General features: G+C 39.6%; 1 protein-coding gene across 3 annotated transcripts; it reads right to left on the bottom strand.

Annotated features, from left to right (window-relative positions):
* Positions 1–13,778: 13,778 nt before the first annotated feature.
* On the bottom strand, positions 13,779–27,420 carry LOC131225206 (homoserine kinase-like). Of its 3 annotated transcripts, XR_009161247.1 has the most exons (4): positions 27,264–27,420; positions 25,943–27,106; positions 18,614–18,689; positions 13,779–14,168 (listed from the first exon to the last, which is right to left on the bottom strand). XR_009161247.1 is itself a non-coding variant. In XM_058220689.1 (3 exons), exon 2 carries the CDS (start codon positions 27,070–27,072, stop codon positions 25,954–25,956), a length of 1,119 nt encoding a protein of 372 aa, XP_058076672.1. In that variant the 5' UTR covers positions 27,073–27,106; positions 27,264–27,420; the 3' UTR covers positions 13,779–14,168; positions 25,943–25,953. The 3 variants fall into 3 exon arrangements, 2 of the variants coding, with proteins under 2 accessions (XP_058076672.1, XP_058076673.1); XM_058220689.1 differs by lacking the exon at positions 18,614–18,689; XM_058220690.1 differs by lacking the exons at positions 13,779–14,168; positions 18,614–18,689 and adding an exon at positions 20,594–20,616.
* Positions 27,421–60,948: the final 33,528 nt, after the last annotated feature.

Here is a 60,948-nt window from a genome sequence, read left to right as displayed (position 1 = left end):
GGGAAATTCAATTTATAGAAGTTATGAAAGTGAATTGAAAACGTTTTTAGTTGTGTATTAATTTTGAAAACTGATCACCTACGGCTACAAGCAAGACACCACAGCTTGTGACCCTGTAACGTTTTCCTCTCCAACATGCCACATCTATAGAACATCAGTACCGTAAAAATGGTAGGTTGCATCATAAAGATCACCTAGCGCAAAAATCAGGCTTGTTTGATCATTAGGTGGGCCATGATGCTGGAATCAATGGACAATGGATGGTATGGCTCCGGAGATAGGTGTGGTCCACCTAGTGAGTAGATTAACCTGATTTTTGAAATGAATGATCTTCATGGCAAAGGAAATTCTTTTCATGGTATTGATTTACTAAACAAGTATCATATTAGTGGGAAAGATGGTATGGCACCAATAGCCGTGACACCATTGCCTGCATGTCATTAGTTCTTATTAATTTTTACAGCTTTTACTATATTTACTTGTTCAAATGTTACCGTTAGTAAAAATACAGTACGTCGATGGAGCATGCCTTAAGGGAATATGACAGCAGAGTCATTCATGTAGCTGTGGTATGGGTAGCCAATGAGGAGCGTACACATGGTGAGTTATACCCATATTTAAAAGATTTACGTGAAAAAAAAATCCTACTATCACCCTCCCATATTTTCTGCGGCTGAATATCAATCGCTAATCACTGTTTAGTACCGTTCATTTGAAGGCCACTACATGGATGTTTAGGATCATCCAGTCTATGTTAACTTCAAATTAAAGTCTATCTATGATAAGGTGCACTAAATAAACGGTCCCGATTCACTATTTTCAGTACCATATGTGATATATGATGTGGGTGTGTTGTATCGTACTATGATAGAGCCAGTTTGTATTCATGTATTGTAATATTTGCAACGTTTTAACTTTGTAGTAACTAATACTCATCAGGTGAGACAGGTGTGGTCCACCTAGTGAATGCTTCAACTTGATTTTTTAAATGGATGATTATCATGTCCGAGGGAATTCTTTTCATGGTACTGATTTACTAAACAAGTAACATATTAGTGAGAAAGATGGTGTCGCACCACTAGCTGGGGTACCATTACCTGCATGTGATTGGTTCTCATTAATTTTACAGCTTTTACTATGTTTATTTATTCAAATGTTACCGTTATTAAAATTATAGTACACTTAAGATGTGGATGGAGCATGCTTTACTAGGATATGAGAGCAAAGTCCTTCATTTAATGCGTGGTAGGTACAGTCATCGAGGAGCATACACGTAGTGGGTTATATCATGGATAACACATGTTTAAAAATCAACACGGATCGAAAATCGTCATTGTTTGTTAATCATGATAAGATGCACTAAATAAATGGTCCTGATTTACTATCTTCAGTACCATATATGATATGTGCTATAGGTGTGTTGTATCATATTATGATATAGAACCAGTTTGTATATCCATGTATTATAATATTTTTGACGTTTTAACCATGTAGTAATTAATGAGTCTCGCTTTAATAATGTTGTTGCTAAGAAATGAAGGGATGTACATGCATTGTGTGGTGAGTTTTAATAATTTTGCTTGGTTTGTTTTACAATATGTGGATAATTCAATAAGCCAATGGTATTTAATTCCATTGCGTATGAATTTTATGACAGGACTTTCAAGATAGACGACTTGGATCCTTTACTCATGTAACGTTGCAAGCTCCCTTAGCAAGTGCATGATTTTCCTCGTATACTTATGCGTATTAAGGCGGCAACTTAGTTGGGTTGGTCGTGTTTGGGCTTAACCTAAACATAACCGGTTAGATCTTGTTTGTGGAATTGCCGGATGGGCCCATAATAAAGGCCCACTAGAATTGAGCCATGGGTTTCAACTCTAGACTCTTTTGATCAATGGGTTGGGCTTTTTGTTTATGGATTGTGGGTTGGGCTTGGCTTTGAAGTCTTTGACCAACGTACTAGACACTTATTGTCAATGAGTTGGGCCTAGATTTTCAAAGAAAGTACCTTCTTAAGCTTCATCTCCAACTATCCAAGCTCTTTCTTGTGAGTTGGGCCAAGCATGGATATCTTATCCTGGCCCATTTATATACCTGATCCAACTGCGTGTAGGTCTATCTAGACCAGAGTCTTGGGCCTTGAAGCAGAGTTCTGCCTAGCCTAGGGGCTACTGGGCATAGTTCAAAAAACTCGAAGACTCGACTAGATGTCTAATATGGTTGGGTCAACTTAAAGACTCGACCGAGTCGAAATCATGTTGAGATGAGTTGACTCGGTTGAATTCTGAGTTGAGTCAGCAAATTTAAGAATCATGGATGGAACCATGAAGTATAATTTTGAAATATTTCAGAAATATTTTAGTTAAAAGTTTTTTAAAAAAACTTAATGCACCAACACTTTCAGCATTTAGCCTTCCACATTAAGTGGAGAGCCAACCATGTGGGCAGGACCTTGAGCATAGGGCCCACCTCGATGTATGCATTGTATATCCACGCTGTTCATCTGTCTTGCAATCTTATTTTAGGGCATAGTCCCAAAAATGAAGCAGATTAAAATTTCAGGTGGACCGCAACACAGGAAATATTAGTTGTGGACCATTAAAAACATTTGTAGGCCACAACTTTTGGATTGAGCTCATATTTATTTTTTTCCTTTCATCATCTCGGTGTGACCTTATCAACAGGTTGGATGTTCAATAAAAAGTATGGTGGATCCCAGGAGGTTTTTAATGGTAGGCATTCAATGACCACTGTTCCACCCGAAATTTGTATCTGCTTCATTTTTGGAACCTATGTCCTAAAATAATCTGGAAAAACAGATGGACAGCATGGATATACAATGGATTCATAAAGGTGGGCCCTATGGCCAGGGACCCACCCACATAGCTGCTTCTGGGATTGCAGCCAGGTCTCGCTGGAATTTGAGCCACTCACTATGTTATAGCTTTTAACCATCCATTTGATAGCTATTAATTGAATGGTTAGGGTTTCTTGATTAGTGCCATTATCACCATCATTTCTAAAATGGTGTGATACTAAAATAGGAGAAATGCTCTTATCTCACTTTGTTTCCCAAATGCTGCTCTTGTAGAAAAATCTTAATCTAAAGGGTTTGCCCACAATGAAAGTTGGACACTCCAAAAATCATGTTGATTGAACCATCATGAATTTGGAGATTTTTTTTTGGGTGGTTGTCAGTTGTTTCCTATGATGTGGCCCACTTAATGATTGGATGGGGCTAATTTTGGAGCATCCCGACATCATGTTGAGGCACACTTAACGCATGGGTTGGATGGGATACACACAACGCCATGGGCCTATGTGCATGTTTGCACAATGTACACAGGTTCTATAAATATTGAAACATGGATTCTGAGTTCAGTGATCCACATCATTGTTGTGTTTATGTCCCACCACAGACAGACTTATGACTTGAAATTACGGTTGACAGGACAATCTTATCTTATGATAAGTGGCTTACATGTAGACAATTAAGAAGAGCAATATGGCAATGACCCACATTCAATTTCAAAAGATCTTTATATTGGTTTTTGTCATCTATGAGTATTGCAAATGTTCTTGTTCCATGGATGGTATGGAAGGTGTGAATCAACAGGCCAATGGTTCATATTAGCGAACCTCTTGTCTGAAATATCAAGATTTGAAAACCATGTATAATGCACAAATACACCAGACCATGTGTAAATATTATTTCGCGGTTGGTTGGATGCACAAGCAACAACTCACTTAAGAAATTTGGTCGCATTGACAGGGTTCTCTACAGATGTTCCTGTTTTGCATTTGTAGCAATTATGTTGAAGAGGTGAGTTGTAGCACATGTGGGCAGTTCCAAACCTAGTTAGTGGGTTCTAAAATGTGAAATAAGCTCTCTTCAAATCTTGTAGTTTTGGGTTACATATGGCAGGGTATGGTATCCGATTTTTTGGACAACCTTGTCCAAGCAAGCATGTCTTAAGTGAATGCTGCATCCAGGTGTATTTCAGACTTTATAAACAATAATAATATTCTCATCCTAATGAGATGTTCTTGCATTTCAGACTCTATAGACAATGATAATTTGCTTGCGCTAATGAGTGAGGTTTGTGATGATTTTGAAATCTTTTGTACTAGGTAATCTATTACCCTTATGCATGAAGATTATAAATTTGGTTGTTATGGTCGGACTTTATTATAGATTTCTGACCACATTCTCTATAAGGCCCTCTTATGTCTTCCATCTCCAAGCTCGAGTTATAGAAGAATGAACCGAAAAGTAGGTATCAGCAACAACTAGTTTTAGAGTCTGGATCCTCTGCTTGTCACAAGCTGGGATTCCCTGTTTGTTGCAATGTGATTGGGCTACATCATCACATACTACATTTAATGCAGCAGTGCTAACAATGTCAGTAATGACATGGACCAATCACAATGCAGGAAAACAGAGAATTCATGCTTGTGACAAGCAGATGATCTAGATTCCTAGTTTTATTATGAGACAACTCATGATGTTCATAACAATCTATTATGCGCCTCTAAAACTAGGATTTGATAGACTGCATGTGATAACTATCCTAGTTCTGTTGAATCTTTTGTTCCATTTCTTTTGGAACAATCATAAATACTTTTTTTTAATGGATATACTATCAGAAATTCAATGCGTAATCCCAGCATTTAATGTGCATTCTTGAAGAGTTGTCCATGCATCTAAGCAAACCCTAATGAAAAAAACTGAAACTCTAATGATTGACCGACAAGAATGCCCTTTTAAGTTTAAGAATGGTCCCACAACCTTCACAATCTTGCAATAATATCAAGGGGGGTTTAGGTTCAAAGTCATGAATACAAGGGTTCAAGGAAAAAATAAATAAATAACGTCATCTACCCGCTCACTGTGTGTTGTGCCCATATCATCTTTGGTCTTTTATTTATACACATCCTATTAAAAATCTCTCTCATTGCTCTACTATATTTATTATTACTAAATATCAAGTCAAGTTTTATTGTTTTTTAACTAACATTGGGCAATTTAAAAAATCATATGTTGATATATATATATATATATATATATAGAAAGGCTAGGAAGATATCAATGCAACAAGGGTACATGAGTGAGCTGGGTATGTAAGATGTATTCAACAGCTGGAACTCAATGGCATGGGGAAAATTCTCTGTGAGGTTTCCTTCAATAAAGCTGAACAATTTTAGCCTTTGAATCTGGGTAATCCACCAAGGATTCAAACCGCTTATACGTCGAGTCCCACCTTGTATGATGGAAAATCAACCTATAAAAGCTCTCAGTTGGAATTTTTTTTTTTTTTTTTTTTTGAAAGGCAACGAAGACTATATAGATAGGGAAAACAGATTACAAAAGAGGGAGGGAAACAGCCCGCTGAGGAAGCGAGCAAATTACCCACCTAAAAAAGACAAATTACATCCTTTAAAAGAAGCAACATTGGAAATCCATATGACCATGAAATATTTCACCCTATTGACTAGAGAGTCTGCGGAATTAGAGAAGTCCCTGAAACATCTCCCATCTCTTTCTTCCCAAATGGTCCACCAGATAGCGAGGAGAACCATTCTCCAGATCTCCTTTCTGTTATTTCCTGGATTAGCACCTTGCCAAGCTGAGAGAAGACTCTCAGTGGATTCTGGAAAGGACCAATGCATACCAAAAATGGGGAGGATGGCAGCCCATATATGGGTGACGAGAGGGCAGTGAATGAACAAGTGATGAACAGATTCTGCATTGGACAAGCAGCACAGGCAAACATTAGTAAGAACCATGCCCCTTTTCCTCAGGTTATCAACCGTGAGGACCTTCTTCATTGCGACAAGCCACCCGAAGACCACTATCTTTGGCGGAGCTTTGAACTTCCACACTCTCTCGATCAGATTGACGAAAGTGATAGGAGCAGTTCCCATAGAACTGTATAATGATTTAACAGAGAAGTGGCCTGATTTGTCGAAATGCCATAGTAGGGAGTCTTCCTTGAGATGAACCGGATTGCAGCTATTCAGGCGATTAAGGAGGGCCACATAGTCATCCAATTCCCAGTCCTGGAGATCTCTTCTACACACAATACTCCAGATGATTTCTTCCCCTATCACTGAGAAGCAGTCCGCCACGTTGCTGTTCCGATTTGGAGCTAGCCGGAAGATGCTTGGGAATTCTTCTTTAAGGGTAGCGGTTCCCATCCACGCATCTTCCCAAAACCGAATCTTTTTGCCGTTTCCGAGAGCAAAGCCAATGCCCTTGAGGACCCTATCTTTGATGGAGATCACATCTCTCCACAAGGTGGAAGCTCTGTATTGCGTGGAATCCTTAGTCCACCAGCCACCCTCAGAGTGTCCATATTTGCTTTTAATTAAGGAGTTCCATAAGGTCCCATTCTCGGTCCCAAGCCTCCAGATCCATTTACCTAAGAGGGCTCGGTTCATTGTTCTCAGATCCTTTACTTCTGCACCACCTTCTTTTCTCCCCTTGCAAACCTCCTTCCAATCTACCAAATGAAAAAAAATAATTTCTCTTCATGCCCATGCCATAAGAAATCTTGCCTAAGTCTTTCAAGAGTTGAAAGAATTGGAGCCGGGCACTTGAATAGGGACATGAAGTATAATGGAAGATTTGAAAGAGCTTTGATCAGGGTGAGATGCCCTCCCAAAGATAGATATCTACATTTCCATCTTGTAAGATATTTCTCAAACCTATTGATGACCTTGTCCCATAAAGATGGAGGAGGCTTTCCAATACAAAGCGAAAGGCCCACGAACGAGGTAGGGAAGCTACCCGTAGGATAGTCAAAGAGGTTAGCGAACTCCTGTAATTCACTATCCTCCATATTCACTCCAAGCATCTTAGACTTTCCAAGATTCACTTTCAATCTCGACACTACTTCGAAGCATCTGATAGTGGTGCAAAGATTGCTCACTTTCTCCTGATTAGCTTCACAGAATAAAAGGGTATCGTCTGCGAACTGGATGTGAGAGATGGTTGTGTTCATTCCTTTCACTCTAAAGCCACTGATGATGCCCTCGTCCTGACCTTTGCTCAGCATTCTGGATAGGGCCTCTCCAACAATTAGGAAAAGGAAGGGAGATAGCGGATCACCTTGACGAAGGCCCCTAGTGCTTCTGAAGAAGCCTTTGGGGGACCCATTAAGAATAATCGAGAAGCAAAACCTACACATTCCTTCATCCATGCCCCAATCCCCATACGTTGAAGCATATACTGTAAGAAGTCCCAATCGACGTGGTCATACGCCTTCTCAAGGTCTAGTTTGCATATTAGGCCTTTAACACCTGATTTATGACTTGAATCTAAGCATTCAAATGCAATGAGTGCACTATCAATGATTTGCCTTCCCGAAATAAAGGCGCTCTAATTTTCAGATATGATCTTTCCCATCACCCCTTTCAGCCTGGAAGAGAGGACCTTGGCCAAGATCTTGTAAGGCCCCCCAACAAGGCTAATAGGTCTAAAATCTGAAGTAGATTATGCTCCCGTAATTTTAGGGATGAGAGCAATAAAAGAAGCCCCGAGGGATTTAGAGATCCTCCCTCTGTCGTGAAACTCATTCATGAACTCCATAACATCATCCTTGAGAATATTCCAGAAAGATTGGAAGAAGAGAATAGAGAAGCCGTCCGGGCCGGGAGCTTTATCCCCAATCAGCAAGTCCACGGCCCCTTTAACTTCTTCGATCGAAAAACGGGATTCTAAACCTTCACAATCTGCCTCTGAGATACGATCTAACTGAAGAAGATCTAGATTAGGCCTAGGAAAGGTCTCACCCTGGAGAAGACTGTTGAAATATTGGATGAATTCTGCGGCGATTTTGTCCTTGTCTTCTAATCAAGTGCCATTACGCAAAGCAATGCTGTGAAAAAAATTGGTATTTTTATCACCCTCTTTGATCTATTTGCTTTGCGATTTTTGCTTCCAGGAAATCTCCTCTTCAAGCATCCTTGAGGAGTATTGCTGAATCAAATGGATTCTTCTGATCTCATCGGCTGAGGACAAGTGACCAGCTTCAGTCGTCGCATCAACTGCCTGAAACTGGGAGAGAAGATCTTGAGTTTCCAAATCCCTTTTTCGAAGGTCCGTTGTTTTCCATCCCTTTATCTTGTCTTTAAGGAGTTTCAATTTGCAACTGATCCTATACCCAGTGTAGCCCTCGACTTGAAAACCTGTCCACCAATCTTTTATGAGTTGATGGAAGCCTTCAATCGAGAGCCAGGATGAGTCGAATCTAAAAGGCTTTGGGCCCCAGTCCTGATCTTCCACTGAGAGCAGAAGGGAGCAATGATCGGACGTGGGTCTCGAAAGAGCAGTTTGAGACACCATCGGGAATGCTTCTAGCCAATCAGCAGAAAGCAGGAATCTGTCCAATCTGGACATAGTCGGGGACGCACATTGATTGGACCAAGTGAATCTAGCACCAATCAGAGGAAGGTCCAAAAGTTCCTGCTCTTCAATCCAGTGCGAGAAGCGTCGCATAGCCGCGGTGACTCTCCCCTCTTTTGTATTAAAGTCCCCTCCCAAGCACCAGGGGCCATCGAAGAGCCGATAGGTTGTCTTCAACTCTTCCCAGAAGGCACTCCTTTTATCTTCCTGATTAGGACCATAAACAGCAGTTATTAGACATTTAAAATTCGAGCATACCTCTTTTAGGATGGCCGAAACTGCGTATTCTCCTGTCTAGCATTGCTCCATGTCCCAAACTGTCTACTTCCAAGCCAGAAGAATACCTCCCGCATTGCCTTTGGCGTCCACTGAAGCCCATTTCATGTCTCTCTCCTTCTAAAGGGACCCCATAAGTTTGATGTTGAAATTTTGAACTTTAGTTTCCTACATACAGATCACATTTGCCTTGCATCTGCCACAAATATCTTCAAGGAGTCTTCTCTTCTGTTTAGACCCCACCCCTCTGACATTCCAGCATAAAATCTTCATCTAGAAACGGATCTACCCCTTGATGCTTTCCCGCCACCTTCCGTATACGTACCATTGATGTGGTTGGGGCAGGATAGAAGGTTTTGAAGTTCCTTGTTGCTGTTGGATTTGGGTGAGGAATGTTTTGGCGATCTGACTTGAATCAGAGGTCTACCGCGGGATTCTATGTACTGGAATAAAGCAATGTAATCCTCTGGGTGATCGCCAAAAGAGAGACCAATAGATCTTCCAACGTGGCGCATGGCATCCCTGATCCATTTTTTCTTTTGGATGGTATCGACCAAGTTTGTCCGAAGACCTGCCAGCTTCGCCCTTTATCGAATATGGCTTCATCCAGTTTTCCCATCCTAATCTGCCATGGTTCGGCTTCTATGATATCTTCCCTCAACTGGTCTTGAAATAACATGACCAGGGCTTAATCAGACGTTGCGTCTCTGGACACCATGGATCTGGGCGAGAAAGCAAAGCCCGCTTCAACAGAGGATCCAGAACGACAATCGGAGTTGCAGGCGAGGGCAAGATCTCCTTCCGAAGAACGCGGGGAGGATTCTGCTTCTGATTGGATATCCAGAGGTGGTGCTGCAAGAAGGCCGGTTATCTCAGAGTTTAGGTCTAACAACGGAGAATTTAATCTCCACACCTTCTGAGGCAAAGGCGGAGATTTCATGGTTGGATCGACGATTTCAAGACGAGAAAGTAGACGACATTCAGGAAAGGGGATCACTTTGAGAGATAAGTCAAGATTGGGAGAGACCCGGGTCGGCGTATTCGAGGGATCCAACTCAGATCCGAATGAAAGGATCGAGTTAACAATCGGGTCCCCAGCGAAAGTTAAGATATCGCGGTGCATCCCAAGCCCGAGCTCGGGATCCGAATGGGTTGTCGGGTCTCGAGACTCGCTAGAGCCAACACCTGTATAAGGTAGGGTACCATGCGTGCTGATGCACTTGATGGTTTGACTATCATCGCTGGCCGCTTGTATAGCTAGAAGGGTACATGTCGCGATTTCGTCCGTTCGCGATAGAGGATGAGAAGAAGTTGAGCTATTATATGTCAAACGATTGAGGCCGATGGGCGATGGAGGGACACGCGTCAAACGATCCACCGAAGGCCTAACGAAATCAAAGCTTCCTTCAACAGGATCGCTACACGTCTTCCCTGGAAGATCTGGTGCTCTTGAGACGAATGGGAATTGTGCTCCTTCTTCCATCGGAAGTATCATCGCTTCTGTTGTGTCCGGAGCTGCCGAAGATGATCCCTCTTTGAGTCTTCAAATATCGCCCCAGCGTGCGATTGTAGGGTCCTTCGTTTCCATTTGGATCGGAAGGAAGAGGTTTTTGTCAGCTGCATGGATTTGGATGAATGGAGGAACTGCCTTGCCCTTTTTCCTTCTTACCCTGACCCTTATGACCCCCATTTCTTCTCCCAGTTTCGTTTTAGGGTCTAGTTCGATGAATTTACCCTGCTTAGCTGCCACTGCCAGGAAAAATTCTTCGTTCCACAGCTCCAAAGGAACTTACCAGATTAGCATCCATACATCCTCGCTACCAAACGTCAAAAATTCCTCCCAACTGAGGATTCTAGAGACTGGACCATCTTTATCCAGCGCTCCCGCAATGAGTAGGAGGTCCGGATTGGCACCCGGAGATAATCTGATCCATAGCTCATTGATGCCTATGGGTCTGATGTGGTAGGTATGAGGCGGGTAATTGCAGCACTCGTCTAGCCAGCCTCTGACTTGAGAAATCAACGATCCTTCTTTGGTAATCACTACTATGGAGTCCCGGAGGGACTTAATGGATTGATTGATCGTGTCGTGGCTGATGTGGATTGAGGTGTCCTCTCCATCTATCACAGGAACATGTCCCTCTTCCATCGTCTTTCTACTGTTTACAACTACAAGTTGTCGATCATGGTTTGGGCTGGCTCCCCCTATAGCGTTAGTAAGTACATCTTTAAAAGAAGATGAGCCTTGCCAGAATACATGATTATGAAGCGATCTCTTTTGCGTCGTTGATGTTGATTTCTATTTTGATTTTCGATCTCCCGGTTTGTATCTAAGATCAGGTCCGAATCTTGCCTTTTGAACTAGCATTTTTACTCCCCCAAAGCTTTTGCCATGGAGCTCTTGGATAGCCCTAAGGAGTTCATCCTCGGAGCTCATTCTGACCTGGTTGAACATTGAGTCGGGTTGGGTCAAGTCGAGTTTTGGGGGTTTTGAACTGTGCACCTAACATATTTAATTCTAATAAAATCCTACAACTTAAGGCGAGTTACTTGGTTTGAGTCAGGCCGAGTCATGTCGAGTCAACCAATCCCATTCATGGACTTACCATTAGGAGATCGGGTGCAGACTTATTTGAGGATGTTTTGGCCATTGTGTACTGATCCTTCTTCAAATGCTGCAATGTAAGCCTGTCTTAGCAGAATATATTCGTCAGATATGGGTCCGTCCTTCAGCCGGTTCTGGATCATCCCTCTGCTTCCATGGAAGCATTTCTTCTTCCATTTTTAGAGGGATCTTGCTGTTGTTTTTTCTAGCCAAACTTGCATGTGTTGAAGCCTAGTTCTCGTGGACCATGTTTCAGTAGAGCCTTTGAAGACTCTAGTGCAAGCTAGCATTTTCCTAAATATCTCTGGATGAATCTGTGACTTTCTGCACTCTGGGTCGCCTTTCCAAAATTTCATCTTATGAGACTGGCAAATGCTTCTTCAGAGATTGATAGGCCATAAATCCAGATTAAGTAGTGTCTCATCAAGTGCCTTTTCTCATATTCTCAGATAATCTCTGAAGAGCTGAATATTAGATTGTAACATACAGGCTTCTTAGATTAAAGAATAGTTTCTGATCTTGCTGCTATTTAGTAGAATTAAGCTATCGCTCAGGACATTTTGATACTGCTTAGGATTCTCCTCAGCTGCATCTACAAAAAGCTTGGATTAAGTCCCTTGTATGTTGCATATGAGAGCAAGACACCATATCCAAGGCATTCAAGCCCATAACAAAGCAAACAGAAGGCCAAAAGACCAAAACCAGATCCTATCATCTTGTCCATTGAAGCCAGAAAAAAAACTGTGGTCCAAGTACTCTGAAGGGGGGTCCATGCATCCATGGCATCAACCTTGCAAAAGCTTCTGGCAGATCATCCCATTAAAATCAAGTGAAGACAAGCCAGAAAGAATGAAAAGAAGCTACCAAAAAGAGGTAAAGCCCTTGAGAATCATAGCCCATGAGGTAACATCCAATTCTGCCCTTTGAACACCTTACCTGGACACCAATGATGGTTAGCAAAGTATCTCTCATTGTGTTCAGCCCAAATCAACCATAATCCAGCTAGAAGTGATAATTTACTTAGTGCTTTCCCTTCAAGAGCATTACCACCCCACGCCAAGCTACGAACAAATCCCCAATAGAATATGGCACCACCCAACGGCATTGGAACACATATAAAATCAACTCCAAACTGTTCTAGCTAAAATGCAGTGAACAAGCATGTGGTCAACTGACTCCACATCCAGAAGAGATCCAATGCAAACATCAGGAATGATCATTTGTAGTTTCTGCAAGTTGTCCACTGTACACACCCAATTCTTTCCTGCCAACCAAGTAAATGCAGACCCTATGGGGACACTCAAATCATATCCTCCACTTCATCAATAAAATATAAATTAACTTTTCTACCGAAAATTAAAACCACAAATGAATCATGTTTGCTCATCAAAATCCTACCATTGATTGACATTTTCCTAGACAACCAATTTCTAAGGGTCTTCTAATCCATGGATAGGATCGCCTGACCAATGTGATTTTTTTTAGAAAAGCGCCACCCACAGTAGGGCTAAATAGATGAAGAGTCCACATCTCGTAAACGTGTACAACATCTCCAAACATTGAATCATCATCAACTAAGATCCAGACATAAATGAAATAACTGTCAATTTGCTTGATATTTTGTGGGTCACCTGAATAGTACAATTATCTTCTTCTTCTTTTTTCTTTTAGGAGTTCTTTTTATCTCAAATATCATACACATTTATATTTGAATGTATGACCTCATGTGCATGTGTATGGCTTTACATGTATTCGGACTTAGCAAACCTCCCGAAGACGCCTCCCCTCATTCTTCTCTAGGTACACACGGAAACAAGTGAAGAACCGAGGAATTGATTTTAACGCATGAATCAAATTTCGGACTTTGGCTCACTCGATACATGTCTATCAAAGCGGGTAGAATCAGCAAACCTCGTCAAATAAAGGTTGGATTCATAGATCTTTTACTTTTGCAACTCGACTTGCATCTGAAGCTTTAACTACTTTCTGCACCAACCTTGTGACTTGATTCATTAAGGATTTTATTTTAATTTATGACTTCTTCATTAAGATTTTGAGTGTGTCAACTCTCGATGCTTACTATCAACTACTTGCTATGCCGACCCCCCCAAAAAAAAAAACGTTCACAGGTCTTGCAATGTAAATCAAATTTTAATTTATTTATGCATGATATGCTAAAAGAAAGAACATTTCTACATGTCAATATGGGTCTCACTACAAAAAACATTTAATTCATGATTTTGCAAAAAAACAAGTAGAAAAATAAATCGCAAGCTGAAAAGTTCCACAATTAAATCCCACCTTCTCAAAATGTTCCTTCATCTTCTGTGATGTCATGAATTGCATTAAGAAATCTGCAAGCATAAGCTTTGATGAAATGTATTACAAACTAATCAATTTTTGTTCTCATCAAATCACGTATGTTGTGAAACTTTCTTTCAATGTGTTTTATCCTTTGAATTCTTTCCCATGGCAATAGCAGACTCATTGTCAAAATATATTTTAATAGAGCAACTAGGTTTGAAATGGGAAAATCATTCAAAATTATTTCAACCATTCGGCCTCCATGCGTACCAAACAAAAGGCAATATATTTAGATTCGTGGATTGTGATATGCAATCCTCTTCTTGCTTGCCCAAGAAATAACACCACTACCACGTGAATATCTACCCACTAGTCTATTATTTGTCATTTACGTTGTTCGAACAACTACACCACTATACCCTTCTAAGAGTGAAGAATGACCTCTGGAGAACAAACCAATGTCTTTATTCTCTTTAGATATTTCATAATTCTGTTGATTGCACGCCAATTTTCAATACCTCGATGACTTTGTGAGTCCACTCATCACACGAATAGCGTATGTTATATCTGGTCCTGCACATGTTACTACATAGATCAGGATATCAACCACACCAGCAGAAGGCAATTTTTGCATTTTTAAAGATACTTAAGACCAACACCATGTGTAAGACATGTCTTTTGACAATTTTTAAGTAACTTCCATAGAAGTATTAGTTGATTAATAATCCATGATCTTTCAGGATCTTCTCAATATAGTGAAGTTGAAATAAATTAATTGTCTTTCTCTTGCAAGTTCTTAGAATCCTGGTTCCTAAGATACAATGTGCTTCACCCATATCCTTAATATTGAAAGCTGGTTTCAACCAGTTCTTTACATGTACCAAGTATATTATTATTATCAAGCAAGACATCATTGACATAGAGCAATAACAAAAAGATATAACCACCACTAATCTCGAGATATAGCATTGGAAAAACTACCAATAGCAACAAATCCATAAGATAAAAGAGGTAAGTAAACTTCGTATACCACATGCAGGGAGCTTGTTTCGATCCATAAAGAGCTTCACTAGCTGAAAATGCTTTTGTTCTAAACATTGAACAATAAACCTTTCAGGCTAATTCACCAAAATCTCTATTTTCATCAAGATTGTTCTTGACTAACAATCCATTGTTAGGCGTTACACCAGTGTTTTAAATATCGACGATATCGGCCGATATATCCCATGATATTTCTTGTATCCCACTTGTGCGATACGAAACGCACAAGTAGTAGGATATATCCCACATATAAGATCTGGTGAGCATTTTTTTTATTTTCGATCTTCTTTTTTTTTTTTTTTTCTATAAATCATGTTAAGTCAGTGTCGAATTCTTATAAATCCATGTTGTTTCATGTTTTGCATGAAAAATCATGAATTCGGAGCTTCAATTTTGAGATTTGGAGGGGATGGACCAAGTTGCGGAAAATTGAAAAAAATTAAAAAATTTCCAATTTTTCGCAAATTGGTTGCAATCTTTGTGTCCAGACATAAAACCAAACATGTATGTAACCTGATTTAGTGATTCTTCTTTTTGCTTTTGAATGTATTGCTTGTGTTTCCACACATCTTCTTACATTTACAAATTATATGAATAAACTTTGAATATACTTGCATCAATTCAGTTAGACAACGCATAGATTAGGACCCCATACAAAGAAAACTTATTATGTACACTTGATTTTTGTAATGTTTTGATTTGTAAGTGTGTATTGATGTCTTTTTTAACAATCACTGAAATTTCATTGAAAAATTCGACCAATTTTCAATATTTCCTCATGTTTCCAACAACAACGATACAATACGCAATACAACCAATATATCCCATGCAATAACTGATATGTATCCGTATCCCAAGGGTGCGATACGTAACACAATACCGATATTTTGAACATTGCTTGTATCTTTGTGCCATGATGGCATAGGTGGTGGCGTATAGATGGTCTACTGATGCAGGACAATTAACCACTTGTTCTAAAAGCTAGAGTATGGCGAATTAATCCATTTATCTCATTGCCCAGGCCCCACGTCTCATTGATTAGGCCCTCGGTCAAACCTCCCTCGTGGGCCTCAAATCACATGGGTACCGTCTCACACAAGCCACCCGAATCACACGGGTGGGGCCCGCATCTCACGAGCCACCTGCCTCACACAGGCCACCCACCTCAAGTGTGCCCCTGCATCTTACAGGCCACCCCACTCGAGCCTGGTGTGAAAATGCCCCCGCATTAATCACCCCCGGTGAGGAGTCGAACACAAGACCTCCCGCTCTGATACCAATTTGATGCAGGACAATTAACCACTTGCTCTAAAAGCTCGAACTGTTAGAGTATGGCGAATTAATCCTTTTATCTCATTGCTCAGGCCCCACATCTCATGGGTTAGGCCCTCGGTTGAACCCCCCTTGTGGGCTCCAAATCACATGGGTACCGCCTCACACGAGCCACCCGAGTCACACAAGTGGGGCCCGCATCTCACGAGCCACCTGCCTCACACAGGCCGCCCGAGTGTGCCCTTGCATCTCACAAGCCACCCCACTCAAGCTCGGTGTGAAAATGCCCCCGCATTATCTACCTTGTACACGAATGCGGGCTTAGCAAAACTTTCTTTGTACACACTTGATTTTTGGGCTGAGGCATCTTGGCGGTGGGTCCAACTTGATGGATGGTTCAAATATTGTATATGTGATCTGTGTGCAATGATGGCATGTGAGGTGGCATGGAGATGGCTTCCTTGTACACACGTGTAGCCTTGATAATGCTCTCTCTCTCTCTCTCTCTCTCTCTCTCTCTCTCTCTCTGTTTCTCTCTGTGTGTGTGTGTGTGTGTGTGTGTGTGTGTGTCTAGAAAAAGGGCAGATATTGGATAGCCAGGAACTTCTTCACCTTCTTGGTTTACCTGCCAACTCCCAAGTCAAACTCGACTTGGTGACTCTCTCTCTCTCTCTCTCTCTCTTTGTGTGCGTGTGTCCAGAAAAAGGGCAGATATTGGATAGCCAGGAACTTCTTCAGATTTCTGTAGAAATATCATGGTATCAAAACCACGGTGCTCTCTCTGATGTTCGTGTGATTTCCTTTGCGATCAGAGACTTCTCGTCTTTGATTTATAGACTTCCTTGTCTCGTCATTCCCATCAAATTTTTTTATTTCCTACAATACAAGAAAGTTGCAGCATCTTCTCTCAGTTCGTACAGAACGAGTCTGCAATCATCCAAGCAACGTCAGAAATTACTCTAGTTCATGACAGCCTGAATATTCAGAATAGTTAGAAGATTTTTAACATTTTTTGCTCTTCAGAGGTAGGATTTCTGATCACAGTTATGGTTTTCTAGTTTTATGCGTCAGGTTTTATCTAATCCACACAGCATCAAGGTCCTCTTGTTGGTTATTGGATCTGATCCATTGCTTGATCATTTACTGGGACTCCCCTGTGCAGTCGATAGTCGCAGATAGGGCCGATCTGTTTGTTTTCTATACCTCGTTCACAGATATGATTCATTCTTGGCTGTCAATCATAGAAATGGAGAAGTCTGAGATATTTTTTGTTCAATTTACAAGTAAAAATTATACCTATTGGGCTTTCCAATTCCAAGTATACCTTCATGGCAAGGAATTATGGGGGCATATCTCCGGATCTAATCTGCTGCCTACAGAGGATGAGAAAAAGATATCCTCCTGGCATATTCAGGATATGAAAATCAAATCCTGGATCCTTGGATCAATAGATCCTCAATTCATTTTGCATCTCAAACCCTACAAAGCCGCAAAGGACATGTGGGAATTTTTAAGAAAGGTATATCATCAATGAAATTCTGCACATCAATTCCAATTAGAATTTGACATTGCTCAATATCATCAAGGAACTTTGCCTATTCAAGAATATCATCCAGGCTTTTTTACTTTATGGGCTGAATATGATGAGATTAAATATGCTAATGTATCTGACGTCATTCTAGCTGAAATACCAGGACTTCAAGTAACTAGTCACCCGGGACCAATATTATCAAAATCTTACGATGAGCAAAAACATAATAATTTCACGTGAAGTTTGTAGCCTAAAGTCCTTTAACATTGACATAGTAAGAATTCTGCAACAGCAAACTAGCATCTTTTTCATCTTGTTTCTTTTCTATTACAAGATACCTTTATTGGTTCTGTTTTGATAGTTAAGGTACTTTTATTCATATGGTATTTTTCACTTTTATATTGCTTTATGTTTAAATGAATCTGATGAATTGCAAATCTCCATATGTGTTGGTTGATTACATTTTCTTCTCCCCCTTCATTTAGCCGTGGGACTTGCTATAACAGAAATACGAGAAATTGAACTGGTGTCTGTTTTTGTTTTTGGTCTCAGAAACGAAGAATCAGTGGGCACGAGATGATCCTGCCTTTGTTGTAATTTGCAGCCTCCTTCTGGCAGTTGCAACTTCCGCTTATTGTGCAGCGTAAGTTTATAATTTTCTTTATTGTACTATCCATGAGTCAACTTCTGATTTGACATGTGCTGTGATGTGCTATTGCTCCAAGAAATGGTTACCGTTTGTATGAAGTTTTCAGACTATCTCATTTTTCCCCATTTTCCATAAATTTTACAATCTTTCATTGTTCTTTCTGTTGAATTGGATTCTCTCGAAGTTTTGTTTAGGCAGCACGTAGAGAAATTCAAGTCTCAAACCTGAGCACCAGATTTCTTGAGGGTAACTATCAAGGTTTAAAGTATCGTCTGACACCAGTACATATTGCTGGATTTGTACCTATATCGTCCATGAACAATACGGCTGTAGCAGCCCACATCAGCTCAAAAACATCCCGATACAGGGGCGAACGACCCCGTATCAGTGGTGAACGATACGTTACGCCATACAGTGATTTTAAACCTTGGTAATTATCCAGATTTGCCTATATGTTGATGACTGCAACCATAATCAAGAAGGAAAAGAAGAGATGCAACTAAACTAAACTTGATTTTCAGTTACCTGAAGGCATTACCAGAAATCTTGCTACGCTTAAATTGAAGAATTTTGCAAAGTTAAACTAAGGCTTTCCAATAACCTGAAAGCATTACAAGATTTTAAAAAAAATTATTATTAGAAGCATTTTGCTACATTAAATTGATCTTGATTTCCAATGACTTGCAAACAATATAAGAAATCTCCTCTTTAACTACAAAAAGTGTGTTGCAGACTGTAAAAATGATCTAGGGCTGGACTTCTAGGATAAACTCAACTAAACTTGTCTCTATAAAACCTAACCCTACTAGCACACTTCAAATTCAAGATTTTAAGCACATGCAAAGTGGAGAATAAGCATTTGACAAGCTACCACAGCTTTCAACCCTTAGTTGACAAATACAACTCATAATGCATGCAATAATAAATTAGAGAGAGAGAGAGAGACGACCCCAATTAATTGCGATAAGGCTTAGATGATGATGATGAAACCGTCCCAAGAAAAATTCAAAAATTGGAACTCAAGCTTTTTACACTAATGAAAAATCAAAAGTTCATTTTAATTTTGTGAATGTCTAATCTACCTTTTCAATCTCTTCATGTGGAAAATTACCAATCACACTAGAAAGTATAACTACCCAGATGGAAAATGAAAACAAAAATAGAGTAATGATTTGACAACAAGATTGTCAAAACTTCTCTACACCACCAATTCTTAATTGTATTGATTATTTTTTTGTTCTGATCACTTTTGGGTTCTCTCGTTTTTTTTTTTTGTCCTTAGGTATGACGAAAGCCTTGGCCATGCTGTTTTCACAGTTCTTTCGGTGGTGGCTTTTCCTTTTCTAATAATCGGAATAATTTTAGCTACATGTTGTTGGTAAGTCTTCTGGTTTGAGATGCCATGTGCAATTGTATTTAAGTTCAATAGAAAGAGGTAAACACACAGTGCTGATTTTATTTCGTCATAATGTTATGTTGGTTTATTTTCTGACAAAGGCTTGGTAAATTCTGTGTGCATGTCCAATAGTTCTAAAAGGGGAAAAAAGAGATGTGATATCTGATAAAATGTAAACCAGAGAATCTCAACTCAATAGATATGAGGAAGAGAAAAGATCAATCTGATGATATCTACAGTTGGGGAAAGCAGAGAGGAGAAGAAGAGGGTTGGGCAAGGAAAATTAAAAGTTCCTTAACCATCCATGGCATCCAAAATAATTGTGGTGCCCTCAAAATCTCTAATTTGGTTGATTGCATGTATTACTTGTGTGCATAATGTGCAAGAAAACCATAGCGAAATGTCCATAAGGCTATATTTAGAGCTGAAACTTTCACCCCTGATGAAATGGGGACAGCTAAAAGATGCTCAAACCACCTTTTAACTTCATTAAGCACCATTTGCTTCATCTACCCAGGATAACCTTAGCTATCAAAGCTTTGACTTGAACTATCCATTTTCTGGTGAAGTTAATGTGTTAAGTTTCTCTCTATGCCTCCTTCACCCCCCGGCACAGTCAGGTCAATCCAGAATATAATTCAGAATGTCAGATTTTCCACAGTCCTTATGTTTGATTGACACCTTTTATCCGTGGTCAACGCCAAACCAAGTCTCATGTCAAAGTAGAGGGTTGAAGCATCCTGATAACTATTTACAAGAAAAAAGGAGATGCTCAAAGTTGCACCCGCTATCACAGGTTAAAGTTATGGTTGCAGTAAGAAGCACAGCTACCTGAATTACGGCAAATCGAGTTTGAATTCATAGGTCACAGTTCGACACTTATCAAAATTCTTCAGTTCATTGGATAGGCTCATTTAGTTCGTTTTTAGTTCGCTCAATTTGCAGTTCAAGTTCACCTAATCCGGCAGACCAATACCATCTTCTAATTCAACATAGTTTGTTCCAATTCATATAGTATGCAAAACCAATTCATATGAAACATTTTATATCCTAGGTTGCAAAATGCTCGTATAACGCCATAGCTTTGTGGGGCCATTGTGTTGCTTGTGTCCATCTGGAACTCTAAACTCAGCTGGGCCACACAATAAGGAACAATGTTAAATCACCCCTGAAATTTGAAAGTCCACACGGTGTGGCTCGCCTGAGTTTTGGATCAGGCTGACCTTTGGATTGTCCCTTTATCTTGGTTAGTGGCACGTGATAAATGTCTTTCATGGAATATAAATAACGTGGTGTATCCCACACCAGGGGTTGGCACTCCTACCAATTATTCCCTGTAATTTGGCCCACATGTGTCTTGGATGGGGCTGATTTTAGGTCTCAGGGCCTAAATTTGAGGGGGGCACCTGATGTATGGAGAGGATGTTATGCAAACAACATGGTGGGCCCCACAGAGCTCAAGCAATTCTACCTGCCAAACACAATAGGTGTTGTGCAGGATTTTGGAATCCAGTTCCATTCAAACATGTCTCCAAGTACAGAGAGAATTTCATTTCCAAGTTCCTAGGAAATCATCGGATACAACGCAGCTTTTTATTTTTTCCCACCAACATATCCAATGTGTAGAATATTGATATGAAAATCAGGCCAATCTGCTGATCAATCGGAACACGCCATCAAAATCAATGACAGTCATTGTTATGAATCAACATATTGGTGTGGGGCTGGACACTCACTGTGCCCCTCAGCATTAATGCACACCAAGCCAAGATCAGGTAGGCCCACTCAATTGATCAATGAGCCCAGTTTAAATGGAAGGAAATTACTGTGATAAAACTTACAACTAGATCCCCATGTGATGGAGTTTTAAATTGGAATTGAAAAGCATCTTGCAATTGCAATTATTGAAATTGTATGGTGGAATTTTTCTGAGGGTTGCTCTGGTAATCTGATTCACAGGCTCTCTGTTAAATAGCTTTGCAAGTAGGGTACATTATCTGTTTTGGACAAGGTATTCCGTAACGGTAACGGTAGCCATAACGGTCACTACCGTTACCTTTACGATACGGGTCGTAATGGCTGTTATGGCCCCTGTAACGGCTGTTACGGTCTCTTTGTTTATTGAAAGAAAAAAAGGCAAAAAACATGTGTTTGCCCCGTAACATTGAAAAAATATTCGAAAAACCTGTATTTACGTTGTAACAAACCATTACGGGGCTGTTACAGCCTTTACAGGGAGGGTGATAAGCCATTAACGGTGGTTACAGGTCATTTTTTCCATAACGGTTGTTACGACTGTTATAACCCCGTAATGTGTAACGGTTGCCATTGTTACCTTTATATAACGCCCTTTATGATCCCGTAACAGCCCTTACAGCACACTATGGTTTTGGAACTTTCCAAACTCAAAGTAAATTACAGATTTAGTACCCCGTTGTGAAGTTATTAAATCCAAAGCAAATTAAAATTCTTTTGACAAATTTATAGCCAACTTATTTGATACAAATCCTGAAGTCGCACCAATCTGGCCCGATTATGAATCGAACAATGTTGAATTTATTTGTGAACTGTTCCGAATTGGTAATGAATTTCGAATCGATTTGGTACAACTAAAATCGACCAATATTAGTGGATTTTAGTGATTCAAAAGCGAGAATGAGATTGCTCAAATTGATTTGCAGTTTGAGCATAGAAATATTGATTTAGGCAACTATGGTATGAAGCTCTAGGAGGGTGGTGGAACAAAGACTCAAACATGAAACTAGGATCTCCACGTGACTTGATCTTTAGTTTCTTGCCATGGCGATCAATGATTGAAGCTATTTTTCTACTTAGATAATTGATGCCCAAGTCTAGGGAGAAGAGGAAGGATCTCCACATGTTTTTATAGATTTGGAGAAAGTGTATGATAGGGTACTTGGGAATATTATGTGGTGGGTGATGAAGAAATGGGTATCAGGAATATACATCAGCATCATTAAAGATGTGTGAGAGTACTATTATGCAATAAGAATGGCTTTGGGTTAGACCAATGAATTCCAAGTTGCTGTAAGTCTCCATTGAGGGTGGGCACTTCTTATAGATGAAATAACTGCTAGTCTCCAAGATGAGGTTTGCTGGTGTACATTTGGTCGATGGCACGAGAGAGGGAATGCTAATATGGAGGTTCTTTAAAATTATTGGAGTCTAAAGGCTTAAAATTAGTAGAACCAAGAAAAAAAAAATATTTGATTGGAACTTAAGTAGGAAATGTTATAGAAGAAAGGCAGAAGTTAAGATTCCGATGTCCCAGAGATTCCTCAAAGCAATTACTCAAACAGATGGTTGATGAGGATGTTTCCAATAGAAAGTTGGGTACACAAATGGAGATGTGCCTCTTGATTGTTGTGTGATTGTTGTTTACCTAAGAAACTACGGATAATTTTTTATGAGACGGTTATTCGACCAGCTATCTTTACGAGGTAGTGTTGGGTAGTTTAGAAGGTAACATGAGCAAACATTGAGTGTTGTAGAGATTACAATGTTGAGATGGATGTATGTGAAGACAAGGGTAAAATTAAGAATAAGATCATTTGTAGTTGCTTATTAGTTCCAATGAGAGCGAAAATGATTAAGAGTAAATTGATAGATTGGTCATGTGCAATGAAGACTGGAAATCGCTCCATTAAGGAGGGGAATGTTGATTGTGGTTGAAGGGCTTGAAAAGAGTGGATGAGAGGAAGCTCTAAGAGGACTTGGGTTGAGGTAGTGAGAAAGGATGTGAAAGCTTGTCACTCTTTGAGTATGGGGCCTTAGATAGGAAAGATTGTGTGAACACTAAACACTGGGATTGTGGTCACGGGGCCCTTTCTTTTTTCAGACTTTGGCTCATGTGCTTTTGTAGTTTGACTCAGGATATGAAATATTTGACTTGGAGTCGCCACTAGTCAATTAACTCAATTTTCCGTAGTCGGCTAGACCCTACAGAATCTTTATAAACTAGAGAATTCGATGATCCTTTATTTTATAATGAATCCTGATCTACAACTTGGGATTCTAAGGGACCTCGGTGACAAAAAAGGAAGGTGTTAGGCACCTCCTCCGCCTACATGTGAGGGTGGTCTCTACTTCGTGGGATTCACAAATTTCAAGGGATTGATCAGCCTAGCGTTTATGTATGCCTGGTAATGAAATGAATGATGAGTGTCTAACTCAGGATTAGGAGTGAGAGATCGACCGCAGGTGATCTACCAACACTTGTTTACTTGAGAGAGACGAGGAAGAAAAGAAAAATGAATGGATGATTAATGATGCGTGTCCAACTCAGGATTAGGAGTGAGCGATCAAATGGCAAGCGATCTGCCAACACCCGTTCCCGTTTACCTGAGAGAGACGAGGAAGGAAAGAAAAATGAATGGATGATGAATGATACATGTCCAACTCAGAATTGGGAGTGAGATCGAACACAGGCGATCTGCCAACACCCGTTTACTTGAGAGAGACGAGTAATAAAAGAAAATGATCTAACCAATTCGAGTTTTTGGGGTAGTAGGATTTGGGAACATTGGCAAGTCCCAGAGCATATGCTCGAACAGACTAGAGAAGCAGCGCAGTTGGAAGGGATGTGATGATGCAAATGCGGGAATGATGAAGGTAATGAATGCAACTGATCTGTGGCCCAAATTAACTAACAATAGGGTTGTTTGGGGGGTGGGGGTGGTTGATGGCCGGAGTGTCGCAAGGGTTGAGGAGGAAGCTTGATCTACACCAGGTGGTTGGGATCAGTGTTTTAAGTATCGACGATATCGGCCGATATATCCTGCGATATATCTTGTATCCCACCTATGCAATACAAAACACACAAGTAGTGGGATATATCCAACATGTTCGATCCAGTGAGCATTTTCAATTTTCAATCCTTTTTTTTTTTTTTTTCTATAAATCATATGTTAAATCAATGTCGAATTGTTACAAATCTATGATTTTCATGTTTTGCATGAAAAATCATGGATTGGGAGGTTCGAATTCGAGATTTGGAGGAGATGGGCCGAGTTACAGAAAATTGGAAAAAAACTAATAATCAAATTTTCTCAATTTTTCACAAATCAGCTACAATTTTTGTGTCCAAACATAAAATTAAACATGTAACCTAGTCTAGTGATTCTTCTTTTGCTTTCGAATGTATTACTTATGTTTCCACACGTCTTCTTGCATTTATAAATTATATGAATAGACTTTGGATATACTTGCATGAATTCAGTTAAACAGCACATAAATTAAGACCCCATACAAAGAAAACCTATTATGTGCACTTGTTTTTTGTAATGTTTTGATTTATAAGTGTGTATTGATGTCTTTTTAAATAATCACTGAAGTTTCATTGAAAAATTCGACCAATTTCCCCATGTTTCCAACAACAACGATACATTACGCAATACAATCGATATATCCCATGCGATAACCGAGACGTATCCATATCCCAAGGGCGCGATACATAACGTGATACCGATATTTCGAACATTGCGTTACACCACAATGCCGTAAGTGTATGTGTGTGTTCATGTAAAGTGGGGTTGCCCCATGTGTTGTGTCTACTGGTCTTTTGAGGAGCCCACATCTCTATGGTGTCTTTAATGGAACCCACATCCTGTGTGTATCCGTGTTCATGTGTCTATGTACAGTTATGGTAGTTATTTCATCCATTAAATAGGTTATTCTCATATATCATATGTTAAAATTGGAATATACATGTATTTAAGCAAGCGTAGCTTAATTTAGACATGTGAATACATGTTTTAGATGTGCATGCACCTTAATGGTTTCCTTTTTGGTATATGGGCCACCTTGAATACAATGTCAGGATTCAGACATGTTATTATGTATATAGTGTTAAGGTGTGTACTTAACAAATCCTTATTTTCCTTAGTGGAACTTTGGGTTGGCTCTCTCCAACCCTTTTCACATATTTTTCATTGAGGGAGATATGACTAGGTCTAACCTTGAACCATTATATCACAGTGCCAATGTCAAAAAGCTAAGACCTCCTTCACCAACATAATTGCGGTATTATTATATTGTGACATGTCGCATTTGGCTGTACCATAGCCTGAATTATCTCCAAACACCCGACTCAAGAGATAGAATCCATGTTTAGAACAATTTCAAAGACACGAAGCAGATGTATCAATCAATTCACTCCATAGGCCCAACAGACAAGAAGAGTACATTAATATTACTAAGATATGCATGCATCAGCCAAAAAAAATCATAAAATGACTCAACAATCAGGTAAAAATCACGATTAAAGTTTTGATGTCATTGCAAATTGGTAGTAGACATACAATGGTGAAAGTGATTAGAAACGCTTCAACACCTAACGACCGAAAATTCTCAACTACATTTGCATTAGCTAGAGAACTATACATTCAAATGCTTCAATCAATATAGGCAAAAACAGAAAGAAAGAAAGAAGAATTTACCTGCATTGTTCTCAACTTGTGCTGCTGCTGGAAACAACCCTTGCACCGACCCGATCAAGCCTCTGGATCGTCGCCGACGCCTGCAATTTCCCTTCCTCCAAGAAGGCCTTAACCATCCGTGCCCCGATAACTCTCCCCTTCTCCTCATTGTCCGTCACTGCGACTGCAGTGGGCCCTGCCCCACTTATTGTGCATCCGAATGCCCCGGCTTCCAATGCTGCCCTCTTCACAGCTGCCATCCCCGGAATTAATGGAATCCTGCTTGGCTCCACAATCCCATCTGATGAAAGTGCCGAGCCCAATAGCCTCCCATCCCCCTGAAGCACAGCGGCCACCAGTGCAGCAGCCTGGCTGCAATTCGCCACATGCATCTTCATCCCGACCTCCTTCGGCAGCACCGCCCGCATCTTCTTCGTGGGCGCCTCAAATTTTGGGCTGACAAGAACAAAGAACAGCTCCGTGCCAGCCGGGAACTGTAGCGGCATTAAATCGAGTGGCTCGTAACTGCGGACCAACACGAACCCGCCCATGATCGCCGGGGCGATGTTGTCAGCGTGGTGGCCGCTGACCTTTGCCTCCGATTCAAGCCCAGCGAGGATGAGGTCCCTGATGGACAGAGGCCTGCCAAAGATCTCATTCATGGCAACCGCTGCAGCGGCAGCACTGGCAGCACTGGACCCGAGTCCGCTGCCGAGCGGTAAGCCCTTCTCAAGGGTCATGGAGAGGCCCACTGAGCGGATGCCAATCATGCGCATGACAGCCATGCCGGCGATCCCCGCACAATTCCAGCGAGGATCACAGCTGAGCTTCTTCGAGGTGGCAATGTCGGCACTGTGGATGGAGGATATGGAGAGGGAGCCGGGATGGACCATTGGATCGATGCGAAGGGTGACGGTATCGCCAATGCCATCAACAGCGCAACCAAGGAAGTCAAAACCAGGGCCGAGATTAGCGATCGTGGCAGGGGCGAAAGATTTGATTAATGTGGAAACCGGTGAGGGTTCAAATGATAACTGGGATGGAGTGTGGTTGCATCGGACAGTTATGAAGCGAGTGCGGGGAAGGATTGAATGGCTGGGATTGAAGTTTGAAAGAGCCGGGGAGTGGGGTTGCTTGCAGAGGGTGGTCATTTTGGCATCAAACAGAGATGAAAAACCCCGATGCCTGAGAATTGAACAGATAAGTCACTTTCAGGTGGTGTTTGGGGGGGGGGCGCGGTGGGGGGGAGGAGGAGAAATTCACCTTTAGCTGTAAGTCACTTGCAATCCTTACAAGCCAACGTTCTAAATTTTTAAAAAGAAGGAAAAAGGGGGAAACGCACCTTTGTGATCTCTTGAACTGAGGCCGACCGAGGGTTCGGCCCACCAGATTGACGGTCTAGAGAGAGACGTATGTGAATTTGGAGAACGAGAATCCCGCGATTTGAAGGGAAGGAGACGGGTTTCTTGCAGGAAGAAGGTAGGGCTTCTGAGATATGCTCAGGCAACGCACGGTGTTGTCAGGGGCTGTGGGGGCCACCACCATATACGTGTTTTATCCAAGCCGTCCATCGATTTTGAAAGATCATTTTAGGGATGAAAAAAAAGAAAAGAAGAGAAGAGTCGGATCGAAGGTTCGAGTGGATCGTAACACAGGAAGCAGCGGTGAGATTGACACCGTGGTCGAAACCTTCACAGGGCCCACCATCATGTTTATTTGCTGTCTAACCTATCCATAAGGTCAGGTCTTTTACCCAAAACTTAAGTGACCCCAAGAGGCTTTTTGTTGTTGGCATGTAATCCTCACTAATTTTGTAGCGTGGTCCACTTTAGCATTCAATCTATCTCGTCTGTACTCATCCATAGTGAGTAAAATCTTTGAGGTCCACCATGATTTATATACTTTATCCACTCTGTCCATCCATTTTAACAAATAATTTTAGGGCTTGAGCCCAAAAATGAGGCATATCCAATTTTCAAATGGACCACACCACAGGAAAGAGTTGAATTGTACGTCTACTGTTGAAAAATTCTTGAGGGCAACAGAAGTTTTTGATCAAGCTTATATTTTTGTTTTGCCTTCATCATGTCTTTTATAATCTCATGAACAGGTTGGATGACACATCATTGAGGGGCCTAGAAATGTTTCAATGGTAAAAATTAGTATCCTTACTATTTCCAGTGGTATGATCCACTTGATCTTTGTATATGCTTCAATTTTGGGCTCAACCCCTTAAATTAGATGGAAAAATGATGGACGGTTTGGATATGCCACATACATTTAAGGAGGGCTGAACGGAGTTTACTCATGCGATGAGAGCTTACTGAGTTAGGATAAAACGCAAATTAAATCTTGGTGGCCCCAAAAAGCCCCCAGCGGGACCATCCATGTATAGCCAAGTCCCCACCTGTGAAAGAAAGCTAGGTGGGGCCCACTGGGATGTTTATAAGAAATTCACCATGTGTTAACAGGGTGATTCCCACTAAGAGATTCACTCTATTTGACAAGGGCATAAAATGGGGCAAATCTAAAACCCAAGTGGGTTGTATCACTAGAAACAATGATGATTTGACGTCATCGATTAAATAATCTAGAGTTATAGAAATTTGGATCAGGCTAATATTTTAGTTCATCTCAGTAAGAATAGCCTTATGAATGGTATGGATGGCATATAAGCATCACGACATGCTAGGATGTCTCGGTTTAGTCATTTCTTTACTCACTTTTTCCTATCATATGGCTCACTTGAGTTTTGGATCTGCTTCATTTTGGGGCCTATGTCATATCAAACAAAATGGATAGATGAGGCAATGTCTCGCAAACATCAAGGTGACCCCAATAGCTTTTTTATCACATAGATGATAGGATACTTCAACAATGATCAAGTTTTGAGGTCCTACCATTATAAACACTTGCTCCATTCATCTGCTAAGAAATTACTTTCTATGAGTTTTACACAATAATCACGCTGATTGAAAGTTAAGGTGGGCCATGAAATAGTAAATGCTGGGGATGGAAATCCCCACCATATAAACTTTTCTAGGGCCATCGGTCATTTTTATGTACCATCCAACTGGATTCATCATATCATGACCTACAAGATGAACGTAAATCCAAAACGTAACATTAAAAACTTAGTTTGAGTATACTGTTTGAATTTATAGGTTTTAGTCATGATATGACCCATTTAAGTTTTTCATCGTGTTAAGTTTTATTATTTATAGTTAAAATATGATGTTTGGACAAATTGACATATTATCTTTTGGAAAAGCACCATGATCACGCAAAGCTCGAGCATGACTTGCACTTCCAACAACCAACGTTGTAAAGGATAAGGAATCTGGTCCCAACTAGGGTTAGGGTTTGGGTGGAACTATTTAGCTAAGATTATGTGCAAAACATCAAGGCATCCCTCGAGGATTTACCTTGAGGATTTCAAAAGCCTTACCTGCCACTGGAGCAATTTAATTGTTGCCACTACGAGAGAGAGAGAGAGAGAGAGAGAGAGAGAGAGAGAGAGAGAGTTTAACAAGCCGTACCAAGCTTGCGGGCTTTTAAATATCTATATCCAAACCCAACCTAATTTTGTAAGGGGCTTAATTTTTAAGCCTAAGGTGGCCCTCAGGCCTTGTACTCTAGCCCAAGCCAATTGAGACAGGCCAACCAGGCCCACTGACACCCTTATTTGGAAGAATGGGATATTTGATTTTATAGACAGGTATGAACGCTTGATCACAAGGGCCTTTTCAAGTTTTTTACTTGTACGGTTGTATAATTTGACTTTGGATATTAGATATTTGACTTAGACTCACCACTAGCCAGTTAACTCATAATTCTGCAGTCAACTAGATCTTGTAGAATATTTAGAAATCGGAGAATCTGATGATCCTTTGTTTTTATCATGATTCATAATCTACAACCTGAGATTATGAGTAAACGATCACAACGACATAGAATGAAGGTGTTAGGCACATGGTTGAAATGACTCCATAAGATCTAGACTATTGAGATGACTTCTATTAGTTGGATGATGTCTTTGAGTGGATTGGATTAGCTTGGATATGAGATATACTTTGGATGGCCACCTTGGATTGACTATATTAGGTTGGAGGGTTTGGATGGGCTAGGTTGGTTGGGTAAGATGGGTAAGGTTGGTTGGGAATGAGGTACCAGGTTGGATGGGTTTAGTTAGGAAAGATGGCTTGGGTTAAATGGGTTAAATGAGCTAAGCTTAGAAGGGTGACTAGGTTGGATGAGAGTCATCTCCCTCCTCTCCTCTTGGTGTTTTGGTGTGTGTGGAATTATGTGAGGAGAGGAGTATTTGTAGGTGAAATGGATGACATTTAAGAGATTTTGGTGAAGTTGGAGGCCAAAAAATAGATGGGAGGAGTGAGTTGGCTAAGGGAGTGAGAGCGCCAAGTGGCATCCTCTCATTGGCAAAGGTGCTTGATATAGGGTGTAAAAAAGTGAAAGTCCATTGGTAAAATGGTCTTTCAAGCCCTAGTGATAGAAAGTGGAAGTTAGTATCAATTGTTAAAAAAAAAAAAAAAAAAGGTGAAGTGAAAGTTTAGATGATTGTAATGATATTTAAAGTATTTTATTGAAACTGTAAGTCATGTCTTATAATGTAAGATCAGAGTCTGAGTAGCCCATGTTCTGATTTTTTAGGGATGACAGAACCCTTGACCTTCCTCCTTGCCATAATCCAAGAGGTGACCTCTATCTCGTGGAATGAGGGTAATACCGTCGAAGTGATCTATTGAAGGCCCTGCACCACCTCGATCTCGACGTGTTGTCTTTGCAAGAACAGCTCGTAATTATGAGTAAGTACCTTCGCTTTGTTATAACGTAAGTTGTTAAAAATGATATACCCTCCTCAGCAGCAAATTCATGTAATTGGAGAAGGGAAGATCGTTCTTAGCTACTTATAACGTGTCTCCATTGAATTGCTTAATGAGCTCGAGTTGGGCTCATTCCATGACCGATGCAGCTATTTGGGTCTAAAGGTGTACATGAATCGAGCTAGCTCGGTTAGCTCGATTTGACTCGATTTGAAGCTAAGTTTTAGTCGAGTCGAGTTGATTTTTTGAGCTCGAAAATGCGTTCAAGCCGAATTCGAGCTGGCCATACTTTGACTCGACTCAGATTGAACCCAACTTGAATCAAACTCAGATCGAACCAGTTCGGTGACTCGTTTACTTTGATATTGATGTTGCTCACCAAATGTTTGATGAAATGACTCAAAGAAGTGTGGTTGGTGGCAATGACGGTATGTATATGAAACCAACACCCTTTTTTACAAAATTTGATTTTTATGTTGCTTATGTGGGCCCCACGTGATGCGTTTCAAACATCAACACCGTGCGTTTGGTGGGCCATCCTCCTGGCTACGGTCCACCCAAAAATTAGCCGTATATGGAACTCAGGTGGGCCATACCATCTAAAATCATGTGAGGACATGCCTAAACATATAAAATTACTCGGTGGGGCCTACCTGAATTTTGGATGCGACTGAAACTTGGTCTGAATCGTCAGTCCAGTGGGACACACATAAATGGGTGGACTGGATTTGGGGACCACAATGGGTGGACTGGATTTGGGGACCACATTCTAGTGCCCCCCCGCCCAGTCCACGTGACTTTATCAACAGTTGGATGGCAATAAACATTACCGTGGGCCCATGGTCCACGTGACCCATGAACAGTTTGGATGGCAAACAAACATCACAGTGGGCCCTACCCAAGGTCCACGTGACCTTATGAATAGGTTGGATTGCAATAAATATTACAGTGGGCCCTACCCAAGGTCCACGTGGCCTTATGATCAGTTGGGTGGAAAATAAACCTTAGGTTGGGCCCTAGGTTGGGTGGGAAATAAACCTTATGTTGGGCCCTAGGTTGGGTGGAAAATAAACATTATGATAGGCTCCACTCGGGACCCACTTAAGTATATATTGTGATCCACACCCTCCATTAGTGTGGGCCCTATCATGATGCATATGTTTCATCCAACCGTCCAATCATTTTGGAAAATATTTTAAGGCCATGTGATAAGGCCCATCTTGGTGTGTTTTTGGGCCGTCTGTTGAGGCCCACCTTGATGTATTGGTGGTCCTTGTTGATGCCCACTTTGGTTTGTATAGGGCTCATATTATGAGGCCCATCGTGATGTATGCAAGGCCCATGTGACTAGGCCCATGTTGATGCATTTGTGTCCCGTCATTGAGGCCCACCTTGATATGTATATGTGAGACCTATGTATGAGGCCATTTGATGTATTAGAGGCCCATGGGTCGAGGCCCAATAGGACATACATAATGTCCCTTATAGTGTGACTCCACCATAGCATATGTATTGACATCCATAACGGGCCACGCCTTAGGAGCAATGCTGGTTTAACGTCCACATTGAATGGATAATGTTGGTTAAATGTCCGCATTATAACTCTCCCTAAGGCCCACTGATAGGCCTATACTTGTGGTAAGTAGGCCGTCTAGGCCCATCTCCGTTATACACAGAGCCCATCTCTTTATACATGTTTAGTATAGATCCATGATTCATGATCATTCGCATCATATGTATGCCTGATATGAAGAGTGACCGATCATAGCATATGCCTTCGGGCGGACTGTTTATGGGCTCCCTAATAGGTGGAGTTGCCCCATATAAGTGCATTGTACACGCAGGACTGTTGCATGACTGATAGTGTGACTCATGCACTTGCATTTGTGTGATTGTAGTTACTGTATGCCCTACCGACATCAGGGTCATAGCCTCCACAAACACATTGTGGATAGCAGGATTAGATACCGAAAATATTTGGTTTTAGCATACGGGCGCCATAGATGTCCTTAGGTGAAAATTTCTAAACCCGATGGTAGCAGAGGATGACTCCAACGTCGAAACCAAGTGGATACACGAGCGCGCGAGGGCCATATACCAGTAGGCCGCGTCTCTCACTGTGTCGTGGTCGATTGGAAAAGAGTGTGATCTTCCCGCCTGAGTGAGGGGGCAATTTCTAGGTTGAGTTTGACCAGCTTGAGGAATCGGTCCGCTATCGACGAGCCGGGCCCGATATTGGCAGCCGGATAGTGAAGTCTCTTCCACCCTCCCAGTTGTGCGTTCGGATAGGAGCGACAAGCTGGCGTAGAGTATACTTGACCCCGGTGATTATCCAGACTGAAAACCGCACTGATTTGATACTTTAGTAAGGAGCTGCATTGATATGTAGATGGGGATTGACATGCTTGACTTGCATTCTGCATCGCATGGCCTTGGTACGGCTGATTGCATTCATGTACTCATCACCATGATTCCGCATTACTCTGACCTTGCATTCTGAGCACGCTTATATTGCGCACACACTTACACCACCCTTTAAGCTTTCTATAAGCTTATGCACGGTTGATGAGTGCAGGTGATCCCAGGACTCAGCCGTAGCCTCGTCAGAGTTGGAGCGTGCAGTCGAGCTTTTGGAGTTCCTGTTATTGTCATCACCTTGTATTTTCCTTTTACACGCATTGTACTCAAAAGTTTTTTTGTCATAGTGGATTTTGTGGTGGTGTTGTTGTGGTTATTGTTTGTGGGTTATGCTTTTGGTTATGCTCATTACAGTTAAACTGATGATTTGAAATCCTCCTTGTAGCATCCCAGGATCGGAACCTGGTGTATAGGTGCCGGGAGCCGAGAATGGGGTACTACGGAGGCTGTTGGCGCCAGATTCGGCGATCGGGAATTTTGTGAGCACGGTTTCTGAGTTTGGGGCGTGACAGCTTAGAAGGTGTTTGATAAAATACCTATAAAACCATTGTCGCTGTCTTAAATATAGTGAGATTTTGAAGGTGCAATCCAAGTATTTGTGAAAATGCTGCAATGGCGAACTCGGCTTGAACTCGCTCGAGTTGTTGACCGAACTGAGCCGAGTTGGCCAGTCAGGCTCGAGGACCGAGCCGAGCCGAGTTCGAGCTGAGGTCAGCTAGTGGCCGAGCCGAGTCGAGCTGAGGCCAACTCAACTCGGTTCGACTCGATGTACACCCCTATTTGGGTCATATGAATAAATATTGAGCTTAAAATTCTCGTTGGGCTTGATCTAGGACCGTTTCATGATCCATGTAGCCCTCTCGGCCATATAGATCGATCTTAAGTTCAAATTGCGTCATGAGATTGGTGCAAGCTCGTTCTGATCCATGGATGAACCTTGAACTTGAAATTGCTTATTGGGCTTGATTTGGACCCATGTCATGATCCGTGTAGCCTTTTTGGCCACATAGATGGATCCAAGTTTGATTTGCTTGAAGGGGTTTGATGTAGGCCCATTACAACTCACTGACGATTTCTTAAGATTAAAAGTGCTTGTGGGCTTGACTTGGGCCCATTCATGATCATCTAGAAATTGAAAAGTCATGGGCTTGATTTAGGACCAGTCCATGTAGCCCCCTTGGCCATATGGATGGATCTAGAAGTTTAGAATTAAATAGTGGGTTTGAATCGGGCCCTTTTGTGAACGGATTTCAAAATTGAAATATCCCAGTGGGCTTGGTTTGGGGGCCTACTTTGAACCATGCAGCCCCTCTTGGCCCATAGATGTATCCTTGAGTTTAAAAGAATTAATGGGCTTAGTTTTGGCCCGTTTTCATCCATAAGCTCTCTTAGCCCTATTAATTAAGAATTGTAAGTTCAAGATTGCGAGACAGGCGAAGAGTAGGACCGTTACTATCCCATGTAACTCATACGACCCAATCAATAAATTTTGGTCAAGATGAATAAGGTGGGCTAAGAAAAGGCCCACTAACATCCCAAAAGAGTTTCTTGAGCCTAAGAGTTACTTCATGGGTCAAGAAGAGGGTTACATCCAAAAAGGCCATAGAAACCCAAGAATCGAAACAATGATCAAATGATTCACAAAATGGGCCCACCTTTGAGTCCTTACTCTTGCTCCAGTGGTAGACTCTTAGGAGTTTCAACACCTAGTCAAGGGTTCGAGTACCAATAGGTGGTGAAATCCCACTATGGTGTGAGTGTGTGGGGGTGTGTGTGTGTGTGCCTGTGTTGAAAATAAAAATAAAAATGATAATAATAACAAAAATAGGCCCTCCTTTGGTTTAAATCAAGGAAGAGTTTGAATAAGCATGCTTTGAACCCATGAGTTGTTTTGAGCCTAAAGTCAAGATAAATTAAAGACCACTACTCGGGCCACATGGATGGCTTGGGATGAAAATGCTATTGGGTTTAGGGTTTGGCCTGTGATGAAACTTAGAGAGGAACTTAGTGCAGACAGAGTCAATGTGGGCCTATTTACAAGAAATTATGTCCAAGAAAAAGGCCATTATGCATCTTGAGAGAGTCCACTCCAAGTGAGCAATATACCCACAAATGGGCCTTCTTTCGAACAAAGATGGGCCTCGTGGTGTTCAAAGTGCACATCACCAATACATCTCAAACCATCGCATTTCTCTCACAAGACCCATGCGCCATAAAGGAAGTCCCATGACCTAAGCTTAAAATTCATATGGGCCTTACACCATAAAGAAAAAAAAATAAAATTTATTCACCACAATACTTTATTAGAAAGGGAGAGTGCCCTTACATAATTACAAGCTCTCTATCATTGTTTGATTTTTAGTTATCTGAAAACACCCTACCTCATGTATGTACTCATCGTTATGTGTGTGTGTGTGTATATACACACACACACACACACACACGGAAACGGTCACTTGCGAACTAGTTCGTACGTACTACATACGAACTTTTTTGAGAACCCATCATACATAATGTGGATCCAAAATCTGAACCGTTCATGTGAAGCAGCACCTCGTGAAACCTCCTGGTACCAAGTTTTACTTTGATCTAAAACTTTGATAGGCCATGAAAAATGAAAACAGTTTCCTCCCTTGATTTGCATTTCTCTTTGCTATGGCCCACCAGAATTTTAGATTAGTGTGAAAATTTGTCACAAGGGATTTCATGGGATTCCGCATCACATGGACCGTTCAGATTAGACACCCATGACACGTGTGCAAAGGTGCGCACGTGCGTAGGTGCGCAGGGGAGCATGACTCTATATATATATATATATATATATATATATATATATATATATATATATATATATATATATATTTGTGAATGGTTCTATGCTCTCGACCTCACGGGAACTTCCCATGAGGTCTCGCTGTGTGGGCTCCATTGTGATGCGTGTCGAACATCAACACCGTGCATTTGATGGGTCCCATTTAAATTATGAACTCAGTGGGCCATAACATCTAAAATCATGTGAAGACATGCCTAAAACATATAAAATTATTTGGTGGGGCCCATTTAAAATTTGGATGCATCTGAAACTTGGTCTGACCTCTCATCCAATTGGGACACATAATGGACGGGTTAGATTTGTAAACCACATCTCGGTGGGCCCAACAAATGATTGTGAATGTTTTAATGGGAGGGTAACCCGTCTCAACTTTTGTATGTGGTGGCCCACAAAAGTCATGGATTGACTTGATTTTTAAGCCCGAGGCCCACCATGGAATGGTGCACCTGACTTATGTTATTGTAATGTAGGGGTGGTATTATATAGTGGGGAAATGGGATTTATATTTGTCATGTGAAAGCCAACTGAAACATCTGCACAAATGTGCATTGAGGGCTGACTACTATGTTAGTTTCGTGCTGTTTAAAAATGATGCTGACTCGTCCTACTCACACGTGGCACTGATTTGTATCTATCAATACCATCCAAATTATTGGACACATCGTGGATGTTGCGTGCCTCCAAAATAGAAATGATCAAGTAATCCCAACCATCTAATTAATGGCTCTCAAATGGACGGCTAAAAGTAAAACAATCCAGTTTCCAGTTTTAAAGGGAAAAATTAATATGGTTAACACTATATTCATTATGATCTTTTATGATTATGCTGGATCCATGGTGGGGTCAGTGATTTGGACGGTTTGGATTATGTCCAAAGATGTTATGTGCACGTTTTGAGAGTCACCATCATTTTTTTAAATGGTTGTTTATTAATTTCACTATATTTTCTCTCGTTTCAAATGCAATGATTTTCGGTGGTTTATTAGAATACATCCTAACGCACTGTAGTAGGATTTGTTGGGATTTTACTCTTTGAATCTAGATAATTTTGAAATGATCCAAACCGTTTATATAATGGATCTCAATTTTTATGGTGGATGGACGATAAAAACCCTCTTAAACTAGACAATTTTAACACTTGATAGCTTAGTTATTTAGCTTTGAATTAGACGGTCATAATAATCTTTATATAATCAAAGTGGTGAATGAATCAATTTGACAGTTTTTTTGATCTTTCTCTATTCCAAGGGAAGCCCTACCAATTAAACGGTTTGGATCAATGAAAGAACCTAAATATACCGTTATTGTCCCCAATGTATCCTATTATAATATACCAGGATGTATTCTAGCAAACCTCCATTTCCTAAATAGACACTTAAATGATAGTATGCAGTTGTTTAATAACTTTTAAAATAAAAAAGAAAAAGAAAAAAAGGGTGATATGATAGTGACTGCCTCTGTCGTACACGTGGCAGGGAGACAACCAATTTGGCCCTTCCACCTGGTGGTCCATATCATGGATAACTTCTATTATTGTTCAATAATAGTCCGTTCATGCATGGTTCAGATCTACCTATTTTCCATGCCATATGCAATAGACAACCGTATGGTAATAATCAGCCAATACATTAAAGGATTGGTTTTATCCTTAAAAGGACGTTTAGCCTATACATGTTTTGCTTGCTGTATACGGAACTTTACTGATCTATACATCATTCCAAGCCGCGTGTGCAGTTGGACCCATCACTTACATGATCTGGTCAAGGAATCAGTGGGGGTGGATTATAAGTTGGCCAGACATACAAGAAAACAATAGATGGTCCTCAGCCCATATACTATCCCATACACAAACAAGTTGTAGGTGACCCACAATTGAGTCCCAATTAGGGCTGTACATGAACCGAGTTAGCTTGGTTAGCTCAGTGGACTCGAAAAGTTCGATTTGACTCTCGGTTCGAAATTGAGTTTGAGTTGATTTTTTGAGCTCGAAAAAATTTCGAATTGAGTTGGACCTTGCTCGAGCTCGACTCAACTCGGATCGAACCCAACTTAAATCGAACTCGGGTCGAACCAGTTCGGTGACTCAGTTACTTTGATATTGTTGTTGCTCACCAAGTGTTTGATGAAATGACTTAACGAAGTGTAGGCCAGTGGCAAGAAGGTATGTTTCATCAAACAAATTCCATTTTTTCTTGATTTTGATATTACCTACAAAGTGTTTGATGAAATACCTGTAAAACCACTGCCGGTGTTTTAGATTCAGTGAAAATTTGAAGGTCCAGTTCATATGTTTGTGAAAATGTTGCATAAGCGAACTCAGCTTGATCTTGGCTCGAACTTAGCTCGAACTGGCCCGAGCTGCTGATCGAACCAAGCCGAGCTGGCCAATCAGGCTCAAGGACCGAGCTGAGGTCAGCTAGTGGCGAAGCTGAGTCGACCTGTGCCAAGCTCAACTCATATACACCTCTAGTCCCAATACCTTACATGACCCATAGTGAAAAGTAAAGATTTTTTTTTTTCTCAAGTTTTAATACTTTACATTGTCAGCTTCACTTTTAATATGCGCACGTCATAATTTCTTACCACATCATATCTGAATTATAAGAAATTGTAACCATGGTTACACATACAGATAACTTATATCCTACATGATAGTCAACCATATGCAAAGCATCCTCCATCCAAAATGACTAAGATGGTTTATGCGTGTGCAAGGCTGGTACATGATAATATAATAATGTAATAATATGCCAATACATGTTTGCGTGCACTACACAGAATTCTATTGATCCAAGTCAAGTGGGACCCACCACTACTTATATGATCTAGTCAAAGAATTGAATGGGCGGATTAAATGATCTAGTTAAAGAATGGTAGGATATAACACATGTACGCATGAAATCAGGTCAGGCTATGCTGGGCCAAGCCATGCATAATCCCACTAACTTGAGCCAAAGCCCAGCTGAAGGGCCAAGCAAGTACCCAAGCCCGGGCATTCAACCCAAAGCCGAGTGAAGCAGGCTACTGAGTCCATTACCTACCTCTATTCCCATACGAACCCTCAAATAACCAAAGTAGTATGGGTGCGTTTGGTTGCACCAAAGTGGTATGGAATGGATTCCGCCAAAAACTCTTTGACATGCGATATGTGCACAAAATCTAAATTGTCCATTGAATGAATCACCTCATAAAATTCAAAGAGCCCAAAAGTTAGCCTGATCTAAATATCTAATGGGCCATAATAAAGGAAGAGGTAATTTTCTCCTTTGATTTGCCTCTCAACCTACTAGATTTTGAGACAGGGCTAAGTTTTGGACCATAGTAATTTTACGAGGTGACTTATCCAATGGGTTGTTTGGATATATATATATATATATATATAGAGAGAGAGAGAGAGAGAGAGAGAGAGAGAGAGAGAGAGAGAGAGAGAGTGAGTGAGTGTTAAGCTCATGTGGGCACCTTTGCACATCTGTCATGGGTGTCTAATCCAAATGGTCCATATGATGTGGAATCCTATGTGTCATGGGCGTCTAATCCAAATGGTTCACATGATGTGGAATCCCATGAAACTCTAAGGGACAAATTTTCATCCTATTTAAAATTTTGGTAGGCATGACAAAGAGAGATGCAAATTTTCACCCTAATTGAGAACATTGTACACAATATTTTGAGCCCACCACCATAAAAACAAGGGACAATCGTACAAAAACCCCAGGATTCACGGAAGCGGATTGGCTGGTGTACCACACACCCGCTATATAGCTGTTGTAGGTACGTGTCGCTTGAAGACGGGCACTGACACTCCTCGCTCCAAGCTGTACGAACGGTTCAAAGGAGATCAAAGTTACTTGGCCCCACGGTGATGTATGTATTATATCTGCACCGATTCATCTATTTTTAGAGAGCATTTTGGAGCATTATCCAAAAAATGAACCATATTCAAAGATCATATGGACCACACCACAAATAGCAGCGGAGATCATGATTTTCACCATTAAACAATTAGTAGGGCCCACCATAATGTTTATTTTCCATCCAATCTGATCATAAGGTTACAAAGACCTGAATAAAGAGGAAAAAAAATCATATTGATCCAAAACTTATGTGACCCCAAAAATGGTTTCAATGGTATACGTTCAATCTCCCACTACTTTTTGCAGTGTGGTCTGCCTGATAGTTAGATCTGTCTTATTTTTAGTATCAAGCCTTAAGACAACCTCGAAAAATGGTTGGACGGCTTGGATATAACACATACCTCATGATAGGAAGTACAGAACTTGTTAACGTCGAGACAGCAGCTATATAGCTGGTGTGAGGTACACCAGCTAATCCGCTTCCCCGGATTCACGCGGTGGCTACAACATGGGAAGTGGATCCTCTGTTTGCGCGTTGTTGTAATTTAATTGGACAGTGTGACTGTGTAAGTCTGTGATTGAGATTGACCAATCACTGTTAAGCAAACGACAGGTTGATTAATGTTGGATGAAAGTCGGGGGACGCCGATTTCCTGCGAAAGCCTTTCGCAGGAAGTTCCTGCGCAAAGATGATGGGTGCGGCCTACCTCCATGTTTGTAGGAAATATACTCCCTTCATCGGTTTGGAGAGCTCATTTTAGCACAAGTGATCAAAAATGAGATAGATCCAAAACTCAAGTGCGCCACATCAGAAGAAACGGTGAGGATTCATTGATAACTGTTGAAACATTTTTATTGACCATAAAAGCTTTTTTTTCAGGTTAATTTTTTGTATTTTCATTTCATCTATGTTGTAATGACCTTATAAACGGTTTGGATGGTATATAAACATCAACGTGGATCTCAGGAAAGTTTCAATGGTAGGTATTTCTTTTTCCAATTTTCCCTCTGGTGTGGCCCAATTGAGTTTTGGATCCACCTCATTTTTGGTGGCTTGTCCTAAAATGAGCTCTCCAAACCGATGAACAGAGTATATTTCCTACAAACATGGTGGTGGGCCCCACCCATCATCTTTGGGCAGGAACTTCCTGCCACAGGCTTTCGCAAAGAAATCCGCGTCCAAAGTCGGACGCGGATTAGATAACGAAAGGTTGAGTAGCGGACTGAAGTGACGTCGCAAAGTTCCGTAAGCCCTACTATGATGTGTATGTGTTATATCCACACCGGCCATCCATTTTGAGGTATCATTTTAGGGCATGGGCCAAAGAATGAGGTAGGTAAAAACCTGTAGTGGACTTACCACATAAAATAATGGGGAAGTGATTCCCACCTTGAAACTATCCCAAGGCTCACCATAATGTTTATTTGAAATCTAACCTGTTCAAAAGTTAAAAAATACATAAAAGAAGGGAAAACACAAATATTAGCTTAATCTAAAACTTCCGTGCCTTTAGAAGTTTTCAACTGTGGTCGTCACTGTCCCTACTGTTTTCTGTGTTGGGGTCCATTGTAGATTTGGATTTAACTCATTCTTTGGATATTATCCTAAAATGATCTCTCCAAATGGATAAAAGGCGTGGATACAAAACATACATCATGGTGGGGCCCAAGGAAATTGGTGACGTCACTTCGGTAGCAAGTCTAGCTACTCAACCTATCAGTATCTAATCTGCTCGTGGTTTCGGCAAACAGAGGATTCAGACTCCTCCTCTTAGCATACTGCGTAAACTTCCTGGGGTTCGCCATGATTTATGTATTTTATCCTCACCGTACATTCATTTCACCCAATAATTTTAGGGATTGACACAAAAAATCAGGCATATTAAATGTTCAAATTGACCACACCAATGGAAAAAGTTGAATTGAACATCTACCATCGAAAAATTCTTGGGAGCCACGGATCAAGCTTATATTTTTGTTTTCCTTCATCCATGTTTGCATAATCTTATGAACATGTTGGATGACAAAGAAACATCACTATGAGCCTATAAAGGGTATGATTCAATTGATCTATGTATGTGCTTTAATTATGGGCTCAACACCTTAAATTTCAACGGTGGTCACAAAATTCCCACTGTTTCCTCTCATATGGCCCATTTAATTTTTGGAACCTCCTCATTCTTGGTCACGTGTTCTAAAATGATTTTGAAAAACGAATGGATGGGTTGAATTTATCACAAATATCATAATAGGCCTCACACATAATCCTCTTGCATCATCTTCATACAAAAGGCTTTGACGGAGATCCTCTTGCAATTCCAAATTTCTCCCCCCATGAGTGTAGGAAAGAGTCTCTCTCTCTCTCTCTCTCTCTCTCTCTCTCTCTTATAAGATTCCCTCTCTCAATGGAGTTGAATCCCATCCATTCTCCTCATTGCGGTACTGTGCGCAGGATACCAATATTACAAACACACACACACTCTCTCTCTGTGTATATATATATATATATATATATATATATATGAAGAAAAAGAAAAACAATAATATTTATTTTCCACAATACTTTATTATAACGGGAAAGAGACTTTACTTAATTATAGGTCAATTGTCATTGTTTAATTTTTAATCATCTAAGACACCCAATCTCATGTATATACTTACCAATATCATGTGTGTATATCTTCATGTTGGTAGAAGTGTGGTTATCTTCCTCAACGAAGCAACTCCTACTAATTCTTTGCATTTCTTCATGATATATGGTAGGACATGTCACTAGTTGGAGAAAGCTCTAATAATAGAGGTCCAACAAATATTTCCCAATCGAGTCATTTTCTAACAACAAATTTTGTCGGTCACGACCAACTGGATCAGAAAAGCATTGCTTAGCATGGCCGTGCAATCATCGGTTAATCTAGTGATGCAGATCTCATCTAGATTTAACTCAGGTATCGGCGCAAGGTCAGATATTCCCCGTTTGGCACGTATAGGGTCGATTTTCATGCCAGTGGCCACACAAGCTAGGAATAGGATCATCATGTTATTATAATGTGGGGGGAAAATGTGTGGTGGTTTTATGTAGTGAGGAAATGGGATTTATATTTGTACCGTGAAAGTTAATTGAAACGTTTGTAGTTATGTGCATTGAGGGTTGACTAATATTAGAGGTGGGCATCGAGCCGAGTCGAGTCGAGGTGGGCCAAGCTTGGCTTGGCTTGTCCATAATGTACTCGAGTTCGAGCTTGGCCTCGAGCTCAACATTGAAGCTTGGCTTGTTTACCAAAGCTGTCGAGTCGAGTTCGAGTAGAGCTAGTGGTTCGAGTCGAGCTCGAGCTTGAGCTTGAGCTTGTTGGGTGAGAGAGTAATGGATTCTGTTCTTGATTCTCCTCTATTGATGAAAAATTCAAAAATCTTAAGAAAATCAAAGCAAAACCCGATGAAAAAATCAAACAAAGCTTCGAATCGAATGAGGAAACCTATAAGAACCGATCTGTTCTTGATCTTCTTCCACCAACAGAAATCCAAGTACTAGAAAAGAAACAGAGTAGAACATAGATCAGAAATCCAAGTAAAGAGCTCTAGCCAATCAGATCATTGGATTTCCTTGAAGCTCTAACAAATTTGAGAAGAACCCATCTCGAATTTCTTGAGTTTCTCGCCTAAGAAGTAGATCTTAAGAGATTGAAATCACACTATTGTGAAGCTGAAATGAAAACTGGTGGTGGTGGTCTGGGCGGGCGTGCGGCTGATAGTGGGTAGAGAAAGAGAGGAAAGGGAAAGTGAAGGGGGTGCGTGCGGTCGAGTCGAGACTCTAGGGTTTGTTTTTTTATTTTTTTATTTTTAAGTTTAAACTTAAAACTTATATTAATAATATATATATATATATATATATATATATATATATATATATATATATATATATATAAAATATAATATAATATAAAATATATAATATTTAATATATTTATTAATCGAGCCGAGTTAAGTATAAATGGCCCCTGGTCGAACTTGACTTGAACTCAACTCGAGCTTCAAATAATTAGCTTGGCTCGGCTCGAATCGGCCATTCAAGCCAAGTCAATCCGAGCTGACTCAAGCCGAGTCGAGCGAGCTTTTCGAGCTAGCTTGACTCATGAATAGCCCTAACTAATATGTTGGTTTTATGTCGTTTTAAAATGATGGTGACTCATCCTACTCATAGATGGCACTGATTTGTATCGATCAAGACCATCCAAATTGTTAGATGCATCGTGGATGTAGCGTAACTCTAAAGCAGAAATGACCAAGTAATCCTAACCATCTAACTAATGACTCTCAAATGGACGGCTAAAAGTAAAATAGTTAAGTTTTTAGTTTTGAATGAAAAAATTATTATGGTTAACACTATATTTTTTGTGGTATTTTATGATTATGCTGGATCCATGGTGGGGTCAGTGATTTGGACGGTTTGGGTTGTGTTCAAAGATGTTACGTGCATGTTTTGAGAGTCACCGCCATTTTTTAAAATGGTTGTTTATTAATTTCACTATATTTTCTCAGGTTTCAAATGTGATGGATTTCGGTAGTTCATTAGAATGCAACCTGACGAACTGTAGTAGGATATGTTGGGACTTTAGTCTTTGAATCTAGATAATTTTGAAATGATCCAAACCATTTATATAATATGTCTCAAATTTCATAGTAGATGGACAATAAAAAAGCTCTTAAATTAGACAATTTTAATACTTGATAATTTGGTTCTTTAGCTTTGAATGAGACCGTCATCATAACCTTATATAACCAAAGTAGTGGAGGATTCAATTTGACAATTTCTTTATGCTTTCTCTAATCCAAGGGAAGCACTACCAATTAAACGGTTTGGGTCACTGAAAAGTACCCAAATCTATGGGCACTGTCCTGATGCATCTTATTATAATACACCAGGATGTATTCTAGCAAACATCCATTTCTTAAATATACACTTAAATGATAATATGCAACTGTTTAAGAACTTTAAAATAATAATAATAATAGTAATAATAATAATAAAAAAAAAAGAAAAAAAAAAGGTGCATATAGCCATTCTCCCGTGATATGATAGTGACTGCCTCCATCGTACACGTGGTAGGGAGACAGTCAATTTAGCATTTTCACCTAGTGGTCCATATTATGGATAACCCTTGTTATGAAACTAGAAAGATTGGAAAACCCAAGCTCTCTCTCTTTTTAAATATTAGTTAAATCATTAACTACTATTGTTTTTCACAATCCCTTTGAGGCCCACCATAAGGATTTGCAGGATCACTTAGTTTATATTTTTTTTAAATAATCGTCCATTCATGGATGGTTCAGATCTAACTATTTTTCGTGCCATATGGGACAACTTGTAATAATCAGCCAATACATTAAAGGATTTGTTTTATCCTTAAATTGTGATATATTTTGGGACGTTTAGCCTCATAATAATCTGCCAATGCATGCTTTGCTTGCTTCATACGGAACTCTACCGATTTATACATCATTCCAAGCCGTGTATGAAGTGGGACCCATCACTCACATGATTTGGTCAGAGAATCAGTTATGTGGATTATTGGTTGGCCAAACATACAAGAAAACAATAGATGACCCTTAGGCCATTTATTATCCCATACACAAATAAGATGCCGAGGACCAACAAACAAGGCCATATACCTTATGTTACCCTTAGTGGAAAATAAAAATTTCTTCTTAAAAATATTTTTTAAAAAAAATACTTTTCATTGCTCGCTTCACTTTTGACATGCGCATATCATAATTTCTTACCGGATTATGTATGAATTAAAAAACATTATAACCATGGTTACACATACAGATAACTCACGTCTTACATGGCAGTCAACCATACGCAAAGCATCCTCCATTCAAAATGACTAAGATGGTTTATGTATGTGCAAGGCTGGTACATGATAATATAATAATATAATAATATGCTGAGTGCTTGCCCTATATAGAATTCTATTGATCCACACATCAATCCAAGTTGTGTATGAAGTAGGACCCGCCACTTATATGATCTAGTCTAAGAACTGAATGGGTGGATTATATGATCTAGTCAAAGAATTGTAGGATATAACACATGTACGCATGAGGCCAGGTCCGGCTATGCTGGGCCAAGCCATGCAGAATCCAGCCAACTTGAGCCCAAGCCCACTCAAAAAAATTGATTGGACCATGCATTTGAAGTCCAAACCCAGCTCAAGGGCCAAGCAAGTAGTCAAGCTCAGGCATTCAACCCAAAGCCGAGTCAAGTGGACTCCACCTCTATTCCCACACCCTTAAATAACCAAAGTGGTATGGGTGCGTTTGGTTGCACTAAAGTGGTATAGCACGGATTCTGCCAAAAATTCTTGAGCACTTTTTGACACATGGTATGTGCACAAAATTCAAATCGTCCATTGAATGAATCACCTCATAAAACTCTAAGAGCCCAAAAGTTAGCCTAATCTAAATGTCTAATGGGCCATAATAAAGCGAGAGGTAATTTTCTTATTTGATTTGCCTCTCACTTCGCCATGACCTATTAGATTTTTAGACAGGGCTGAGTTTTGGACCCTAGTAATTTTATGAGGTGACTTATATAATGGGTCGTTCACACACACACACACACATATAGTAATGCTCCCCTGCGCACCTACGCACATGCGCACCTTTGCACACATGTCATGGGTGTCTAATCTAAACGGTCCATGTGATGTGGAATTCCATGAAATCCCATGTGACAAATTTTCACCCTGATCTAAAATTCTTTTGGGCCATAGCAAAGAGAAATGCAAATCAAGGGAGGAAAATGTTTTCATTTTTCATGGGCCATCAAAGTTTTAGATCAAAGTAAAACTTGGGCCCGGGGGGTTTCACGAGGTGCTGCTTCACATGAACGGTTCAGATTTTGGATCCACATCACGTAGGATGGGTTCTCAAAAAAGTTCGTACTACGTACGTACGAACTGGTTCGCAGGTGAGCGTGTCCATGTGTGTGTGTGTGTATTGAAATTATCTATTACACTTGAAGAAAAAGAAAATACTTTATTATAATGTAAAAGAGACTTTACACAATTATAGGTCCATTGTCATTATTTTATTTTTAGTCATCTTAGACACCCAATCTCATATATATACTTACCATTATGCCGGTATATCTTCATGTTGGTGGAAGTGTGGCTATCTTCCTCAAGTAAATCCCACTAATTCTTTGCATTTCTTTATGATATATGGTAGGACATGGCATTGGTCGGAGAAAGCTCTAATAATAGAGGTCCAACAAATATTTCCTAATCGAATCATTTTCCAGCAACAGATTTTGTCAGTCACGACCAGCTGGCTCAGAAAAGCAAAGCATTGCTTAGCAGGGTTGTGCAATTATCGGTTAATCTAGTGATGTAGATCTCATCTAGATCTAACTCTGGTATCGGCGCAACATCAGAAATTCCGCGTTCTACACCTATAGGGTCGATTTTCATGCTAATGGCCACACAAGCTAAGAGTAGGATCTTCAGGACCATACGGAAAAGGTGGGCCATGATGGGGTTATTATGTTATCATAAGGTGGGGGGAAAATGTGTAGTGGTTTCATATGGTGAGGAAATGGCATTTATATTTGTAGTGTGAAAGCTTAGTGAAACGTTTGTAGTTATGTGCATTGAGGGTTGACTAATATGTTGGTTTTATGCCATTTTAAAATGATGGTGACTCATCCTACTCACACGTGGCACTGATTTGTATCGATCAAGACCATCCAAATTGTTGGATGCATCGTGGATGCAACGTAACTCTAAAGCAAAAATGATCAAGTAATCCTAACCATCTAATTAATGATGCTCAAATGGATGGCTAATAAGTTTTTAGTTTTAAAGGAAAAAATAATTATGGGTAACACTATATTTTATGTGGTCTTTTATGATTATGCTGGATCGATGGTGGGGTCAGTGATTTTGACGGTTTGGGTTGTGTTCAAAGATGTTATGTGCATGTTTTGAAAGCCACTACCATTTCTTAAAATGGTTGTTTATTAATTTCACTATATTTTCTCAGGTTTCATATGTGATGGTTTTCGGTAGTTTATTAGAATGCAACCTGGCTCACTGTAGTAGGATATGTTGGGATTTTAATCTTTGAATATAGATAATTTTGAAATGATGCAAACCATTTATATAATGTGACTCAAATTTCATGGTAGATGGACAATAAAAGAGCTCTTAAATTAGACAATTTTAATACTTGGTATCTTGGTTCTTTAGCTTTGAATGAGACGGTCATCATAACCTTTATATAACCAAAGTAGTGAAGGATTCAATTTGACAATTTCTTTAGACTTTCTCTAAACCAAGGAAAGCCCTACCAATTAAACGGTTTGGATCACTGGAAAGTACCCAAATCTACGGGCACTGTCTTGATGCATCTTATTATAATACACCAGGATATATTCTAGCAAACATCCATTTCCTAAATATACACTTAAAGGATAGTATGCAATTGTTTAAGAACTTTAAAATAATAATAATAACAATAATAATAATAAAAAGTACATATAGCCATTCTCCCGTGAAGTGATAGTGACTGCCTCCATTGTACTAGTGGTAGGGAGACAGTCAATTTAGCCCTTTCACCTAGTGGTCCATATCATGCATAACCCCTGTTCTGATACCAGAAAGATTGGAAAACCCAAGCTCCCCCTCTTTTTAAATATTAGTTAAATCATTAACTAATATTGTTTTTCCCGATCCATTTGAGGCCCACCAAAAGGATTTGCAGGATCACTTAGTTTATATTATTTTAAAATAATAGTCCATTCATGGATGGTTCAGATCTAACTATTTCTCGTGCCATATGGGACAACCGTATTGTAATAATCAGCCAATACATTAAATGATTTGTTTTATCCTTAAATTGTGACATATTTTGGGACGTTTAGCCTCATAATAATCTACCAATGCATGTTTTGCTTGCTTCATACGGAGCTCTCTATCGATTTATACATCATTCCAAGCCGTGTATGAAGTGGGACCCATCACTCACATGATCTGGTCAAAGAATCAGTTATGTGGATTATTGGTTGGCCAGACATACAAGAAAACAATAGATGGTCCTCAGGCCATATACTATCCCATACACAAATAAGGTGCAGATGACCCACAAACAAGGCCATAGACCTTATGTTACCCTTAGTGGAAAATAAAAATTTATTTTTAAAAATATTTTTTTATACCTTTCATTGCTCGCTTCACTTTTGACATGCGCATATCATAATTTCTTACCGGATTATATATGAATTATAAAAAATTGTAACCATGGTTACACATACAGATAACTCACGTCTTACATGACAGTCAATCATTTGCAAAGCACCATCCATCCAAAATGACTAAGATGGATGATGTATGTGCAAGGCTGGTACATGATAATATGATAATATAATAATATAATAATATGCTGAGTGCTTGCCCTAGATAAAATTCTATTGATCCACACATCAATCCAAGTTGTGTATGAAGTGGGACCCACCACTTATATGATCTAGTCTAAGAACTGAATGGGTGGATTATATGATCTAGTCGAAGAATTGTAGGATATAACACATGTACGCATGAGGCCAGGTCCGGCTATGCTGGGCCAAGCCATGCAAAATCCAGCTAACTTGAGCCCAAGCCCACTCAAAAAAATTGATTGGACCATGCATTTGAAGTCCAAACCCCGCTCAAGGGCCAAGCAAGTAGTCAAGCTCAGGCATTCAACCCAAAGCCGAGTCAAGTGGACTGGCCTCTATTCCCACACCCTCAAATAACCAAAGTGGTATGGGTGCGTTTGGTTGCACCAAAGTGGTATGGAACGGATTCTGCCAAAAACTCTTGAGCACTTTTTGACATATGATATGTGCACAAAATTCAAATTGTCCATTGAATGAATCACCTCATAAAACTCTAAGAGCCCAAAAGTTAGCCTAATCTAAATGCCTAATGGGCCATAATAAAGCAAGAGGTAATTTTCTCCTTTTATTTGCCTCTCACTTCGTCATGACCTATTAGATTTTTGGACAGGCCTAAGTTTTGGACCCTAGTAATTTTATGAGGTGACTTATCTAATGGGTCATTCGGATATATATATATATATATATATATATATATATATATATATATATATATATATATATATATATATATATATATATATATTGAAATTATCTATTACACTTAAAGAAAAAGAAAATACGTTTTTATAATGTAAAAGAGACTTTACACAATTATAGGTGTATTGTCATTGTTTTATTTTTAGTCATCTTAGACACCCAATCTCATATATATATACTTACCATTATGCCTGTATATCTTCATGTTGGTGGAAGTGTAGCTATCTTCATCAAGTAAATCCCACTAATTCTTTGCATTTCTTCATGATATATGGTAGGATATGGCATTGGCCGGAGAAAACTCTAATAATAGAGATCCAACAAATATTTCTCAAACGAATCATTTCCAGCAACAAATTTTGTCGGTCACGACTGATTGGTTCAGAAAAGCGTTGCTTAGCAGGGCCGTGCAATTATCAGCTAATCTAATGATGCAAATCTCATCTAGATCTAACTCTGGTATCGGCGCAACGTCAGATATTCCCCGTTCTACACGTATGGGGTCGATTTTCACGCTAATGGCCACACAAGCTAAGAGTAGGATCATCACCACCATATGTAAAAGGTGGGCCATGATGGGGTTATTATGTTATTATAATGTGGGGGGGAAAATGTGTAGTGGTTTTATATAGTGAGGAAATGGGATTTATATTTGCAGTGTGAAAGCTAAGTGAAACGTTTGTAGTTATGTGCATTGAGGGTTGACTAATATGTTGGTTTTATGCCGTTTTAAAATGATGGTGACTCATCCTACTCACACGTGGCACTGATTTGTATCGATCAAGACCATCCAAATTGTTGGATGCATCGTGGATGCAGCGTAGCTCTAAAGCAAAAATGATCAAGTAATCCAAACCATCTAATTAATGGCTCTCAAATCGATGGCTAAAAGTAAAATAGTTAAGTTTTTAATTTTAAAGGAAAAAATTATTATCGGTAACACTATATTTTATGTGGTCTTTTTTTATTATACCAGATCGATGGTGGGGTCAGTGATTTGGACCGTTTGGGTTGTGTTCAAAGATGTTATGTGCATGTTTTGAAAGTCACCACCATTTCTTAAAATGGTTGTTTATTAATTTCACTATATTTTCTTAGGTTTCAAATGTGATGGTTTTCGGTAGTTTATTAGAGTGCATCCTGACGCACTGTGGTAGGATATGTTGGGACTTTAATCTTTAAATCTAGATAATTTTAAAATGATCCAAACCATTCATGTAATGTGTCTCAAATTTCATGGTAGATGGGTGATAAAAGAGCTCTTAAATTAGACAATTTTAATACTTGATAATTTGGTTCTTTAGCTTTGAATGAGACGGTCATCATAACCTTTATATAATCAAAGTAGTGAAGGATTCAATTATACAATTTCTTTGGGCTTTCTCTAATCCAAGGGAAGCACTACCAATTAAACGGTTTGGATCATTGAAAAGTACCCAAATCTACCGGCACTGTCTTGATGCATCTTATTATAATACACCAGGATGTATTCTAGCAAACATCCATTTCTTAAATATACACTTAAATGATAGTATGCAACTGTTTAAGAACTTTAAAATAATAATAATAATAATAATAAAAGGTGCATGTATGGACTGTCTCCATCGTATACACGTGGCAGGGAGACAGTCAATTTAGCCCTTTCACCTAGTGGTCCATATCATGGATAACCCCTGTTCTGAAACTAGAAAGATTGGAAACCCCAAGCTCTCTCTCTTTAAATATTAGTTAAATCATTAACTAATATTGTTTTTCACGATCCATTCGAGGCCCACCAAAAGGATTTGCAGGATCACTTAGTTTATATTATTTTTAAATAATAGTCTATTCATGGATGGTTCAGATCTAACTATTTTTCGTGCCATATGGGACAACTATATTGTAATAATCAGCCAATACATTAAAGGATTGGTTTTATCATTTATCATTAAATTGTGATATATTTTGGGACGTTTACCCTCATAATAATCTACCAATAAATATTTTGCTTGGTTTATATGGAATACTGATTTATACATCATTCCAAGCCGTGTATGAAGTGGGACCCATCACTCACATGATCTGGTCGAAGAATCAGTTATGTGGATTATTGGTTGGCCATACTTAAAAGAAAACAATAGATGACCCTCAGGCCATATACTATTCCATACACAAACAAGGTGCAGATGACCCACAAATGAGTCCCAGTACCATACGTTACCCTTAGTGGAAAATAAAAATTTATTTTTAAAAATATTTTTTCGACACCGTTCATTGCTTGCTTCACTTCTGATATGTGCATATTATAATTTCTTACCAGATTATGTATGAATTATAGGAAGTTATAACCATGGTTACTGATACAGATAACTCATGTCTTACTTGACAGTCAACCATACGCAAAGTATCCTCCATCCAAAATGACTAAGATGGTTTATGTATGTGCAAGGCTGGTACATGATAATATAATAATATGCTGATACATGATTGCTTGCCCTACACAGAAATCTATTGATCCATACATCAATCCAAGTTGTGTATGAAGTGGGACCCACCACTTATATGATCTAGTCAAAGAATTGTAGTATATAACACATGTACGCATGAGGCCAGGTTGGGCCACGCTGGGCCAAGCCATGCAGAATCCAGCTAACTTGAGCCTAAGCCTACTCAAAAAAACTTATTGGACCATGCATTTGAAGTACAAACCTAGCTCAAGGGTCAAGCAAGTAGTCAAGCTCAGGCATTCAACCCAAAGCCAAGTCAAGTGGACTCGAACTCTATTCCCACACCCTCAAATAACCAAAGTGGTATGGGTGCGTTTGGTTGCACCAAAGTGGTATATAACTGATTCTGCTCTTGAGCACTTTTTGACACATAATATGTGCGCAAAATTCAAATTGTCCATTGAATGAATCACCTCATAAAACTCTAAGAGCCCAAAAGTTAGCCTAATCTAAATATCTAATGGGCCATAATAAAGTGAGAGGTAATTTTATCTTTTGATTTGCCTCTCACTTTGCCATGACCTATTAGATTTTTGGACAAGGCTAAGTTTTGGACCCTAGTAATTTTATGAGGTGACTTATCTAGTGGGTCGTTCGGATTACACACACACACACATAATGTGAGATGAGTTCTTAAAAAGTTCTCACAAAAACTCAACAAGGATATATATATATATATTGAAATTATCTATTACAGTTGAAGAAAAAGAAAATTCTTTATTATAATGTAAAAGAGACCTTACACAATTATAGGTCTATTGTCATTGTTTGATTTTAGTCATCTTATACACCCAATCTCATATATATACTTACTATTATGCCTGTATATCTTCATGTCGGTGGAAGTGTAGCTATCTTCCTCGACGAAGCAACTCCCACTAATTCTTTGCATTTCTTCATGATATATGGTAGGACATGGCACTGGTCGGCGAAAGCTCTAATAATAGAGGTCCAACAAATATTTCCCAATCGAATCATTTTCCAGCAACAAATTTTATCGGTCACGACCGACTGGTTTAGAAAAGCATTGCTTAGCAGGGCCGTGCAATTATCGGTTAATCTAGTGATGCAGAGCTCATCTAGATCTAACTCTGGTATCGGCGCGAGGTCAGATATTCCCCGTTCGGCACGTACAGGGTCGATTTTCATGCTAGTGGCCACACAAGCTAAGAACAGGATCATCACAACCATACGTAAAAGGTGGGCCATTATGGGTTATTATGTTATTACAATGTGGGGAAAATGTACGGTGGTTTTATATAGCGAGGAAATGGGAGTTATATGTGTAGTGTGAAAGCCAATTGAAACGTTTGCAGTTATGTGCATTCAGGTTGACTACTATGTTTGTTTTGTGCAGTTTTAAAATGATGGTGACTCATCCTAGTCACATGTGGCACTGATTTGTATCGATCAAGACCATCCAAATTGTTGGACACATTGTGGATGTTGAGTAACTCTAAAGTTGAAATGATCAAGTAATTCTAACCATTTAATTAATGGCTCTCAAATGAATGGCTAAAAGTAAAATAGTTAAGTTTTTAAGTTTTGAAGGAAAAAATTATTATGGGTAACACTATATTTTCTGTGGTCTTTTATGATTATGCTGGATCCATGGTGGGGTTAGTGATTTGGATGGTTTGGTTTGTGTTCAAAGATGTTATGTGCATGTTTTGAGAGTCACCACCATTTTTTAAAATGGTTGTTTATTAATTTTACTATATTTTCTCACGTTTCAAATGTGATGGTTTTGGGTAGTTTATTAGAATACATCCTGAGGCAATGTAGTAGGATATGTTGGTACTAATTTATTCTTTGAATCTGGATAATTTTGAAATGATCCAAACCGTTTATATAATGGGTCTTAATTTTTGTGATGGATGTATAATAAAAAAGACTTTAAATTAGATAATTTTAACACTTAGTTCTTTGACTTTGAATTAAACGATCATGATAATCTTTATATAATCAAAGTGATGAAGGATTCAATTTGACATTTTCTTTGAGATTTATCTTATCTAAGGGAAGCCATACGAATTAAACGGTTTGCATCACTTAAAAGAACCCAAATCTATGGGTACTATCTTGATATATCCTATTATAATACGTACACCCGGATGTATTCTAGCAAACCACAATTTCTTTAATATACACTTAAATGACAGCATACGGTTGTTTAAAAACTTACAAAAAAAAAAAAGTGTATATAACCGCTCTCCCGTAATATGATAGTGACTGTCTCCATCGTACACGTGGCAGGGAGAGTCAATTTGGCCCATCCATCTGATGGTCCAGATCATAGATAATCCTTATACTGAAACTAGACAGATTAGAAAACCCAAACTATCTATCTCTTATTATTCATGATCATCTGTAAACCATTAATCAATATTATTTTTTTCACGGTCCATTCGAGGCCTACCAAAAAGATTTGTAGGATTACTTAGTTTTTATTAATTTTAAATAATAGTTCATTTATGGATGGTTCAGATCAACCTATCTTTCATGATATATGCAACAATAGTATTGTAATAATAAGCCAAGACATGAAAGGGCTGGTTTTATCCTTAAAATGTGATATATTTTGGGGCGTTTACCTCATAATAATATGTTAATACATGTTTTGCTTGCATTATATGAAACTCTACTTGTTTATACATCAATCCAAGCCGTATATGAAGTGGGACCCATCACTTACATGATCTGGTCGAAGAATTAGTTGAGTGGATCATAGGTTGGCCAGACATACGACATACAAGAAAACAACAAATGTTCCTTAAGCCATACACTATCTCATATGCAAGCCAGATGCAGATGACCCACAGTTGAATATCAGTATGTTACATGACCTTTAGTGAAAAGTAAAAAATTTCTTTTAAAAAATATTTTTTTATACCTTTTGTTATCCGCTTGCTTCACTTTTGATATATGCACATCATCATTTCTCACTGGATTATGTCTGAATTATAAAAAATCGTAACCATGATTACACATACAGATAACCTATGGCTTATATTATGGGTGAAAATGGTTTGACCAGACAATGCAAGATGAGAGAGAACACAAAGCATGTAAAGGGAGGTGGCTCAGCCTTGACTCCATCCTCTACATGCCTTGATCAACAATGGCTATCGGCCTTAGGACAGGATGACCTTAGATGGTAACCTGACTTGTGCAACGGTAAAAGACCGACCATGACCCATAAATCGAACGAGGTCCCGAGGATGATTTGTTCATTGATATAGGCTTACTTGACTTCGACCCATCCAACCTTGGCATTGACCTTGGTCCATCCAACCTCAAGGTCGGCCTAGGCCTATCTGACCTCGAGGTCGACCTCGGCCCATTTGACCTCAAGGTTAACCTTGGCCTATTCGAGCTTAAGGTCGAGCTCAGCCTTGAACCTCAACCTGGTCCATTATTAACTGTCTGGAGATCTACTAGAAGGATTCTCTCTTAGATCTTCGTCGAGAATCTCGGAGAGACAACCGTAGCATCTTTAGAGTTGGAATCCTAATATGAAATGTTATCCATTTCGATACCTTTTTAAATGTACAAACTCAAATGAGGAATATATATATATATATATATATATATATATATATATATATATATATATATATATATATAATATGAGTCATGCTCACGTGCGTACCTTTCACACGTGTCATGGGTGTCTAATCTGAACGGTCCATGTGATGCAGAATCCCATGAAACTTACGGGACAAAATTTCACCCTGATCTAAAATTCTGGTGGGCCATGGCAAAGAGAAATGCAAATCAAGGGAGGAAATTGTTTTCATTTTTCATGGCCCACCAAAGTCTAGGATCAAAGTAAAACTTGGGCTCGGGAGATTTCATGAGGTGCTGCTTCGCATGGATGGTTTAGATTTTGGATCCACATCACGTATAATGGGTTCTCAAAAAAGTTCGTACCAGTTTCGTCCGAACTGGTGCATAGGTGAGTATTTTCATGCCTGACACTGCCATTGAGGAATACACACACACACAAACCCCTGCAATGAGGAAAGGTATGCACAAATCAATTCTAAAAAACCTTAAGTTCTACTAAACTTAAAACCCATATTCTAACTTTGGCATCGAAGGGTCCCTTACTATAGCCAGTGTCTCCGTACTTGTCTTATATTATAGGTCCACTACGGTCTAAGAAGGATGCTCAGATTTCTGCATCAACATCCTACATGATATTCAACCACATGCAAAGTATCCTCCATGCAAAAAGACTAAGATGGTTTATGTATATGTAAGGCTGGTACATGATAATATAATAATATGCCAATACATGTTTTGCTTACCCTACAAAGAATTCTATTGATCCACATATCTATCCAAGACCTATATGAAGCAAGTGGGATCCACCACTTATATGAACTATTTAAAGAATTAGTTCGGCAGATTATAAGTTGGCCAAACATACAATAAAACAATAAATGGTCCTCAGACTATATACACTATTCCTATACTGGTATTCTTTTTCATCTTTTTTCCTTGTTTAACTATTAACATCTTGGAATATAGCTGGTGACTTGGAAAGAAATCTACTATGGATAGCTTGTCCACCTAGAGTTAGATAATAAAACAGAACCAAACGGTAAAAAAAGAGCAAAATTAATAAAACCCAATAATAATTCCATGAATATATATAATCAAGAAATTACTAGGTTTGGTGCATCAGATCGTCCTACACCCCTAGTTTTGGAGGGACCCACCATGCGTAGTAGACGATGTCTAAAAATCTTTGAGATCATACAAGTCCCACACCCTTGATTGGTAGGCTTTTATTGTACTGAGTAAACTCTGTTGGCCCATTGTGAATGTATGTGGTTTATCCACACCGTCCATCCGCTTTTTCAGATCATCTTAGGGGTTGAGCCCAAAATTGAAGAATATACCAACCTCAAGTGGACCACACCATAGGAAACAGTAGGAATAATTATTTCCACCGTTGAAATCTTCTTAGGGCCTAAGGTGATGTTTATTCACCATCCAACCTTTCCATAATATCACATAGACATGGATGAAGGAAAAACACAAATATCAGATTGACCCAAAACTTCTGTGGTTCCCAAGAAAATTTCAACGGCAGACTTTAATTTCATACTCTTTCCTGTGGTGTGGTCCAATTGAGCTTTAGATATGCTTCATTTTTTGGATCAAGCCCTAAAATTATCTGTTAATATGGATGTACGGTATGGATAAAATGAATAAATCACAGTGGGCCCCACAGAATTTACTCAGTACCTTTACCCTACTGACTTAGTATGCAATCCGCTTCCCCTTTTGATCAGACGGCCAAAAAGAAAGTTTTGGTGGAAAATCATACACGAGATCTATAGAATCACAAAACTTTCCTGTCATACTCCATCAATGGTGGGCCATGTCATATCAACAGTCAAGATCATTGAATCATGTGTCCCATTTTAGTTCACGTGCTGATGCATCTAGACGTTTATAATTCCTTAAAAATTTCAGTGGCCGGCAAAACGTCATAATGTGGGCCCACAGAAATCACAAAGATAATGGCTTTTTAAATTCATCATGTGGGCTTAACAGCACCATTGTGGACAACTAAATTAAAGTAACATTATCTAAATATTTGTCAATTCCTGACCTTAAACACATCTAAGGATGTTTGTGCATGCATCTAGACACAAGAAGAACATATAAAAATGGTGGGCCAGCTCTACCCAATAATCAATACGTGGCATCTTCTCCATCGAGTATAAAGATAGTATTTTCTACGGTGAGATTACGAGTATGTTAATGTTAGTATATGGTATTTTATTTATACTTTGGTAGAGTAGCACGGTACGTCGGTATAAGCAAAGCCAATGTGCATATGATACATGTACCTCTAATCCTAACCGTCCAAATTGGGGCCCTGCTATGTAGTTGGTGTATCAGATGGATTGGATGATCGTGGACTTTGGCTGATGGGGACTGTTTTTTCTTTCTTTTTGTTTATTTATTTATTTTTGAACTTCCGTGGTTCTTCATTTTCCATTTCAACCATCCATTTGTTGGACCCAATCCGACGGTTTGAGGGCGTGTGTGGGGTGGTTTGGCCTAATGATTTCGACAGTTTGGATTGAGGAGCGTGTACATCTTTGTGATTGTTGTGTGCATGTGCATGAATTTCCATACTCTGCCATACTACCATTTGTTTTTCTATTTCACATGGGGAGGCGAATTGCATGTGAACCCACGGTGGAAGCTATGTGGGGCCCACCGTGATGCAGGAGTAAAATCCTTACGGTCCATCAATTTCTCCACCTCATTCTAGGACACCATACTAAAAATGAACGAGATCCATAACTCAAGTGGGCCACTTACAGGGAAGTGGTTATCGATGGAAACACCTACCATTGAAATCTTCCTGAGGCAACCGAATTTTTGAGGTGGATAATTTCTGTTTTTTAAGTTCATACAAGTGGGAATAATCCTATTAACAGTTTAGATCGGATATAAACATCACGGTGGACCCTAGGAAGCTTTCAACATTTGGTGTTTCCATCCCACTGTTTCCTTTCGTGTGGTCCACTCGAGCTATCCATCTGTCTCATTTTTGATATTGTTTACTAAAATGACTTAAAAAAACTGATGGACGGTGTAGATGTCACACGTACATTCTAATCTCCCTTTTTTATTTTTATTTTTAAAAATCATACATGACAAGCCTAGTATACAAAACCCTAGTAATGGAAATATCACACGTGTTCCTCACATAAACTAAGCTGGGCCCACTATTAAGAAAATGTGATGAGTTTGAGTGCCATTATTTTATCATTAAAACCTATATAAAAGAGCCATCAAAATAGCTTTAGAAAGCAACTACGACCGTTGCTTTTCAATTCTGATGGCTTGATAGTTGATTGGTCCACTTGCAAATGTTACAATACAACTTGTGGGCTGCATGAGATAATGTACACGTGCACCGATTTCTCAGTGGTTGCTGTGACTTTTGAAATAGTGCCCTTATCTAAATGTTCCGTGGACATAACTACTTACTAAGATGATAATGTTGGGAAATAATAGTATAGAAATGTTCACATACGACGTTGTATGGGAACTTTAAAATACAATCTTTTATTTTCAGCTATGTGTTACTATGGTGTAACATCGGGGCTGTGAAAATGGTGGGACATACCATAAAGATCACCTGGTGTAAAAATTATTATAATCCAGTCATTTATGGAGTGGGCCATTCAATACAGTCCTGAATTTAGCTCTCCATGTGATATTTTATGATGGGTCTGCCTATTTGGACGGCACGGATGTGATAAGCAAGGGGGCGGCTTTGGTGGATACCGGACTGTGGGGCCTACCTTGTTGTATATTTTATATATCCATGTTGTCCATCCGTTTTGGCCAAAAAATGAAGTACATCCAAATCTCAGGTGGACCACACAAGTGGTGATGATGATTTAAAACTATGTGGGCGACAAAAGTTTTCTATCATGGTGATATTTGTATTTCACTTCCATAAAGATCTGTGTGACTTTATCAACAGGTTGGGATGGTGAATAAATATTACGGTGAGCCCTATAAAGTTTTTATGGTAAGCTTTCAATTACCATTGTTTGCTATGGTGTGGTTCACTTGAGATTTGGATCTACTTTTTTCTTAGGCCCACTTCTAAAATGAGATTGAATAACAGATCAAGGCTTTGGATATAGAACACATACATCAAGATGGGCCCCACAGTGAGGGTGATGAGTTGGCAATAAATCAGGCGTTTTATGTTGAAGTCCCCACACAAAGTTGTGTGCAAAATCCTGAAATTGCGTAAGGGCGTGTTTGGGCGGTGGGATTAGAAGGGAGTAGGCGGGATGGGATTCAAAAAATATAATTATTACCCAAGGTGGAATAAGATTAATGCCATGCTTTGTTGGTAATATGGTGGTACCGTGAATGAATATACCCACTATCATTTGAAATTACTGAGAATAACACGTGTTATATCTAAACTGTTTATTTGTTTTGCAACCTCATTTTATGGCATGGGCCTAAAATTGAGGTAGATCCAAAACTTATGGGGCCCCAAAGAAGTTTTCAATGGTCAGTTTTCAATCCCCGTTGCTTTCTATGGTGGGATCCACTTGAGCTTTAGAGTTACCTAATTTTTTGGCCCATGATCTAAAATAATCTCAAAAAGTAATTGGACGGTGTGGATATAGCCCACACATCATGGTGGGACCTACACAACTTGCTAACATTGAGTGAAATTGGCATGGGACTCAATGCAATTCCATCTAATCTAATTCCAAGCGTGTCCATTCTTCCCAAACATGAAGTGGAATTGGCACAGGACCAGATGAATCCCATCCCACCTAATCCCTTCTAATCCCACTGCCCAAACACACCCTAAGGGCCCGTTTGGCCAGTCGGATTGGAAGGGATTGGACGATATTGGAAGGGATTGGAAGTCAAATCCTGGGATTG

The sequence above is a fragment of the Magnolia sinica genome, chromosome 14 (assembly GCF_029962835.1).
Source record: "Magnolia sinica isolate HGM2019 chromosome 14, MsV1, whole genome shotgun sequence".
Lineage (NCBI taxonomy): Eukaryota > Viridiplantae > Streptophyta > Magnoliopsida > Magnoliales > Magnoliaceae > Magnolia > Magnolia sinica.
The sequence above is the reverse complement of the archived record's forward strand: the minus strand, read 5'-3'. Positions and strand labels throughout refer to the sequence as shown.

Bases quoted from the DNA above. Each gene is read 5' to 3' on its own strand.
- LOC131225206 (XM_058220689.1), bottom strand. From the start codon at position 27,072: ATGACCACCCTCTGCAAGCAACCCCACTCCCCGGCTCTTTCAAACTTC.